Source organism: Leptosomus discolor, chromosome 11 (genome assembly GCF_034619465.1).
Source record: "Leptosomus discolor isolate bLepDis1 chromosome 11, bLepDis1.hap2, whole genome shotgun sequence".
Taxonomy (NCBI): Eukaryota; Metazoa; Chordata; class Aves; order Leptosomiformes; family Leptosomidae; genus Leptosomus; species Leptosomus discolor.
This window is the reverse complement of record NC_141401.1, coordinates 9,490,657-9,551,604: the sequence shown is the minus strand read 5'-3', so window position 1 is coordinate 9,551,604 and position 60,948 is coordinate 9,490,657. Positions and strand designations below refer to the sequence as shown.

The 60,948-nt window shown below is 42.9% G+C and overlaps 2 protein-coding genes across 2 annotated transcripts; both read left to right on the top strand.

The window, feature by feature from the left end:
• The first annotated feature begins 10,467 nt into the window (after positions 1-10,467).
• Positions 10,468-12,738, top strand: BCL2A1 (BCL2 related protein A1). The gene is made up of 2 exons (XM_009947839.2): positions 10,468-10,887; positions 12,634-12,738. The coding sequence occupies exons 1-2, from the start codon at positions 10,468-10,470 to the stop codon at positions 12,736-12,738; spliced, it is 525 nt and encodes a 174-aa protein (XP_009946141.1).
• A 3,163-nt stretch (positions 12,739-15,901) lies between these two features.
• Positions 15,902-39,115, top strand: MTHFS (methenyltetrahydrofolate synthetase). Its single transcript, XM_086471765.1, has 3 exons — positions 15,902-16,042; positions 19,590-19,854; positions 38,846-39,115. Exons 1-3 carry the CDS (start codon positions 15,902-15,904, stop codon positions 39,067-39,069), a joined length of 630 nt encoding a protein of 209 aa, XP_086327891.1. The 3' UTR covers positions 39,070-39,115.
• The last annotated feature ends 21,833 nt before the right edge of the window (positions 39,116-60,948 follow it).

The window sequence follows — 60,948 nt, the reverse complement described above, 5'->3', positions numbered from 1 at the left end:
TCAGAAGGTAGGAACCTATTTTGACCTTATTCACATCCAGTTGCAACCTGACTAGTGTAAATATAAAGCAGACGTAAAACATTACCAAGCCATGACTGCAACACCTGCATGGGGAAATGACTACACAGGGTATAGGACAATCGACCTAGAGCATAACCCCTTTTTATGGCTGGCAGCTAAGGAATAAATATTGGGGTTTTGCTTGTAAACGGAGCACATTTGGTCTGGATTCAGTGAGGGCCAATAGTCCTGCAGCTTGGAAGTGACATTTTTAGTGAGTCACTTTTCACTTTATTGGGGTTGTAAATGTTTGTCTCTGCACTCCTATCTGGTTAGCACCAGGAATCAGGGAATATATTAGCTAAAATGGAACCCTATTCCAGAGTGTGAGCTTCTGGATCACACTTCGTTTTCCAGCCCGCCTTCCTCAGACGATGATAGAAGTGTTCATAACTCTTTGGAATTGAGATGGAAGCTTTACAGGTTGGATCCTGCACCTGCATACTACCTCCCTCCATGAAGGAGGATGCACGACCAGTAAAACTTGCACATGGGAGGCTGCAGAACAGGGCTTTAAATCTGCAGGAAGGAAGAGAGAGGATTGGATTGCATGAATGTTTTAGGACAAAAACGTAAATGTCTCGAAGAGACACGATAGCTAGACATCCCCCATGCACCTAAACCGCTTTCCAATTTCACAAGAGGCCACAGTTAATGTAGAAAGCGTTGTTTGGCAAGGGATTAATACAATAAAACCCGAGTTATTTTCTTTGTTGGGTATCCAGCTGGACACCATGAACAGAAAGCCTGACTACATCATGCAAGTGTGCTGTGGTTTTACGTTCTGAGGGAGATCAGTTTCTATTAGATTACAAGTTGTTTAACTACAAATGTAGTTTATTGCTATTACAATTATTTCCAGTTTTCCATTTGCAAAGCATTACATACTGACAAAACTATTTCTTTATTTTAAAATGAAGTTTTTACCCTTTTATGAAATCTATCATTTTAAACTATTGTGGAGAGCTACACAACAAATTAATTTAGTACACTAAACACTAAAGAATCTGACCATTACTGAACAGGAATCCACTCACAAACTGACAATCCAGAAAAAGTGATTAGCAAATAACAAAGGAGAGACTATAGAAGAAGTGTTCTACAACCATTTCTAGATTATACAAAATTAGCTTCTAACAAAGTGATTAAAAAGGAAAAATGATAGCAGGAGTAAGTACCTTGGATCAAAGATCAATGCACAAGAAAACAAATTGCCTCAGAGTGTGGCTACACAGTTTAATAGAATAATTTTATATCTAGCAAGCCTTACTGTGAAAGAAAAGTGATTTGAAAAGATCAACTTGATAAAACTGTCTTTCGGATTGCCTCACAAGCATTCAATCTTTGGTGACTTAACCAAAACATATGTCAAAAGAATTACAAGTTCTACATCTTTGGCATCTCTAAGGCAGCTCTATCTGCTAGCTACAGGATCACATGGGAGAAAAATGGGATCCAAGAGATAAACACACAGGTATGTATATATATATGTAAATGCCAAAATCAGCATCTCACTCTATACATGCTACATTAGACTATGTATTAAAACTAGCACCTAGGCCTGGCTGAGATCAAGGTCCCAGCATGCTAGCTGCTGTACAAATAAACAGCTCCGCTGACTTCCAACAAAGGATAGAAGAAAACAAATATTAGGGCTCTGACTCACACACAGATGGCAAATGACTGGAGTGATGTGCCTTTGAGTCAGCTCTTACCTGCTTCAGCTCCGTTTGGCTTGTGGCCACAGACGTTGTCATCAATAGCCTGGGCTAAAACATCCCAGCATGACCCAGACCAGCTGAGGCACACACATAAACTCCCATTAACATGCCTCCTTGGGGAGGCTGCTAAACATAGGCAAAAGACACACACCTGAATGTAATTCTCTGATTTCCTCTATTTTAGAAGTGGGGAACTGCATCACAGAGAGACTAGTAGTTTCCTTGTGATCGTGTAGGAAAGCTGTGGTATAAGTAGAAAGTTAAGTTGTATTGTGGAATCTGCATGTTTTTTGGAGAAGCCAACTCAACAGCCTCAGAGAGTTGAAGGGGTCTGCTAGGCCATAGGAACAGTAAGTTTTACACGGAATATAATGACTCTAGATTTTGGGGCTTGCCACCTTTTGTAGAGAGCACTGGTCCCTGCCAATACATCTAGCTAACAATTGAGTTGTACTTGAATGAGACGACAACTCTCAGTCCCCTGTAGGCAGCCAGAAAAATGAACTCCCTCTGGAACTGCAGTGGCCATTTATTAGCTCAGGAAAATAAAGGAGGGATGTAAGGTGAACTAATTATGTTTGATGGGGGCTTTTTGGATCTGGTTTTGGGTTGCAAAATAGATTGGGAATGGCTGTTTATTGTCAAGCCTCCAAAGGGAGATTAAGGGCAAAGGAGAAACCAGGATGTTGCTATTATTTACGTTGCTTGAGCACTGGCCATTGGAAATGTGTTTCTCATTGAGTGATTAACAGTTATCCAGCACAAAGAGCAAGTAAAAACCTTGCCTAACTCAGTCAATCCCATTCTCTCTGGTCTTGCTGCTCTAAATAATGTGAAACTGGCTGTTTTATTTACTTTCACTCCTTAATATCATTTGTCTGCTGTGATGTCATGTTTCAAAATCAGGAATAATTAAGAAAACATAGGAGATCTGTAACTAAAGTTCTTTTCTTTTGAAAATCGATAACTTTAGGCTTCATTTAGCTCCCTGTAGATACATTCACATCCCTGCACAGATGAAGTTACCAAAATCAATAGAGCTTTGCAGAGGCACAGGGGGTCAGACTGCGCAGAGCTCCTCTGACTTCATGAGCAAAGCACTCGCTGCTGGGTCCAAGCTTCCATCTGCATTTGGGTTTTAAAAAGTTTCTCGGCTCTAGAATACACTACGAAAGCCCTTGATTAAGTCATTCTGATGCATAATTCCCTGGCATGCCAAGAATCTAGTCCCAAATTGATACAAAGGCAAGTCTGCTAAGGCTGAATGGGTATTCTGGGGTTTTATTGTGGAAACTCAAAATTACATACACTGAACTGCTGGTGTGGAGTCTGCTTGCTGTTGCTACCGATAGCCATTAAAATGCCTCGCAGATTAAATGCAATCATCCTCACCGTTGCCTAATGAAAGACCATCACGGGCCCACTCCTGCTGTTTTGTGAAGCCGGTGGGCTTTGTGTCAGCTCAGCATTTCTCCCCACACTCAGTGAGCTGGGGCAGGAACCTCCTCCTGGCTTTAATGGGTGAAACACTCAGGACGAGACAATCCCTGTGCCCAACTGGGGCATTTAGGTGTTGCTTTATTATCCATAACAGTCAGCACAAATAAGTAGATGCTTTTCATTGAGATTATTTGAAAGGGTCTAAAAGAATTTGGCTTTCTGAAAGACAGAGCATTTTAGGGCCTGAGCAGGCACCGGTATTAGCATCAGTACTAACAGGCTTACAGGCTTAATTCCCTAGATGAACCGGGGGCTCTATACACAGCCGTGGCAATGAAGTGATGAGCAAATATAATTCAAAGCACAGAGCACTGTAAAATTATATGATTAAAAATGAGCTCAAAAGCAAATTTCTTTCTGCTTTGGCTACAGAATGGCAGCAGGTTTGGATAACTAGTCATGGTAGCATCAGCTTCCTTCACACTTATTTAACGGGACGTCATTTCACTTAAAAAGATTGAGGGGATAGTATTACATGCTCAGACAGCACAGCGACGAATGTGGTATAAATACCTGGGGAGACAGATTAGTTAGCTATTTCTGCTCACAGCCTTCTCCTAGGAGCACAGAAATGCCATCTCAGCATGCTTTTCTGAGGATCAGAAAATCATAATAAACACAAGGATAAAAATATACCATGGGAGTTACAGCTAATTTCTTGCTATAATTTGCAGCAATTTACACATAATCATTGTGGGTTTGAAAATACTGCTCAGTGCCAACAGCAGTGTCTGCTGAAATGGTGCAAATCAGAAGAATGAGAAATGCAGTTTGGGTTAAAAAACCCTCCAGAAGGGTCGTTTCATACCAATTGCATTTAGACTTCAGAAAAGTCCTACCAAATGGCAAGGTAGTCTGTGCCTTCCTCATATGTTAGATGAAGGTTGTTTTGTTTTTTTTTTAAAAAAGGGCTATAAACAGTAGGCACTAGCACCACAACATTTTCATGCAAGTACACCTTTGAGAAGGTAATAAAATTGTAGCAAAATTATGAATTAGGGTTCAAAAATGTGTTTTAATATAAATATTTATTTCCAGCATATGAAAATTACTGAAATCACATTACACATTTATTTCCTTAAACATAATTTCTATTCAAAGATCAAATTGGTTATAAAAGAGGAAAAGATCTATACACTGTACATTTGCATTTTTGTCCATTTTTATAGCTTAAAATAATTCAAAACCATTTGAAAGGGGAATAAAAACAAATGTGCCCCCAGTCTGGAACCCTGCATATAAAACAAACTGAAAATGAGTTATGGACCTCCACGAAGAGTGATTTATAGCAGAAATACTAGTGTTGCTATAACCCTCTTTTATTGGGTCATCAACAGAGGGGATATCGTAAAGGGGGGGTAAAATGATTTATTAAAAGAATACATTATCTTCTAAAGGAAAGATATTTAATCTATGAATCACTAACACTTGACCCAGTGCAAAGGTTTCTAGTAGTAACAGGAGCAGATGTGCAGGCTTGATTTAAACAAGGGAGAAGAACAGCAGCAGATGCAGGCCTGATTTAAATGAGGGAGAAGCACGGAAGCAAGCACGCTCCTGGGAGGGCTGATGTAGAGGACTGAAACCTCGGAGGCATCCAGGTAAACCAGACCTGGCGAAGCGAGCTTGAATTTTAAAGCGATTTATTTTAAAAACATGAGATACATAAGCTTCCCTTGGAAAATCAAACAGGAAAGAATTTAAAAGCATGCCTAACTTTAAACTGTTAGTAGCCTTATTGAATAGCTGCAATTTTTTTCACGGGCACCTAAAGGTACTGGGCACCTATATCCTATTGACGCTCAGTGGAAACTCTTCACCTAAATCTTGTTCATATTTTGAAACTGTCATCCAGTGGGACTCTGTATGCTAAGTAAGGCTCAGATGTGTTACTAAAATGCTGTCTCACCCCATTTTGAGTATCACCACCATTTAAAGTAGCTTTAAAGCACTGGTGCAGCTGATGTTGAATGCCTGTCTCTCCTGACAGCATTACGTCTTTGGAAGCCACAGATCTGAACCAAAGCTGCCAATCAATATACAAATGGACTTCACACATGTTCACATTGCACCTGTCACAGCAGAATGAACAAAAAGTCAAGACCACCTGTGAGTTTTGGGTGCGAGGGACACACAAAGTTTTGATTATCGTATTGAGGCATGAGCTCTTGACTTATTTCATGAATACTCACAAGCAGACCTTTTTTTTCTTTTCCCTTCTGGGAGAAAGTATTTTCAGCAATGTAGCTGGCTTCAGCAGACAGCATCTGCAAGAGCTTGCTAAGCATCTGCAAGAGCTTGCTAAGCTTCTACCAAGACTTTACTTGTTCATGCCCCATTGTCTGGGAAGCTTTCTGTGGCTCACCTCTGACAACTATGAATACTTGTTCAAATTCTCTTAATCCTAGATAAACATTTGGAAAGGCTTATGAGAATGTAGAACACGTGTCTACACACATGCAGATGATGACACATGGCACATGCATCGTGGAGCTGTATGTTTAGCTGCCCCCTTGACTCATGATGACGAGAAACTGGGATCCAGAAGCTGCCAAGTTCTGAGCTGAGCTGAGTTACCAGAGGAAGTGACAAGCAGCAGGTGAACCCTGAGTAACACAGCCAAACCCAGCCCTTCCTATAGTCCCCTTATGTCGCTGCAGTGCTAAAGCGGAGTCATAAGGGGAGCAGAATGGCCTCTCAGAATTCTTCCCATGCTTGAACTATGGGGAACCACAGTGTGCATCTTCATATGATCCATCCTCCCAGCCTTTGCTGCGTGGTATTCTGGGAGCAGGAGAGAGCTTTTGCCCTATTGCTCAGCCCCCAGTCATTCTGGACTGCACCAGAGCTCAACGGTAAGCCGGAGGACCTACTTGCTTTAGTTTATGTTGGGCACCACTTTGGCTTTCCGAGTGGACCAGAAGACTTCAGTTGGCCCAGAAGATGCAAAAATGGCTACATCCTCCTATCCTTCCTGGAGCTTGTCTTCTGTGCATCTCTGAGACACACAGAATGTGACCCGGCTCTAAGTCTCTGTTTCAGTTGCACAGAATTTGAGATCCAGGATCGTGCCATTGTGTTTCCATCCCAGAAACATTAGGAGATGGGCTCTGAAGTGGTTTAGAATGAACTGCTCCCAAAACTTCTTATGGAGATGACCTTTCCAAGCTTCAGGTGGGAGACTTTGGTGCTTCCCAGCTGATGGAATTCTTCAGGAAATATAGTATCATTTATTAATTTAGATCGTTACCAGGGCTGAGTCCCAATCCTATTGTATTTTTGTTCTTTGCTGCACGCAGAACTTCAAAGCACAGAAGACCTGTACGTGTATTCGAGACCCAGGGAGACAACGGGTTTCTCCTGTGCCAGGCTCCTTCCTCTGCGTGCAGCCAGGCCGGCTGCGACTAGGTGGCAGCACTCCACTGGGCAAACCAAGCCTCTGAATTTAATACCAACTAACCATTTCAGCTCACAGAAAAGCTAGCTTGCATATTCCAATTTATAGGAAAATAGAGGGTAAATAAAAGTCACTGAATCCTCCTGAAGTCTTATATCAGGGCTGTGCAGGACAGCTGGAAAGCTACAAGTGAACTGAGCCGTTCTTTTGCAATGAAATCCAACACCACACAAAAATCACCCTGGTTTGGACATCAAAAAGGGAAGAAAACCAGAAAAAATTCTGCAATAATTTTCTCAAGGCCTCAGACTGTTCCTCCAGACAAAACTTAGGGTTCCCACATTCACCTGGAACTGGAACAACTCTGGCAGGGCAGATGCAGCACAAAGCCTTTGTCGTTTTGGCTTAGTTTTGTCTCGAACACGATGAGATAACATCGTCTCTCACAAGTCAATTTTATGAGGATCTGTCAACTCAGTTCCCATCTGTTCTGGAAAATAAGCCTTTTCAGGCTAGGGCAGGATGTGCAGTCAAATCCACAGAGCACAGATTTAAATTAAAGTATTTGAAGCCCCTTGCTATTGCCAGGTAGCAAGGGGAGGGTTTGCATTTGAGCTTCCATTTCAAGCTGACTTCTGTTTCAAACCTTTTATTACCACTTATCATTTATAAAAGACAAAGTATATACAGAAAAGAGGAAAAGAAGGAAGAAGCATTGCAGTGTATGAGAATACAGTTTATGCAGCACTGGGGAGATACAGTAGGTAGGAAGAAAAGTAGAGATTCATTAAGTTAAAGGTATTAATTTGTAATTACAAACTGTGAATAAAGTCTAGTAGAGAAAAGACGGCACTGCCTAATGTAGAAAATGAGAAGCAGAGTGTTGGAGTGGCACGATACAGGCAAGAGATCCCAAAGCTGATTTCTTACAGTGCTCAGAGTTGACCATTAAGCTTGGGAAGACTGGGCTATGCACTCTGGTCTGACTCTTTAGGTGTGTATACAGGTATATAAACTGCCATTGCTACTAAATATCCAACACTTGGAATTGCACCCTCCGCTACATGCGATTGAAAACCAAATGTGACTAAAATTGAAGTCGATAGACCTGGGGCAGCTTCAACAGCTACATCCTGAGCTCTGGTCACCGGTGTCACAGCTCGCTGTTAGAGACATCTGCTCAGAGCTGCCACCCTCTTCTGGGAGCTGAGCACTGAGCTTCACCTTACAGCCCTTTAAGAGATCAAGAGACTGTAAGTGGCAGCATTTGCACCAAAATTGCCAAGGTATTAGCATTGATTTTTTTCAATAATGGTGACATATTCATAGCCTTATTTCATCACCCTCCTCAGAATCCTAAACACTCCACTAATGAAGAAATATCTGCTTCTGCCTGTGCTCTGCCACTGTTGATGGTGAAGAAAACAAAACTTGTCTCCTTAGGTATTGTTCACTGTTCTCATACTCAACTATTACTTATATTCACAAAGAATACAAAAAGCTTTTCATTAATCAATTATTAAGAGAGTCAGGAGTGATCTATAACTTCACAGACTGTGCTATATAGAAAAAGGATTCTTGTGAGTTTTCCTCAAGTACCTCTCTCAGCCCTGTTTGCAGAAAGCATCTGACAGGAGGGAAGCTGTCTGGGTAGAGCAATGCCTTCCCTCTGCCCCAGAAATTTCTGCCCAGATTTAGCTGAGTTGGGAAGAGTTAAGGACTGTCACATCCTTTTTTGTTTGTTTGTTTGCATTCCTCATAAAATGTTGGCAGTTTGCTGCAATCGCTGAACATAACAAAGGCAAAGCCAGCCGAATAGCTCTGCCAAAGCAGCAGCTGCAGGTATTGGATAGAGGACACCGCTGAACTTTCAAAATGAGCTTTGGTAAGACCATACGTGTGTATGGAGGAGGGGAGAGCTAGCTTCCCACCCCCAGCCCATTCCCAGTCCTAGCATCACATCCTTCCCTGAGGGTAACATCTAACACAAGAGTTTTTCCAGCTCACGCTGCCTTCCTAAACCTATTCTCTCCCAAAGGTCAACACAGCGCCAATCCGCCTCTTTCTTGCTTCCAAGAGAAAGTGAGGGAAATACTTTCCTGAATCACTGAAGTGATTGATGTCTGTGCTAAGCTGGTGACAGCTTGAAGTTTCAAACCCCGCTGTGCATGGAAGACTACTATGTTATTCTGAGCCAGACTCACCACATACAGAGGAAAAAACCCAAGAAGGAACTGGAAACTACCCTGGTCTACTCAATGGGTTTCTGCAAAACTGTCATGTCAGAGCAGCAGCATACACATTTTGGGGTGGCTGGCTGGGGTTAACAATATACTGACACCAGAGCTGCATCACAGTCTAGATCTGCTTTGCTCCAGTATGATTAGGTGCCACTGCTATCCTGACATTTCAGACTTGAGCCCTGTGCTGGCCACCAGACATGCAGCTTTGCTCATCTTCCCTAGAGCTGAGCGTCAGGGAGAACCTGGGACTGGAAACAGTCTCACTACCATCGCTGGGGCAAAGAGCTGTTTGTGCGTGGGGCTGGGAATGCCTTTTGCTTTCAGAGAAGGATGAGAGGTGGGTAAGAAGTAGAGGGATGAAGAAAGGGGGATGGAGAAAGAAGGGGGTCTCCAAACATCAAATCACTTGCTGCTTCGAAGCTTTTGCAGTGGAGCAAGATTCTTTACAGACACATCCCGACCCTTTAGCAAGATCAGGAGAAGAGGTTTGTAAGGAAAGAGTGGGCTTGACACCCCTGCCCCTTGTCCCTCCCAAAAATAACTGCTTCACCAAAAATTTGAATCTAAGCTAAGTTGTTGTAGGTATCATAATACTTCTTTGTTACCTGTCATGAAAAAATCAGATGGTTTCACACATCACTAGCTTGGCCCCATATTTTCTGTCCCATGTTCTGACATGCTGACTGCATTAGCATTGTCTTTTATACTAATAATGCTTTTTACAGCAGAACTCCCCGTGGGGGAAAGAAATCTTTGAAGCTACCCATTCAAATCTTCAAAGAACGACCTTGAAGAGCACTCACAGAGAGGGTGTGGGATAGTCCGGAACAGGGGATAAAGCTGGATTTCCCCTTTTTCCATCCATATTTGTACCACTGTTGTGTTCCCACTTTTTGCAGTTATGTAAGGGTCCCTGAGTGCTGAGGAAAGTTTATCCATTCTTCCGTCCTGTTGGAAACGTCTACCATTTTCTTCAAAAAGTTGTGAACCAGAAATAACCCATTAACCTGCAATACAGATTGCAGCCTTAACCCCTGGCAATGAAGAGATTAGAAGGGAGGAAGATAGTGGAGGGAGGGGGGAAGGGCTGCATGCTCCTATAGCATATACTTTTTAGGCATATTTTTTCAAGCTAAACACCTAACCTTTGCTAGCATACAGCACTCTCAGCATTTTGTAAGCCAAACGCCAAACCTTTGCTAGTGTTACATAGCAAAAGTCCCTAGGAAATGCCAATTTATACTGCTAAAGAATGTGGTAAAAGCTGGTAGATTCTAGTTGTGGAATCATACTATTTAGAGAAATAATAAATCACTCAAGAAGACTTGTTTTCTCCCCTTGAGCAGACACTTTTTCTTTCGTTTCCGCTGCGACATATTCCACAACCCACACAATCATTAAGTCACTAGGTTTTACAGGAACTTCTGTGGTAAAAGCAAAAAAATTCCATCAAAACCAGACGACACAAAGCTGTGTGCATGTCCTGTGGCTGCTCATTACTGACCCTGATTAAGAGCGGTGCACTGCGCTCTGCATTTTGTTCTAAATGGAAACTGCTGAGTTCTATTACGTTTATTACTTAGCGCAAGATTATCTGCAATATGTGCTTCAGGAATCACATCTTGGACCAGCCCAAACCAGGGTTGCTCATGTCTTGCGAAACATTGCATCTTCACTGCAAGATCAAACCGAGGAGGCTCTCAGACCATTCCTGGACAAGATTGATATTACCTCTGTAGCTGTTGCCAAGAGAATTTTCAATGGTGTCATGGAAGAAAAATTTGCTGATGGAAATACTAACTGGGGACGAATTATGACCATATTTACGTTTGGAGGTCTTCTCACTAAGAAGCTTCAGGAGCATGGAGTTCAGCTCACTGGAGAGGAGAAGGAGCAGATTTCTTATTTCATCACAGAGTACATAATAAACAACAAAGCTGCATGGATAGATGCAAACGGTGGCTGGGTAAGTTTCTCATTTTCCACCAAAATCTAGATTAGGATTTTTTTAAATTAAGGGAAACTATTGTTATAGACACACATATAATGTCAAAAGCATTTCATTCAGGGTTTTATTTGGTGATTTAATACTGGATGTCTGGAATGTCTCCTTGAAATGTACAGTGAAAGCTTTACTTCTGCTTTAAATAGAACAATGTTAAAAGACAACTTTCTTTTTAAAAAGGCATGTTCTGTACCTGTAACAGTTGAAACTCTAGAGTTAGTCTTGAATCATAGGATAATTCAGGTTGAGAGGGACCTTAGGCAATCATCTGGTCAAGCCTCCTGCTCAAAGCAGGTTAAACTATGCATGCCATGAAACTTCCCATTATTAAATCTACAGTTAAGTGGCATCCTAAGGTTAGTGCAGCAATTTTGCTTCCATAGAGGAGTTGGTCCAAAAATACTGAAGTTCAAGGTAAGGGAAGAATACACAGGTGTGATCCTCCCAGCTGAAGTCAGTACTTTTGCTATGGATTTCAACATAGCCGTTATTTAATCCCCCAATTCAGTTTTACTTACACAAATTTACAGGTTAAGTGCAACTGGAGTTAAATCTTTTCTGTTTGGACTGCAATAATCCCAGAACTTCCATCTATCCATGGTCAAGGCTGAGAAAAGCATTTGTGGGTTATTTTGCCAAGCTGCTGAAATTCCCTTCTGCCAGGAGGGGAGGTCCCTTCTGCTTTGTAGATTCATCATGCCCATACTTTTTTTCTTCGCAGTTAGGGGAAGCTGAGAATCAATGACATCAGCATCAGTTATTTCCCTGGTACTTTTTTCCTTTACCTATATCTAAATGTTACTTTCTCTTTCCACCCCTCTCTCATTCCACTTCTCTTGCATTTCCTACCTGCTATTACTTTTTTCCCTCATTTGTTTTCTAGGGTCTTGCTTTTCTTTTTTTTTTTTCTTTTTGCTTGTTTTGATCCTTCTCTGTCTGGTAGCAGTAAAAAAAAAGGTGATAGTGAGTCATGGACCCTTAATGCATCAGATTTATTGTAAAGGCTTCTCTCTCCATCTCTTTCAAATAGAGTCAATTTTATTTACGAGAAGTATCAACTCCTGGCAACATTTTGTCATAATACATGGCTCACCACAGCAGAATAAGGAGGCTTAAAGGAAGATATTTATATTACTACATCAGAAACATAGTACTTGTATCTTCCTTGAAGATGTGGGCTCAGATGACAGAGATCACATTCATCTTCTGTTTACACAGGGAGGGCACAGTCTTGACTTGCAGATAAAAGACAAGAGGAAATGGCCTCAAGTTGCACCAGGGAAGGTTTAGATGGAACATTAGGAAGCACTTCTTTACCAAAAGGGTTGTCAAGCACTGCAACAGGCTGCCCAGGGAAATGGTGGATTCACCGTCCCTGGAGGTATTTAGAAGACATGTAGATGTGGTGCTTAGGGACATGGTTTAGCAGTGGACTTGGCAGTGCTGGGTTAACGGTTGGTCTCATCTTAGGGGTCTTTTCCAACCTAAATGATTCCATGATTCTAAAGCAAACATTCAGCAAAGTTCAGCTATTTTCAGCTGCTGTTTTTAAAGCCCTATTAATCTTTTGGAAGTAGAGCTCTGAAAACCTGTCCCTCTACACACAACGGTGTAGCACTCTGTTAATCAGATACCAGCACAGTGCGGCGTGGTTTTCCTACATGTTATTTTAAAGCTGTTCCTAACTGTGCTTGTTCTTTTCCATAGGAAAATGGCTTCCTAACAAAGTTTGAAAGAAGATCACTACTGTCTTTCTCCAAAATTACAGCCATGTTCATAGCTGTTTTTTCCTTGTTCAGAGAGTACTACTGAAATAAATGGACATGCCATTCATGTATAATCCAGATATTGCCACAAGCTTCATTGCTAAGCTTTCCTCCAAGCAATATCAACAAGAAAATAATTTTCTTCCATCACTTCTTTTTAATTTATTTGTATTTATTTTGACTAAATACAACGTTTAACATGCTATCCTAATTGCCAAACCTGAAGATGAGGTCCCTCTAAAGAGGAATTGACACAGCATCAAGCAGCAATTCAAGTCACCCTTTCCAGGCAGGACTGCTTCAAGAGAGAGATCATTCTCCACATCCAGACAGCTCTTGGAATCTCTGTTGCACCTCCATGAAAGGACATTGTCTTACTGAAATACAATCCAATGGGTTAAGAAACAAGTTTTTATGTCATTTGTTTTGTAAATGAAATACTACTGTAATGCATTTTATTGCAACCTTTGTATAAGCAAAAGGGGCTGGGGGTGGGGGGGAGGTTCTGTGAAGAAAAATTAAATGCAAATTCCAGTGTAAAAGTGAGTACAAGTTACTGACACAGACTAAGCAATCTTTATGGGAAGAACAATTTGTGGAAGGTAGCAACTTAAAAATATGCACTCACTTACTGTTACTGCAATGGTATGTGTTCCTTGTATTTTTTTAATTGCTCATATCTACAGTGACTGTTCTTTCAAATTTGTGTAATGTAGTCGTCTGGCTGTACTGGTTTTAAACTAGATGTTTTAAAATAGGCAAGTACAAAATATTTTTAAAATGAGAAATTCGTGTAAATACACTAATATTTTTGGAAAACACATTACAATATGTGTTTTAGAGTCTCATGTTTGATCTCATTTCTTTACAAAAAATTGGAACATGGCACAAGGTCTACCTGAGTAAGAAAACTCTTAGAAAAGCTATCACAGTGCTGCTGGAGAGTCCAAGTAGTACACGGTTTGACCTGAAGTCCGTGGATGTTAAGTCCTTAATTTTCTGTAGTACTTCTTAAGTATTATCTGGTACCTTGTATAAGAAACAGACAGCTTGTGGCAAAATAAATGAACTGGATCAGCTCTGATGACAGTAATTAGTCTTTGGGGATACTGCAAAACTCAGCAAATTCACGAGTAGAACCTAACAGACTTCCAAGCTTTTATAGTCTGGGGCAACTATTGTTTTGACTCAAATTCCATTTGCTTTCAAAGGTTAAACAGTAGTTCTTCAATAATTCATTCTAGAAGGGTTTTCTTGAGCAGTAGTGACCCTCTTACATTAGGAACTAAGGCTGGGTCTAAACACTCTGCTTTTGTAGACATGTTGGGAGGGGAACCAAACTGAGGTGGCAGTTGCCTGTGCCACACAACAGCCTGACAAATCCTCAAGACAATCAAGGCTTTATGGTACCGGGAGAATGAAGCAGTTTCCTGGTAATGGGTTCTCCATCTTTCATCTCAACATAAGAAATTTTTTACAGTACGAACAATCATTTACTGGAACAACCTCCCCAGGGACCTGGTAGAGCCCCCAGCGCTGGAGGTTTTCGAGATGCAACTCAACAGTGTGCTAGTTTCATCTAGGCTCCACTTCCCTTGAAAGGTTGGACCAGATGGTCTTTTGAGGTCTCTTCCAACTTGGGCTGTTGTGTAATTCCAGGCCCTAACTTAGTGGGTTCAACACAAACAGATGTTAACATTTGCTAGAACCTGTATTACTCCCTCTCCCTCTGCCTCTCCCTCCCCAATGAAAACAAGAAAGATTATTTAGCATGTATAGCAGGACTTCTGAAACAAAACTCTGTTGCTGTTGAAGATGGCAGCATCCTGAGGGCAAGGGGCAGCTAGAGGAAAATGCCCACCTCCAGAACACCTATGGAAGTTCCTGTCAAAAATTACATTTTAAAACATATTTTGCCATACATTCATTTATTTGCGGTCTAAGTCTTCATAAGAACAGTAGTTCTTAGTCAGCTCCTTTTTGTGCTCTATTGTAAGTGCATATTGTAGTGGCTAACACCAATCTATTAATACTGCATTCACTTCCTTTCACATTAATCTAGTAACCTATTTTATGCCAGGGAATACAATTTTTTTAAATAAATACAAAAGGCTAACCTAGCGTTCTCAAAATCTAGGTGATGCAATAATTTTAGAACTTGCCTTCATGGTAAGGCCTGAGTTTAAACAAAAGAAGCCTGGATCATTAATGGTCCAGTGGGCTCCAGATCATCTTCAGCAGGACAAAAACCTCCATTTGCTCTCCATTTAAGAAAAGCAGTGATGTGATATACCACCCAGATTCTAAATATAATAAAATATCTGGGCTATTAACTAAGTCTTATAAAATAATATAGATATGCTTTGTTAACTGTCATGAAGTTATCTATACATGACACTATACATGTCCCAGGTCCCGCAGCACCGCTGTTGAAAGGATCCTTACAGCTGTCAAGTGATAAACACAATGCTGCTTCCAAAGCAAAAGATTAGGTCAAAGAGCTGCAGAATGGGACACCTGATGACTTCATCAACATGCACAGTAGCGAAATTGAGATGTCATCAAATGCCACACAGAACAGACTTATGAAAACAACTATTCCCCCATAGAAACGTCCCTTTCTGCACTTAAAGGTGGGTTGGATCATTGAATGTGTCCAAAAAAAGCCTCCAGTGTCCCTCTTTGGACACAGCTACGCAGGCTAGCACACCTTCCCTGCGGGCACACCGCCTGGGCTGCGAGACCAACATCATCCCGAGCCGCAGGCCTGTGCCACAGGCATAGCGCTCTCACCCACACCACCGCCCTCATGGCCCAGGCCTGCCAGCCGATGCCAAAGGGATATGAAACTGTTTGGTAGACGGCGGTAAAATATCCCGCTGAAATGTAATTTCCCTTTCAACAACAAAATTAGGAAAGGGGAAATTCTTCCTAACCTACGCCTGGCAGAAAAATAACGCTGGGCCCTGCCAGGCGGTTGGCAGGGCTCAGGCTGGCTCCGGCACCCTCAGGGGCGGCGGCGGCTGGGGCCCACTGGAGATGGCGGCCACCCAGGCCTCACAGCAGCGACCCTGCGGCGGCCGGCTGACACCCGGCGAGCGGGGCCTGGCGGCGGGCCGTCCCCGGGAGCCCTGCCCGGCAGCGCCGCCGCCGCCGCCCCCGAGGCCCGCGAGGGCGAGGCCGGCGCTGCGGCCCGGCTCACTCGGCGCATGGAGCCGCCGGGGGAGGGCGGCGAGATGGCGGCGGCGCTGCGGGCCGCTAAGCGGGCGCTGCGAGGGGAGCTGCGGCAGCGGCTGCGGGCGCTGGGCTCGGCGGAGAAGCAGCGCCAGTCCCGCCTGCTGAGTCGCAAGGTGGGTGCGGGCCCGTGGCCCTACCGCCGCACGGCGGCTTCCAGGAAGAGACGAGCGGCCCGGGGGCGGGGGGAGGGCCGAGGAGCCGGCCCCGGCCCCGGCCCCGGCCCCGGCCCTGCGCGGGGAAGCCCGCCGGGGACTTTCCAGGCGCCGCTGGGGACCGAAGCGGTGACTCAGGGGACCCGCCGGCTCTGCGGCCGCTGCCCCGGCCTTTCCGGGCCTGTGCGCCGAGCGGGTGGGTGAGCGAGCTCCGCCTCGGCCCCTGCCTTCCCCCCTCGTCGCTGCTAGTTCATGTCGGGGACCGGAGGCGGTGGCTTTGGTGTGTGCAGCGGCTGCGATGAGCAGTGCCTGCGATGAGCAGTGCCAGCCATCATCAAGTTAAAGCATGGGGTGTTTGTGAAACTGGAGGCAAACTCATAAACCCCAAAGCAGCGGGGTTTCTCATGGGCTCGTGGTGGGTGTTTATCTCAGATGTTTCACATCGGGCTAGCTTTATGGCCAGCTCCTAGCAGTACATAGAAAAATTAGCAACTCTCTTGATTTGGCCTCTTTTTTTAACCGGCTGTCATTTCCCTTCTATGTCTTTTAGTGGTACTTCTTCCACGCAGTTTTATTTCTAATGTAATTTTTATACTTTAAAATGGATACCAAGCAGGGTTTACCCAATTGGTATCCTAGCACACCGTGATACTAGCATGTACTTTTGAAATGTCCTCTTTGTGTTTGGATTACAAAGTTTTTATATAGATGTATTTTATCATTTTAATAAACACAATAAAATTTTACTTTGCAGTCACTGCATGCAATTGAGCACAGTCCTCCTTTTTTTTTGCAGCACCAGCAGGTACTTCTAGATGATCTATGTTGTTATTTTCCTGCCAGAGGATCTCAAATCATTTCATAGACTTCACTTGATACTAATGTGTAGCCACTTCATGAGTGGGACATGGCAGCACAGCAGTGCAGAAACTTCAGGTCATAGGAGGTTTAAGTGGAACTCATGTAGCCCTTTTTTCATTGGGAATGCTTTTTTTCAAAAAAAAAGGAAATTACCTACTATCATGATAATGCATTTTAGTAATCACGTATCCTAGACTTAAATCTCTCAATTTTTGGAAAACACTGGCATGCATCCTGTGCAAAAATGCAGAGTCCTCTGCCAACTTTATGAGCACCTAGCCTATGTAATACCAAATTTTTAAGAACTTTCAGACTTTGTCTACCTGCTGATGATAAACTCAGCAACAGAGCAGTCATTTCTGCTAGTGAGAGCACGCTGAAAGATCCAGCTTCTGTTTTGCTTAAAAGAAGGCATCTGGAAATAGGACATGTAAATTGATGTTGTCTTGCCATTTTAATAATCTGGCACACATTGAAAACCCTGAGCTTCCTTGAGACAGAGTGGCATTGCACAAGTGGCAGAAAGTAGAGTCAGCTTCCTTGCAGGAGGGTAGTACAGCAGACGTGAAGAAATTTTTGAAAATGCTGAGAAAGTATTTGGAACAATATAAGGCAAAAAATGGAGCACTATAACATATATCAGTGCTTGCAGCTAGTAAAAGTGAGTAGTTTAGTTTATAACAACCGAACAATAATTTTAGTCGTAAAATCTCATCTCAAAATGGTCTTTAAATTCAAAGTGAAATTGCTTCACAGGCTGACCTAGCCACTAGTATTTAATTAGCTTCTGGATGATTATTCTTTTTTAATGTTTGTGTTCATGATTAAAGTCATGCTGTTTGCATGCTCTGATTCTGCAAAAATAGCCATCAGCTGGTGAACAAAGGGCAGATAATATTTGTTAAGTGTGGAAATTTTTTCACTCTTCTCAGAAACTGCTCCGAGTCATAGCAGCTTCGTCTTCACAGTTCTGAAAACATCCGAAATTGTGTCTTCCTGCTAGCATGTGGTTTTACTTCAACCTAATTTTTTTCTATACGGCACAATCAGTGTGTTACTGGACACGTCGGAGCAGATTGGACCTGTGTGGTGCCCACAGCACACAGCACCGCTCTGAAAGAGGAGAGTTTTGTGTCTTGATTTCTCTCTTCTCCAACCCCATGAGAAGATTTGGCTCTGGACACCCTCAACAACACGAATCACAGGCATTGTCTGGAGTCTGCAATTTGACTAAATAGTCCATTCTTTCAAACAAAAGCTACCATGGAAATTCCTTTGTTCAAGAGCTTAATCGGTTTGTTGGAAAAATCCATGTGTTAAGGTTGGGCAAATTACAAAAGGAAGGAAAATATGGTTTTGAATTGTTAAGACGTTTCTATGCCAAGCAACATATTACCGTAATTTGGTCTGAGGTGTTTCTGGTTGGGTTTTTTTTTTTTTTTTGCCTTACAAAAATATATCCATCTTCTGAATATTTCACCTGGGCTTTTAACTGCTGTGCTGAAAAGAAAGAAAGAAAAGGAGTGAGAACCATATCTCAACTCAGATAGGGGCATTTATCTCTCAAAACAGGGCCAGGGCAAAGGCTAAAGCTCAGAAGAGCAAGTTACCCTGCAGTTATGCAAACACAGGGCAGAGGATTTGGTGCTCTCTGTTCCGTAGATAAGCACAGTTTCTCAATTGTCTGATATTTTTGACAGATTTTTGCAAGTGTGTAGAATAAGAATGAATCACATTTAAATGAGAAGGGACACATTTGTATTTGTTTTGTCCAGATGTAAGTAACAAAATATGTAAGGTACTGGAGAATGAGAAGACAAGCTTTTAAAAACCTCCTCTCGGATTTTAGCATGGAATTAAATCTGGAATGGGGCAGAGACAGACAAATCTGCTAACATTTTTCCACCATATAAGCGTTTTTGATTTTCCTTCTTATATTCAGTCTTTTATAAGCCCAGCACAGGGAACCTCATGAAAATCAAAAAATGGCAAGGCCATCTTTCCTTCAAGCTCTGAAAAATCTGCAGTAATAAGATCACCTATTAGAAGCAGGTGGTATTTGAAGTCATATATCTAAACTTGCTGTAGGGAAGGAGTTTCAGGTTAAAAAAAGAAAGAGGGACCTGGTCTTGGAAGACTTTGTGCTCTGCAGTCATCTGCTCTGATGCTAATTTTCTTTTGAGTTATTATCATTGATGCACATCTCATTCTACCAAGGCCTGATTGAGAGATGCAGCGTGTAAAAAGAATAGAAGAAAAGGAATGCAAAACCCTCATGTCTTGCATAAGCTGGCAGTTCTGACCTGCAGTATCTTTCTCCGGTGATGTTGGGCGTTTGAGTATGTCTGCACTATATGGCACAAATATTTAAAAGATCAGGAGATTGTCTCCAAAATTGTTTTTTGCTGGCCCAAACCTCTGTTACAATGTTTTGTTCTCTAGGTGCAAAAATTTGCCTGTTTTGATTTTGCTGATGGTAGAAGTGTTGGAGTAGGAAGTGACATCAGTTTATTCTCTTTATGGTGCATGGTAGTTTGTATCTCTGCCCTTTTCAATGGATATTTTGCTCCAGTGGTGTGTTTAATTAAAATAAAGTCAATCTTTTAGTAAACTTTTTGTAAACTGATTGCATCAATTTCCCTTGTAGGTGGTTGGCCATCCCAAGTACCAAGAATCCAAAAGAATTGCAATCTTCCTGAGCATGCCGGATGAAATCCAGACAGAAGAAATCATTAAGGACATTTTTAAGCAAGGCAAAGAGTGTTTCATCCCGCGTTACAAGCCTCACAGCAATCACATGGACATGCTGAAGTTATCATCAGCTGAAGACATTTCTTCACTTGCTTTGACATCCTGGAATATACTTCAGCCTAGTGATGATGACGATGCAAGAGAGGAGGCTCTTGCTGGTGGTGAGTGTTTTCTTCCTACATTGTGGGGCTGTGAGCAGGAGTAGCCTGGAGGCCAGTGGGTGATACTCTGATAGCAAGAGTGAAATGAAATGTTTCACTTTGATTTATATCAAAGTAGAGGTGCCTAAGTCAGTGTAAGCGGATGCTCCTTTCTCTTGCCTGTTTTTCTCTACCCTGTGCCACCCCAGTGATATACCAGCAGGGCAGGAACAAAACTGCACGGTGGATCCAGCTGAACGAAACTCAGCCCTCCAGATAAGTCAGCTTCTTGGTCCGATTCATGGACGCCCTCAGTGCAGTCTCAGCCAGCATAACAGGGGCTTGTGAAGGAAACACAGGCTTGCCAGGGGTGGCTTAGGCTGCCGTTCAAAGGCTGGGGATTCACAACTTTAGGATGCAGTCTGAGAACTTTAGTTTCCACTGCCTGGTAGGGAACTTTTCAGGTGATGCCTGTAGGCTGACACAAGAATTTTCTGAAATCTGTCATCCTGCAAATTGTATTGCATGGATGAAGCACAGTGCTGATACGGAGCCTGCCCGTGCAGAACAGCTCTAAGGACTGAGACCTTAGACTGAAAATAAAAGGACTTTTTTTGTAGGCCTGGATAAATACTGCAAAGTCTTTTCCATCATTATTCTCTCACATTTTAATTTTGATCTTATAATGCCACCTCAGACACTGAATTCATCATAGGGTCGAAAAGTTAAAAGTTTGTTTAGATCTAGCTAATGGCATGTGTGTTTTGGTCCCAAAATAACCTCTCTCTTTCTTAACCTAAAATCCCCCGACTTCTACAAACTTGTACACAAACTTACTTTTTCTGTGTCTGCATTCATTATTTGCATTCTTTTTGTAAACACATTAATATCTTCCTGAAACATCTGCAGAAAAGTTTGATGTTATTAATGGAAAACTCATGTTGAACTCATGCTTGAAACCTCAGTCTGGGAAAATTTTCTTTAGATGGAAATTCACCATGCAGACAGCTTCCACACCTCACAGACTGCCATTTTTTTAATGCTTGCTAAAGGAACATAACATTTATATGACTCTGTTTGGTTGATCTTGGGTTTATATTTGCTTTGGCATGCCAGTGTACTTTCCCAGAACACTTCACTGTGTTTGTTTCTCTTTTCTTTTCAATCTCTACCTCTTTCCTAATTCAGAATCCTTTTTGTGCCCACATTTTAGCTAGCAAGGGATTTCACTGCTTCGTACAACCTTCTTTACATTTAATATTTAGCACTGTTACTTGTTTTCCTATTTTTTTGTCAAAAATTTGTGTATATTGGTGGGATTTAGGGGCTTTTGAAGGTAATTCTTAAAATGTCCAGATTGGCTGAGCTTAGTTCAGGTACTTAGGACAAGCTTTTGTACTACTGATGAGCTGCTGTTAATTGAATTTAACAAGTCTGTTGCAGAGATCACAGTGTAAAAACACAAGAATTTTAGGTATAGTGGGAGCAAGGACTACCTGGTGTAGAGTGCACTGAGATGTACCTGTTGGGGACAGCCCAGGTGCCAGGCACTGAAGATGGAGGAAGACAGGAGCAAGCTTTGGTACCTGGCTAGTTCTGGAGCTGCTGTTTCGTTCTCTGCACCAGGGTATGGTTGTAGGCAGAAAGCAATGCCAAAAAAGTCGCTGCAGTCTACAGAGAGTTGCCAAGAGAGCAGTTGTAACAACTGGTGTATGTCCATGTCAGACTTGTTCTGCCTGTAGCTGAATTTTAGTCAGTTTGTACTCAGTAACTCAGGAATAATTTGGTTTGGATTGGAAGTCAGACCTTGGTCCCTTATCCTTGGACACTTTTTGTAGATTAGAGAGTAAGTTTAGTTTTTTGTCACCATTGCATGATCAGACTCCCTCCCACCTACCAATCTGTCCCCACAGAAACACGTGCTGCATTTCAATGTGTCTTTAAATTCCTTTTGTTGTATTTTTTGTGTCAGTTACTATATGTTTTGAACTTTGGTGCATTTGCAGGAATGCAAATCTCCTTGCTACTATATCCATCCTCCATTGTTGAAATTATGCATGGATGAAACATTTATCTCTGTGATGTTATCAAATAGCGTGGTGATCTGAGGCATTTACGTTGTTATAAGGAGATAACATGGTGTTACATTAGTAATGTTCCCACTGCTGGCATAAGTTGCTATGTAATTTCCAAGAAATACCCTGCAGGTACATAAATAAGTTATGTCATTTCTGAGTGTATTCATTTTGCATTACAAAAAGCTTAAATTCACACTGCCCTTAAAACTTCAGGCATGGTTATTATGAAGAATAGCTCACATGTAAGACTAGGTGTAGTTTGGGTTTACCCATTTTCATCCTGGCAGTACACCACAGTACACCTTGTTGGCATAAACAAAGATCATTGCAGTTTTGGTAGTAGAAAGTCTGTCATCTTCTCTACCATGCATGGGTGACACTAATTGTCATATGAAAAGGTGCTTTCTTTAGGCTAAATGGACACAGTAACAGAAAGAACAAAAGTGGAAGAAGTTCAGGTATTTTGTTTGTGTGTAGATGCATGACTTGATTAATTTCCAGCTATGCCTGCTGAAAGATTTAGACATCTTTTGGAGCAAGCCAACAGTACATTTTCTTAATAGGTACCAATTCCCATTTGTATCCTTGCCCATCAGAAGTATAAATGTGCACTGGCATCGGGTTTTGCCCAAGGTAATACTTTTGATGAAAGTTCAGGCGGGTTGCAGTAGTTGTTTACAGGAGTGTAGATACCGTGCACAACTTTGGAAGGAGTAAATCAGATAAAACCATGCTCCCTGTTTGTTTTTTATCACGACTCCTACAGAAATTTTAAGGACACTTCCCCAGCAGCTCTAATTTCAATGTGGTTTAGGGAGGCGGTGTGATTCAGCGGGCTGGACATGGGTTTCCTCATTTGTAATGTTATTTATTATTACTTAAACCTGCTCTGAGAATTATGGGTGAAAAGCTAAGTTATTCCTCTGGAAAAGAGATTATTCTTACTGTGACTCAATAAAAAAATGACTGGGTTGACATTCCCCATATGGTAAAAGTCTTGGAGATGGCTTCTTTGAGGGGAGGCAGGTGGCCAACTTTGCACTGAGGGCTCTCAGCTGGAAGTCTTGGACCTGAGCAAGTATTATGCTTGTATGTTCATAACTGAACAACTGAACTGAACTACTGACTAGTAGTTGAAGGTGTACAATAAATTATAGATGATTTTTAAAACCTGGGTGATGGGGAGAGGGGTTTTGGCCTAGATATTTTTCTTTGGCAGAAAAATGAAGAGTTATTAGAAATTATGGCTCTGAATCTACTTACTCTGATGGATTGTGAGGTGTGCTTCTAAGAAACACAAGAAATGGGATTAGGTATACAAAGTTAATCAGCCTCTTTATCTGTGTAAATTCTGCCCTGGTCTTTAAGTACGTCATCACATAGTCCTTGCCCATCGCATCTGGGCACATTCAAAGATGAACCCAGATGCAGTGATCTGGGCTCTTTCAGAGATGCAGAAGATGAACACTGCTTGAAGTTAATGAATGCCACTAACAAGTATGCACTCACTCCTTTGGTTTCTCTTTCAAGTTAGAGCTGCAGGCCTTTTTTACCGTGCATTATTCAAACCTTGGTATGGAGACAGATGTCTTCATGCCTGTATCGGCTCTTCATCACTACAGTGTTCAATGACTTAAAGATATAACTGGTATTTGCTGATGGAGAAGCGCCAGAGGCTCAGGATCCTGGTTCCAGCCTGAGCTGTGCAGAGGAGCTGCGCCCGGTGAACACAGACTCTTGCTTGTTTCTCCAAACATTACGGTTTCTTCTCTGTTCACTCCAAAGTGGTGATTTCCCAGACTTGTCTCATCCTTGGGCTAGACTCCCTTTTCCAAGCTTTAATTTCTCTCCCACCAGAATGCCCCTTTTCATCCTTCCACTCTTTGCCCAGCCTATCTGAATCTCCCTCTCCAAGTGTCCTTCTCTGGCCTTTCTCACCATGTGCCCTGTTTCCTCTTGCTTTCAGTCCTAGCTTGTTATTTCAGGGACGGCTGGGTCAACATAAATAGCTTGCCCTGGCCAAAAGGGAGGAGATCATGTGCTTTGTCTTCTTTCACTTGTCCACTCTCAGACATAGGAAGTTCACCATCCCAATTTACTCATTTCTTTCCCCAATGTGCTGGTTTCTTTCTATGTTTCATTGGCTTAGAAAAACTCCTTCTGTGTTAAATATTATTTTTTGTACTAAACAGTACAAAAGAGATAGTTTTGTGATTGTTTCTTCTGGGCAGTGCCTGATTAAATAAGCCGCTGCCCTCTCTCTCCCTCTTGGTCCCCACCCTCCTCTCCTGTGCCAGCACAGATGCCCCTGTGGCCAAGTTGGGAGCTATACTAGGAAACCAGTCTTCGGTAGGATTAACCCAGCACCAGTAACAGGCTTTTCTTTCAGACAGTGCCACCACACAGGTTTGGACTGATGCAACCAAAGGGCTGGTAGGAAGCTGGTGATGAGTTGTGTAAACGAGTGGCATGCCAAAAAAAAATCTTAGTGAAACTTTAGTCCTCATTTCCTTCCATGTTTCAGTTCCCTGTCTTGCCCCAGTCAGCAGGACTAGGAGCAGCCACTGAAATGAAGGTCCTTCGAAGTCCTTGCAGGGCTGGCAGGAGGACCTGAGCCTGCAGCAGCGTGTGCTCTGCCTTTGCAGCAATACGGGCTTAAGGAGTTTTCCCTCCTCATGTTTTTAGCATATTCCTGCCTCTCAGTGGTAAGCTGGATCAGCTTGCTGCTCTGGATGAAGCGTATTCTCCTCCTCTCCTCCACCCTGTGCTAGTTGGGATTTTTTTAACCCAGATGAGTGGATCCAGTTCACCGTGCGGCTGTATCAGTGCAACTTGTGTAGGGTGGGAATGAGTAGCCAGGATGGAGGGAACATCCCCTGTAAACTGGCACTGGCTCCTAGAGAGAGTTGTGGGGCCACTCATGCCACTCTGACTCCAGCAGTGGTATGGAGAGGGTGGTGTCTCCAGAGAGGCCCAGCACTCACCCCAACATGACTTTCCTAAGCCTGTGCAAATGGCAGGTTTTCAAACATTTACAACATTGTGTAGGCTCAGCTCAGGTGGATTTGAATGGGGCTAAAGCCACATCATTGACACACAGGGCATTACGAGCAAGATTTCAAGTTCTTGCCTCAAAGCATGGAGTAACAGAGCTTTCCCCATCGTTGTTTTTTGCTAGCTTTGTTCTTAGAAACCAGCAAACCATTCTGCCTAAAATAAGAGAAATATAACCCTCCTCCTCAGTTTGGCATAAATACCTGAGCTGAAAAATGTCAGCACTTGAAAATACAGCATCTTATATGTAATGGGGAATGCTGAATAATCTGCTACTACTCTACTAAAGCATAATGTATTTTTGCTCCCAGAAAAGAACTGGACTTGTATTTTGTAATTTAGTTTGGAAACTCCTGGCATTTTTAGTACTGGAAACTTTGGCAGCCCACCAGTCACATATTTATGTTGTACCTTCAAGATAATCAGTGAAATATTAACTAGATAATCTGCACTTTAAATGACAGTATATTTATTATTAATAATAAAAGATCTGAATTTCAAACAAAGCGAGGAAATACTAACATATGTCTAGCAGCAACTTCTTGCAGCTTCGTTTTCACATATTCTTTTGAATCTTGGCTTTTAAGGTTGGGGTAGTTGTATCTTTCTGCCCTTATAACTTCCAGAACACTTTGAGACTTGCTGTAGTGTAAATTACAACATACTGGTAGCAGAAACAGACAGCTACCGCTTACCTGCGTGGACTGTATTTGGTTTGCAAGGGCTACTTTTGCTGGGAAGGGTGACCCTCTTGCAAGGAAAGTGCTGGTTACCTTAAGCCTGCAGTTCCAAGCAACCTCAGGTAGTTTGAAATTATTTCTGAGTGACCATTAGTTGTATTTTAAACTTTGCATTGGGATTTGCCCTGCAGAAACATTTTAGTCTGCAGAAGCTCTTTTTTGCCTGTCTTTAAACTCCTGCAATTTATTCATACATTCAAAGAGGCTGCATTTGCTGGCAGGACTGATGGCCTTGTGATGCCATTTGTATTCTTAGTTATTCCAAATTTTAGCACAGTTCTTTAGAAGTGTGACTGAAGTGGTGGCAATACAGTCTTAAGAAGAATAGATTTAACTTACAGCTGCGAAATAAAGTGGGATGTAAAAAAAAAAGAAATAATGGGCTGCCCCCCCCGCCAAAAGATGCACCAGAAGCAGGAGGGTTTTGAAGTAAGAGGCACATTAGAGCTTAGAAATAAAAAACAGTGTGAGGAGAAAATACTATGTCTTGAAGCACAGGGAAGGACTAACATGCTACTTCAGCTCCATTAGATGTTGTATAGCTGTACATGAAGGGATAATGAGACCATACAAAATTATGGTAATCATTCTGAAAAAAGACATGTAGTAAATAATGCTGAGGAATAACTGTGAATATTTAAATGAGACGTATTTATGATTGAAATGTATCTGGAATAAATGAAATACGGATATGTGAAAAGCAGAGATGTTAAATATTACTGTTCAGGAAAACAAAACAAAACAAAACAAAAAATACCCGAAGTGATTGAGGGGGCTATTAGATTTTCTTTTCCTCTGGGAGACTTGATTAAAACTTTCAGTACCAAATATGTCAAGGGATAGATTATGATTTAAAATCTTTTTACACTGGTCATATAAAAGAAAACCTGAGAGCATAGCATGAAACAAAATTGAAAATCGAGGCTTAGCTGTTAATGTAATTTATTTTTTAATGAAATGATTTAAAGTTTGGAATGAACTTCTGCTTAGAGACAATGAGCCATAGTATTTTAATATGCATAAGGAGAAAAATTTGGAGCAAGTGAGACATTAACGTTCTGGTGATGAGTCTTCTTGTGGAGAGAGGATGCTTCCCCTCACACAGTGCAGGATCAGAGCACTGGACATAAAATCCAGCATCATGTGCTTTACAAGAGTCAGGAAATCTCACAACTTGTAGCATGTAGCAATAACTGAAATGTCTTCCTACCTGTACAGCTGCAGACCCCAGCTTATCCCCTTACAAACAGATTCTGGTTTCTCTTTACCTGTGGGCATTCAGAGTGTTCCTCTAAGCATCAGATTTTATTTGTATTAAGCCCTTGGCTCTGCTGCCTTCTGACAGCTGTGAGTTGTACTGGTTAGTTAGTGGTAATGTGAAATATTATGTTCCTTATTATGTTAATATTTCCATTCCTACGATGTGTGAAATATTATGTTCCTTGTATTCATTATAAATTTGCTGCTCTCAGTTCAAGTGATACCTAATGCTTCTACGATGAGAAGTAAATACAGATGTTTGGTTTACTTTCTTTTTATTATTCATTTTTTAGTTAAACCTGTATTCTGTCTATTGTATTTTCTTCCTGTCAAACTTTGTCCTTTTTCTCGTTCTCATATAGAAGCTTTTCTAAATCTGTAAGAGTTCCAGCCATTGCTCTTTTGACATTTGCAATCTCTCTGCTCTTATTTTGGAGAAAAGATGCCCAAGAGAAAATCTTATGCCCAAGTTAAGAAGTACTATGAAATATATGTAGTGGCACTGTAGACGTTAATTCTTTCTGTATATACCATAACACTGCTTTTCAAATCAGCTCACTGGGCAGATCTTTTTACTGGTTTCCACATAGGTATCCCACAATGACCTATCATTACAAAAATGCCTGTTCCAGCATTAAAGATCCATAAAATAATTTTACATTATTCTTTCTAGCATGTTCCGTAACAGGTAGAGTTAGCTAGGAAAATGCGTGCTTGGAAGTAAAACACTTCAGGTGTGATAGCAACTGTTTCCCTCAGGGTTTTTCTGCATCCCAGCCTTCAGTTGGATAGATATGGGACTCCATCCCCAACACTGGGATTGCTGTCCACTCCAGCTGGTGCCTGCCCTTCCCCTTCATGTCTGCACCAGCTTCCACAGCTCTCTGAAACAGCTTAGTAACAATCACCACCCAATTTGCTAGGTGAATGCAGACACTTTTAGCTGAACTTCTCCTGGTGCTTCTGTTCAGAAACAGGTACAGCATGATTACAAAGAGTCTCTTTCTTTGAAAGGCTTTTGAAAAAATGCTCTGAAATGCAAAAGTTCGTGTTTTTATGTGGCATCACTTTGTAATGCCCTTTAGTGTCCTTATGTTCTGAATTTCCTTGGTGTACACTAGACTGTGAACACTGTGTGGTTTAATTTTAATACCACCTGTGCCAGGGTATCCTGCAATGAACCTAGAGGGCTGAGAACTCTGGCACACTACAGCTTTTTGCTTTCATAAAGTTCATTAAGGCTTTAAAAGAGTGTTTTTCCTTGTAATCATCTTAAGTGTCACATCCATGTTTGCCTTCTTGCAGAAAACATTCTCCTTGCACTCAGCAAAACAACTAAAAAGATTACTTCTGCTGTAATCAATTAAAGTTTAAAGAGAAGTGAAAGCAACATAGGTAAGGGCTTTAAATTCACTGCAGGTGACTCAGGTTTTGTTTCAAAGAGGGCTAATTTTGCTCCAGTGAGTGTGAACAGTAGCATTGTTATTTTCTTCATACTGTTTCCTAAAGACAGGAGTCTCTCAAAGGCAATAAGAGGTTAGGTTCATTTCTGGAGTGTGGCGTGAGTCTGTACAACTCATACCGGGGAAATGCAAACATGCAAGAATCTCTGGCTGTGCTAATTCATCCAAACAGACGTTTTTGTCTCCCTTTATTTTCATTTTTGGAAAGGGAGAGCCAGAATCAAGCTTATCTTAGTGCCTTTGTGCACATAATCTGGACAATGGACAGTCTGGAGAACGGGAGAGGAAGTTTTTTCCTGCTGCCTACCCGTGTAGGGTAACGTGGACTGAAGATGCAGTTTGCTGAGGCAGCTGAGCCCTGCTAGCAGCAGGCTGGTGCCAGAAGGGGCAGTCCTGCTGCCTTTTGCTTGCTTCCAGCTCTGTGCTCCCCTCGTCCTCCCAACCCGAGTGCCATCTCCAGTACCCACGGCTGAGCAGATTCAGCTCATGAATCTGGCACAAAATTACTACGTTTTTTTCCTTTCTTGTTCTTAGGATTGGTTTTCTGCCAGCTTAGTGGGCTATTAAATCAGGTCAGCACTTTTCTAGCTACAAAAGATTTGTCTTCCTGGCACAGTTAATCCCTGAGGTTCAAAATACCCTGTCATTTCCCCGTACGGTGGGAAGTTCCTTGGACCTGGCTGAGAGCCACTGGCTTTCAGGGAGCAGGAGACTTGTGCTGCTGTTTCACTGTGTAAGGATAGCTCTTGGTCTTCGTGTTCGGCATCATAACTGGACTCAGTTCCTGCTTGTGCTGGCTGTTGTGCATGTGAGATGGGAATCAGCTTTTGCGGTGTAGGTGGAGGGCAAATACCTGTCCAGGAGTGACGTGAAGCCCTTTGCCGGCAGGTGTCAGTATTCCATACATTTACTACTGACCATTAGTGTCACTTAGGCTGTTTTTCTGTGATGAAAATCTCATCCAGGCGTTGTACTCACACATACAGGAGCACAAGTGCTCCAGCCTCATGTCTCCAAAAAAATCAGGGGTTGGCATGAGGGAGGTGGAGGATTCCAGAGAGAGTCAGGGTTTTTTAGGCTGTACAAGCTTAAAAAGATAGAAGAAAATCTTGAGATGGAAGAAGCAGGATTCTCAGCTGGTGTGATGTTAACGTGTTTGACACTAACAGTGAAGGTGCCATCACCTCCAAACCAGCTGACTGTACACGTTCAATAAAACCCTGCCTGTGAGCATGCCTAATGATCCCATCAAGTGGTGTAACTCCTTACAGGACTCGTGTTTATGCTCTGACAAAGAAGTTGATAATCTTAACCATTTATATTTCACAAGCAATTCTGCATATTTTATGATAGGCTCTCTGCTGAGTGAGTCAAAGGGCGCTGGAAATATTGATAGTGATGCATGATGTATTGAAAAAATCCCCAAATGATTCACTTCTGTCATATATTGATTTAAAAATATCCAGACAGCAGCATGCAAACGAGGACCAAGAGTGAGGAAATGAAGTAGTGCACATACACATTTATCGAGTGGAAGTATTTAAATAAGTGCTCAGATAAACACTATGGGAAGTGTAGCTGAGTTAAAGAATTTAACATAAAAACACATAAAGATACACAAAAATCCTTGTATTTTAGGCTGCAGCAGTGTTATGGCAATTCTGGCATGAACAGTTCAAGCACTGATGCCTTGTGAGTTTCTGTAAAGGAGCAGATTTGCAGTCAGCATTTGCTGATTTAACAAGATGTGTTGATGTGCTGTAAAGTGGCTCTAATGCCATTTGTCCTTTCTCTGGAATTGCTCCTTGGTACATCTTGTTTCAGAGTATTTTGGTGGTTTAAAATCACAGGAGAACCCAGGTGCAAGCCTTTGAACGAAATATTTTTTGTTGCCCATGTTTTCCCAATCAGACTGTTGTAACTGTGCTCACATATCTGAATATCAGGAGCAGATAAGTAATTTTTCACAGGCTGATAACTAAAGCATTTCTAAGCAATTATTTCTTTTAGTCTAAATTTTCAAAACCAGACATTTTTGTAGGTGGCATTGGGTGATTATGGTTTATTTACAGGGCTTACGCAGACTTGATGAATAATAGCGAAATAGAAAAGTACTTGTTCAAATTTTCTTTTAGGTAGACATTTGGCAAATTCTGGAAATGAGACACTAGACCTCAGCTGACTGTAAGTTAAACCTCAGGGGAAGTGAGTGTGATGGTTGTAGCCTCGCACACCCTTCCCACGTTGTGAAACCAGCTAGATTTGTACACAAGACAGCCTTATACAGTAGCTTCCCTGGTGACACATGAAAGGATATTTATTTGTGGAGCAGGACAGGTTTGTTTGTGCAGGGCTGACATACTACGGCTGATGCTGTGCAGCACACTTAACCGTTCAAATGTATTGGCGCTAAATTATAAGATTTTGTTTTAAATTAATTCAAAATAGGAGGATGTTGGCTTGATCGCAGCTTCTTAGCACAGGAGCTGATCAGACAGCTTTATTAGTGTGTTTTGCAGGTTTAATAATAGAAAAGTGGCTGCCACTTGGTTGTTTTAAACCTGTATGACTGATGGCTATCACGTAGCTTCTCAGGGAGAGGTACAAATATGTTATGATGCTGTAGTTCAGAAGGGCAGGTGTGAACTGTGGAGACCAATGTTTCATGCTGACACAAAGCACTGACATGGATGAGTAGACAGATAAACGCTGAGTTGCTCAGTGCTTGTTTGTAGATTTTGCTGATGGTTCTATTTTCCTCAAAATATTTTATTGAAGTAATAACAGAAGCTGTCTCAGTCATGCTAGTGCACCAATTACCTGGGGCATGTGGATTGCAGATGAGACAGTCTGCTTGGCATCTGTAGGTATGTAAAAGGTAGAATGGTGGCTTATGGGTATGCGTGGATGTGGGTAAAAAGTTTTTTAGAAGATAAAAAGACACAAATACCTGTACACAAATAGGAATGAAAATAAAGCAAGTGATTGCCCCTGGTGTTAAAGGTATTTCTCCCTGGATGAGGTAAGCATTAGCCTTGAGGGCCTCGCAGTGTGCCCCATAGCAGGAGATACAAATGTGATATAGTTTGATTTTTGATTCCTGCGCCTGGCTAGTGCATGCTGGGTAGAAAGCGAGCATCTCTCTGGCTCTCCTTCTAAAGCAACGGATGGCTATGAATAGTTTGAAAACAGTAAGTCCTGCTGAAGTGATGTGGTACTGCTCAATTAAAGATGTTCAAACAGGGGAAGCACACCTGGAGGAAAAGCTACTGACTGAGGTTTAAAATGAGCTGTTTTTTCCATCTAATATAAAACAACTTTTAGTCCTGTTAGTTGACTGGGATCATAAGGAGACTAAAGAGTGAGCACTAGAAGAGAGCTGTTTATGAACAACCAACAACAAATATCTACAAGAGAAAAGAATTCATTTTTCTCAAACTTATGTCAGTAACTCAGGATATTTTTCATGTAGTTTGCCAGGTTAGTGCAGGGGGAGTCAGTGGGGCTGATTTACAGTAACTGAGGATCTGATCCTTTCTGTTGTAACTTAGGTTTCCAAGAAGATAATTCGTGCTGAGCTTCTGATAGTGATTTTCAAAGGCTGTATCACGAGAGCAAATAGGAATTATCAAATAAGAGTTTCCTTTCTGTTTAAGGGATTGCATTTGCATCTTAGCAGACTGGCTGGGGTAAAGTTAGCTTTTAACCTGTTTATGTCTGCGATCCCCTGTGTTACTGGAAGAAATCAGTATTGTTGGTTTTGGATGAATCACTTTTTTTCAAATGCTTATCAATTGCAGCAAAGGGTACTGGTTTTGTCTTTTTGCTCATTTGGTTGGTGATATAACAATATCTGGCTTCTCCAGGGCTTAGTCAGGATAAGGAGCTGGTTTCTTCTGGAAGCCATCCCAGCCCTTCCAGGAACCACATACCTCGGTAGGGTCTGGACTAGGGCTGTAGTGAACAGATCTGGCATTTCCCTTTTTGACCTTATCCAAGGCGAGCGTGTAGTAGCAGAGATGCTGTGCTTGAAACCAAGGTCAGGTTTTTTCCAAAGGGCAGAGAACTTTTATCTGGAAGTAAATACCAAGCTGTTAGCAACCTCAGTTGTGGTGTGAGGAGCATTCTAGGGAGAAGGCTTTACACTAGTCATAAAGGGGAAGGGATTTGTTTTGCTGCAGCATAATTGAAATATTTGCTTCTATGGAGTTGTTTTCCCCAAGGTCTGGTGATTAACCCAGACCACAGTGTTAGGTGCTGTGTAAATACAGAACAACATGACGATCTGTGCCCTGTAGAGTATATGTTCAGAAGCTAACATCTACCCAAGAGGCCTAACTATGCTGATGCTGACAGTAATTAAAGTTACAGTAATGACTCTGTCATTAATTAGAACTTTCTGAGTTATTCCATCTCATTGGCTCATATGCTGTGTGTCACCAAGACTGATACTTAAAATGTTAGAATCAAGTGATTAATTTTTTCCTTTGGGGTAGCAGATACAGAGGCAGCAGATGGTTACTGCACCCTTTTCATTCTGAAAAGTAAGGTTTTCCTGCAAAAGGGTTTGGGTTTTTTTCTCCATTGTGGTCCTTGCTAGATCAGAAAAGGACCAAAGTAAGCTTTCACTCCTTGTAAATGACTAGCTTTCAAATATTTGTCAGCTCCACAGAGGTTGTACATAGACTGATCTGACATCATTTATGGTGTGCATAACACCATGAACACAGCTTCCCTTTAAACAGAAAGCTGTTCTTGTCCTGGATCTTCTGGTCCTGCACCTTATGTAGTCCTATACGTTCGAGCAAAGCAGGGGGAGTCACTGCCTACCAACACAGAGTGAGCTGAATGTGGAAAAAACCCAACCGCAGAAAAGCTCATTGTTGCCCAAGGTATCAGGCTGGGAGGATCAAACCGTGCTTGTGGTGATGATGGAGTAAGCGATGCACAAACTTCTGTGCTTCGGGGAGAACCTCAGACTGCACAGCTGGTGCTGTGAGGAGCAGCAGCCGTGGCATACAGAGCTGATTGCTGTCGACCTCTTGTAGGCTTGAGCTCAGAAGTCTGTGCTGCCAGCATGATTTTTATGAGCACGTTGCTGTTCTTTACAGAAACACAGGAGCTGCTGCAGCTTGGCCTCTGCCTCATCCTCTTGCAAGCACTGTGGAGGTGAGGATCAAAAGAGTCCATGTTCCCACTTTGATGGGTCCCAGGCACTTCGCTGTGTCCACAAAGCAAGTGGTGGCAAGGGATGAGAAGGTGGGATGACAGAGTATTTCAGTTTTATCTTCCATTAGGACCCTCTAGCTGTGCAGGGGGAGACGAATGACCCCACACAGCAGGTGGCAGTGGACTGGTGGAGCCCCTTCAAACCTGGGAGTAGGGAGGCCCTGCTGGCTGCTCCTTCTGAGGGCAGGACAAGTCCCCAGCAGTCTTTACATGACCTATATCTGTGCAGTTTGATGGACTCTTCTATAATTAACCATTGTCAAGAACACTTCTGAAAATGCCGGCTGGCATTTCAAATAGGAACATCAGATTAGGGAGAAGAGAGGTAATGAGGTGCAAGGAGAAAATCCTCCCCTGGGGAACAAATCAAACCTGATATCATCATGAAGGGTAATGAGAAATGCACTGCCGAACTGAGATTCACCACAGCTGCCTAGAGGAAGCGAAACATTCCTATTTAAAACACCAGAGAGAGGCTGCTACTGTTTTGGTCTGCTGGTTAAGTCAGGGGATGCACAGCTTGCACACCTGCCTTTTGCACGTAGTTTTGCCACATGTTTCCTGAGTCCTTGTGAAGTCATTTCACTTCTCTGTGACATAAGGTATGTCTACATAGGTGTGTGCAAGTCAGTGCAAACAGAGTGTGCCCGCACACCCACACGGCACATTCTGAAGCTGTGACTGTATCTACACTGCTACGTAACACAGGGCTAAGTGGCACAGACTGGTCCTGTCCACACTACACAGAACTTGGCCTGTCTCTTCTTTTCTGCTCTCACGTGATGCTCCTGTGGCCATGAGGAAAGACTTTTTTTTCTCTTTCCTTATTTCATAGTATCTTTACTAATATGAGGCCTTATGGCACACCCATCACAGCAGTTATCTTGTAGCACCAATCTGAGGATTTGTGTTGCTATTCTGGCATGTGGCAGGAAAGCCCATGTCTGTGTCTGGAGGAGCAAAACCAGTTTTGTTGGTGTAGGAGAGCTGCACAGGGTGGAAGGAACCAGAACTGTACTCTTCTGTCTTTACTGCCCTTGGGTATCCTGTCCCCTGGAGCAGGCATAGGTGTCACTTGGACCTGCAGTGCCAGACAGTGTGCTGACAATTCAACAGCATTGAGCACCTATGATCCTGTAAATCAATTTGTTTTCTGGCTCTGCTGTACTTAGCAGTAAAAATGAAACCCGTGTGGCCGTGTCAGCATGGCTGTGTGCCCACACTGATAGATAAGTCAGGCTATATTATTTCACGCACAGTGCTACACAGTTGAAGGAGCTGTGTCCACAAGAGCTCATGTCATAGATACAGCGAGTATTAGGTGTCTGTCATTGTAATTGCTAACCTTACTAGGGCTGTAGTGAACAGATACTGGGATACCCAGTAGCTTAATTAAAGTGTGGAAGAAGCATTGATATTCTCTACATAGAAGCTGGAGCAATATGTTGTTGCTTGAGACAGTTTTCAGCCTTGAGCAATTTTCAGACCACAAGCAAGTAGTCCAGGAGAAGCACGGGTTACCTGTAGCAAAACCCTCTTGACTGTGAGTGTGCTTTCCTGGGCTCCTGGCATGTAGTCACAGGACCCTCGGGGATCCAAGAACCACCAGTTAACAACTACAGACACTTTTGGGACAGTGGACATTACAAGGAGGCGATAGAAGTAGGTGGTGAATGTGAGACCTCCCTTAGCATGTTTTATGAGGCACTAAAAACTGATGGGGTGTTTGATGCCCAAGTACCTGCTCTCTCTTCCCAGGGACAAGGATGCCATTTCACACAGCTATCTGTGGGAGCAAGGGGACTAGGATGTGAGAACAGAGCAAGCCTGCGGGGCATCCTCAGTGTGAGCCAGTGGTCCTGCAGGGCTGGAAGGGTGTCCTGTCCATGCACAAGCATGAGGGCCCTGTGCCAAGAGGGGCAAGATGTTCTTACCCTCACCTGCCATCCTGTTGATGTACTGTCATTGCTGATAGTAATCTTACATGTCTGCAATCTTGGTCTCATCTGTGTCTGCAATCTTGGTCTCATCTGTGTGTCACCTCTCATCCTGTGACAGCTCTTCCCCCACGCTGCCGCAGGCACCACAAGAGGTTTTGTTGTTCCCCAAGTTATGTGGCGGGGAAGCATTTTCTCCATGCAGCTCTCTGCCATTCATTCTAGATCCTGGGGTAGGATTTGGGGCTAATGCGGCTTGAACTGCCCTTGGGCTCCTTGCAGCGTAGCTGTGTCATTTTTCTACCAAAAGCGTTGCTTGGCATTTTACTTAAACCTTGTGTGGTGTGAGTTGCATGGATGTCAGACAGCATATTGTGAGTCAGAGCGAAGGCAGTCGGTATCACAGTGCTCCAGTAGAAGAAAAATGTAAGGGTAACTATTACAGTATTTACAGCATCATTTTTCATATCGAGATTTGCACAAGCTTGTTTGAGTTATTCAGCATAAAAAATATGCGATTATAAAGGAGCTGACTCATTAAAACAGTCTCTGTTTCTCCAGAGAACCCAGGAGAAAACACAGTGCTTTGATACATCTAAATTCACTCAAGTGTGCCTGGTGCTATCGCTTAAACTACATAGAGAATATCTTTCTTCCCTGCACTGTTCCTGCCAATTCCCTCTTTCCTTAATGCTTCCCCTGACTTTTCTTCTTCCTGTCTATAATACAAATGTAAGGAGAAATGGCACCTTTTTACTCTGCAGATTTGCCCGTTGTGTGCATTCTTACCTGCCAGCAGTAGTGACTGCAAATGTTTCCTGCTTTTTGCCATGAGAGTCACATGGAATGAAAACAGCTAAAAAACAGTGTAAGGCAGAGTGTGTTTCTTTCTGTGAGTCGTTAGTGTTTGGTACACATTGGTTTCTGGGCCACCCGAATACCTACAGAAAGCCAATGTGAGGCAAATTATGGAGAGCATAAGAAGTGAGCACAGGAGTAACTCAGGGAGGATTTGACCTGCAGAATCTATTACTGACCGTGCTAACGGGGAGATATGAGCTGGTTTCTAGGTCCTGGTCCATAGGCTGGACAATTGACAAAAATGTGTTTTTACTTGCAAACTGAGGAGATGTGACATGGTATGTCTAACATGATGTACAATGTGATACCATAAAAATGACATCTCCTTTCAAGTGAGGCCATACTTCTGCCCTCGTGCCTCTTTCCCTCTTTGTTTGCCGTTTGGCATCTGTCTGTCCTATGAGTCAAAAATTAACTGCAGCATGGGTAAACACTCAGACTCCTTTTTACGTCAACCAGTAATATTCTGTGGTCTGCCCTTTGGCTAATTCCCTCCTTTTACTCCTCTGACCTCTTTTAAAAAAGCCATGCTTCTTAACTGTATGATGCCAGTTTTGCAAGACTGATCTTCTCTAAGCATTTCACACTGTGTTGCCTTGCATATTTTGTATCAACGTTCTAATTCAGTCATCAGGTCATGGTGGAAGATTGTTCCCATCGGTGACTCTTCTCTGAACGATGAACAGTGGAAGGAAATCTCCAGAAGCCTGGAAAGTGTGCAAATGAGTTGTTCTCCTGTGAACTTTCTATGTGCTCTTCCAGGCTGAGTTTGGAGTTGATACATGATGGGATTCCCTGGAAGCTTAAAAACTCTGCTTAGCTCTGTCTCTTCCAGTACGTGCTCCCACACATCTCCTTGAGTGTTGGGCATTGTTCCTCAGCTAGATGTAGTGAGAGCAGCTCAGTCCAAAACGGCAGGAGAGAGTAGGTTTGGACATAGGAAAAGTGGAAAAAATGCCTGACACATCCTAGCCCTGGTGAAGGAGCAGAAGCTAGTTGCAGAAAAGCTGCTGAAGGCTCAGTACCGTTCCTGTAAGAAGGAAGAAGCAGTGGACTGAGACACAGTATTTGCTTTCTTTCCAGACTCGTGTCAGCTGTGTTCTAGCCTGTGCTGGCTTTCCACTACCCTCTCTCCTTGTGTACATCTGCTACAGCAGCAAGTAATGAAAGACTTTCTTTGCATTGTGAAACTAGTAAGTGGGATGTTCCTGGGTTCAGCGGTCAGCACCAGGCCAGCCAAGGTCCTTTGTTTAGAGCGTGTCCCTGCAAGGCTTCTCGCACTAAACGAACAAGCCTTGCATAAGTGATGGGAATCTGCACACTGGCTGTCTCCATGCCTGGTGGTCGCTCCGCGTGGCAGGCGGTTCCTTTTGCCTGCCTGGCAGTGATGTGAGTCAACTCCTGAAACAAGTGGGCAGCTGGGTGTAAATTGTAGCTGGCTCCCTGGCACGATGCTGATCCGCATCCGTTCACAGAGTGGGAACAAAGCAAGAAAAACGGGCTTAGCTGATCTCGTCTTTTTATCAAAAGCTTGTTAGTGGGTCTTTTGTCAGGGTTTCACCAGCTGAATGGGTCTGTTTTGTCCAGATGATTGGCAGGTTATGCTGCTTGTTTCGTTTTTTAACTGATTTTGAGTTCCAGTCAAGTGCAATCTCAGAAGAGTCTTGGGGACCCCATATGACCCTCCAGAAGGAGGGATATGCAGGGCAGGCAAGCCGAATGCCTGTATGTGCTGCTGGAGCAACAGTGAAAATTGCTGGAGGCTCAGGAAGAAAGTCCTTTGGGAGAAGAGGAACCAGACATCATGAAGAGACAAGACTTCAAATCTTGATCTTGATATAAGAGGGCAAATACCCACTATCAGAATATGTTGTATTCAAGCCTCTTTGGTTTCGGGAGGTTGAGTGAAGGTTCATGACATCTTACAGTTGTGTCAGGAAGATGCTGTCTTTCTCTCCTTATGCATCTTCTTTTCATTCTTTTTTCCTTTTCTATTTCTGTGTCTGATGTTGAAGTTCATTTGATTTTCTGATTCCTTCTGCATTTAATTTCCCTGAGTTCAATCTTTTCCTGGATTTAGATTCATAATCATTAGTATTTGGAAGTGTGGGGTTAAAATGATAAAATAAATTTGTTATAAAGTAGGGTTTTTTCCTTCTAGCTTTTCAAGGTCTAATTATTTTGCGGCTGATCTAGTATGCAATTGATAAGATGAAAATGTAAATTTACAGGTTTAGTATTCAAAGTGTTTTTCATCTGATCAAAGAGAGGGAAGCATTTTGCAAAACACAAAGCTTGCATTTTTGCAAATGTCTGAAGTTATGTGGTTCTAGTCAAGCCATCAGAAAATCCACAGTGCATCCACTAATGTTTATTTCATTTTTCTACAGGAGGTCTGGACCTTATCTTCATGCCAGGCCTTGGGTTTGACAAAAAAGGCAACAGATTGGGAAGAGGGAAAGGATATTATGATACCTATCTTGAACGATGCATGAAACATCCCAGTGGAAAGCCTTACACAATTGCCTTGGCTTTAAGGGAACAGATTTGTGAATCAGTGCCTGTGGCAGAAAATGACGTCCAAGTAGATGAAATCCTTTATGAAGACTGCTGAAATTACCTTGATACCAACCCACCTTCAGAATGACCAATCAAACATGTCAGAAACACCAGTCGGGACTTTTTAATAGTCATGTGACTTTGGGAGCAATAAAATACACTGTGTTTGAACAAAAAAAAACCCAACAGTGTAAATGTAGTAATAGTAGTGAGGATTGCATTGGTTTGCTTCTAAATAGCAAATATCTGGATCTGGTGTGAATTCTTACTCTAGAATCCATAGAAACAAGAGTGTATGACTGTTACTACAGTTAGGACCATTTTTTCTCATCATACTTTTGAGAAACAAGCTACTTGATACTTAACAGTTTTATTATTCCAGTTTAAAAGTGAACTGTCTACTAATGACAGTTCTTGATCCATTCTGGAACTATGTTATGTTAAAAGTTCATAGAACTTAAATATTCATGCATCCATGAGCAAAACAAGAAACTGCCAGATAAATCCTATAGTACGCTGGGCAAAAAATGGTGATTGGAAAAAAGCCTTAATTGATTTTAGTTTATACAATATTTTTGGCTGTTTACTTGGCTCCTTGAAGTTCTGTTAAAATAAAGGGAGTGTCTGTTAATAAAAAAGGTTCATGTCCATAGCTTTGGTTCTTTCCTTTATCTGAATATGAGATTGTAATGTAGGCTAAAATGTAGTCGGTGAGTTTTTTGTAAAATAATATTCAAAATTACACTAAAAGTTTTACAATTTTGTATATGAGCCATTCATAATGTCCAAAATACTGCATGAATTATCGGTTCTATGTTAAAGGATAAAGAGATGCTAAGAATTGCAGAGAGCGGGTTTTATGGATTGAGAAAGTTTTTGCATGGAAGGTTGTTTTCACTCCAATTCTGCAGACCATCCCACAAATCAGGAAGAAGGTAGTGAGTTTTCCTCTGAAAAAACCTCACTATCCAGAGAGTTTTCCTCTGCACTTTGTCCTCATAGTAATAGGACATAATATTTCCAATCAGGATTAATCCAACTGTCAAAATTTTGTGTTCCTTCTTCACTTTTTCTATACCTGTTTAACTCCTCCCTCAATCAATAAATCAGCGCATTTTCACCAAACCACTCTGTGTCGTCATTTAAAAATCCATGAATTCTTAAGGACCAGCTGTGGAGCAAAATGACCTTAAGGCTTCCTCAACGATAACTGTGACAAAACCATGCCTACAGTAAGTATGAACGTTTTAATCTGAGAATGCTTGTATTCAGTTTTATTTCCATTTTGCTAATACAGTAACTAATTAAATCCCCTTGCTCTGAGGTGAACGTAAGCTTAGCAACCCAGGTCTCTCTGCCTGTGCTTGCTGGTGCTTCTCCATCCTGTATTAACAAAGGTCTGGCCGGCTGGGGTGAAGATACCTTCAGTGTTGGCCTGCTGGGCCAGCCCACCAGCACGTACAGAAAAGCTGCAACCTGAACAAGACAGCCGGTAGAGTTTGCAGTTGGCCGTCCATCGGTTCTTTGTCACGCTATTTCCCACCACCAAATGAAAGATGCAGAGTAAGATGTGTTCATGTGTTCACAAAGGGCTGTGCAAGCAGAGGTTGAGATGACAGTATTGGTGTTGGTGGATGCAGTGGAGCATCCTCCAGCTCCTCTCCGCTCTGCGGTGCTGCCAGCTGTACTGCCTTACAGGAGGGAGACAGACTCTTAGGATTCAAGACCTTTGGGGAATAAATGTAATGAGAAAATTGGACCCCTTCTTTTTCATGATGTCTGTCCTGGCAGTATTGAAATCTGTTCTTCATTTATGAACTTCTGGAGGTGGCGTATGGAAAGCGACAAATAAAAAAAAAAGAGATTGGGCAGGCTTTGTGTGTGGCAGACCTGTGTCTAGGTTTGCCTGCAAGGCTGTTTGAGGTCACCGCTCACATTAGGCTCAGCACTGTGCCATATGGCACAGCCTGCCATGGACATCAACAAAGCTATGCTGAAGCCAGAATTTCTCACAGCGGAAACCTGGATCCCAGATCTGATAGATGTTTTAGATGGATATGTTAAATCCAGCCCCATTCAACGAGCTACCTGCTTCCACCTCAGCGAACCCAGTGGGTGCTCTTAGTGGTGTCCTACTTCAAGTTTTAACCATGTTTAACATGTTTTTGGTTAGTGTGACACTAGGTGTGACTGCCGCTTCAGTTCTACTTTAGACACAAAATTAAGAGGCCCTGTCAGCGTAACAGAACATAATCAGAGGCTAATGACCTCTTGCTGCTACATTCAAGCTGGGTGGCCATGATGTTTGGTTTTAAAGCAGAATACTATTTTTTTGAACTGTAGTTTGTTAGGATGCCTTGTGCCACATAAATCAAATGGCTACTGTGAAAGCAAACTTTTTATCCCAAACCTCTGCGCCTTGTGGCTTTGCTTTTCTGAAGCATCCTTTATATAAGAGGGGGTTTTATTATTATTATTATTATTATTATTATTATTATTATTATTATTCTTTGCTCGGTTAGATATGAATTTAGTCACAAAACTTTATGGCCCTTTGGATTGGCTTTTGATCTTCCTGTATGAGCTTTTCACTAGAATAAGGGCTAGCTTGACTCGTATGTATTTCACTACAGGTGATGCCAGGTAAAGAGCTATGTACAAAAAGGCCAGCATATGATGAAGAGACTGCAGAGCCAGCGATAGCAACTGTACAGAAACAAAGTGCTTAGAGAGACATGAGGACTTTGTCCTATGTTTTATTATGTGGGAGTTCAAAACGGGGGAAAAAGAAAAAAAGCAAGAGTTTGGATGCAAAATACAGGCCCCCCATCCAGCAGAGCCACAGATAGGCACCAAGCTTTGTCCCTGTGGGCTCGCTGGAGTTGCTGGAACTAACTGGTGTAAGAGAAGCCTGTGCGCTTTGAAGGCTTTCAGGACTTGAGGCAACAAGCGTTCCCAAACTTCTTACCTCACGGATCACATTTCAATACATCATGGAGCCATTCTGCTGCTTTCACTCCAAACTGCCCTTTTGGCTACAGCTGTTGTGGGAAAGGATGAGGAAACTATTTAATGTACTGTATCATTGGGAACATGAGGAGCTGGTTCTTGCCAGCCTCTCCTGGGTCAGGAGGAGATCATCACAGGCTCATCAGCCAAGCTGGGGGAGCTGCAGGACCCTGGCTGATGCAGATAGCTCATAACATTTGACTGGTGGGGACAGTAAAACAATATTTATGTATATTGTCTTAAGAATCACAGAGCTAAATAAATGTGACAGCTTTCATTTGACATCCCCAACCTTGCTGCTGTCTCTCGGGGTTTTTCTTTTTGCCACATAACATGAAATCAATGTCAGTTTGATAGTATATAGCAGTGTTTCTGAAGCACAAAGGTTAGGGGGTTGGTAGGTGCGTCAGAATTATTTACGTTTGCTATGCATAAAATGGCACTTGGGGAGCAAGGCAGGCTGCCAAGGAGAGGAATCGGGGCTGTCTGGTTGCTCTCTTGTATCTCTCCATGCTGGATTGTCAGAGTAGGATTTATAAAAATTGCTTCAAAACAGTATCATCTATCCTCAAGTGGACGTGCCCCCGTCTGTTGCGGTAAGTGCCATTATTGCTATTCTTATGACAAAATGTCTATCAATCTCTACTTTGTTTATAAACAAATCTGCCTGCCCTGCATAAGAAATGGATAGGCTAAGGAAAAATACCATTACCAAAGGAATAAGGTAATTATATTTCAGGATCTCAGCAGGGAATGCTATCTCAGAGTATTCAGTAAGATCTGACCAGTGGAGTTATAATTAAAAAATGTCCCCAGGGAGGAACTTGTAAATTATTTACTGTAAGGGGCTTTTCCAGGCTCTTTTAGTTTAATTACACACTCTGAAAGAGAAGGGCTTCAGAAACAAATTAACTAAGAGGTTGAAATGGCTTTGTTAAAATCATGTTCACAGCTAAGCAAGTGGAAGACTGTGAGCAAGGTTCAAATATAGGACAAATTTTTGGAAGCTGTCATTGCTCATGGTTTAAAAATCATATGGAAAGCACCAAAATGTCCGTGCATAGAAAATGCAATCACTGGGTTTGTCCGGTATTCCCACTGGCCTCAGAAGACTTTGTGTGTAGTCCAGATCTGATAGTGCCTCATGTCCTCATGGCCATTTGCTTTGTAGGGGGAGGTACTGACTTTTGTGGGCTTTTTGATGGGGTACAGATCAAGTCCTAGCAGAGGGAGATGAAAGATTAGAGGTGATGGAGAGGCATAATAAGAGGTTGCTGGGATGGTATGAATTTTCCCTCGCTCTCACACCACCTGTGGCATTTTAGCTCAAAACAGCTGGGTTAACCCTCAGTGGAAGGTGGGTTGAACGTGAGAGACAGGACCCATGCTCTTAGCAGTTGTGTGCTTTTGAAATGCCTGGGTGAAAGCTGACTTGCTTGCCCTCCCACCTGAAACACAGCTTAAACGTTTGCGACCGAAGTTGGTCCTTTGCTGGAAGACAGCTGGCGTGATCTCTGGTTGGATGTGGAGAATGGAAGTCAAGAGGCCAGAGCTCTCCCCTCATCTTAATCACTGACTCATTGCTTGGCCGAGAGGGAGGCATTATCTAATATCTGTTTGCTGAGGAGTAAGGCAGCCAGTAATACTCTATCTGCCAGCCTGTTGATGCCAAATTTTATGTATGTAATGGCCTTTCAGCAGCGGTTGTCCTTGCGTTTCTTTCTTTCTGAAAAAGCCCCATCTGCTGTGGCCCCCTTAGCAAACAGCCAACTGGCTGGGCAGAGCAGCCAGCCACCCACCTCCGCCGGTGCATATGTGCTTGTTAGTCCATATACATGTGTAGAGCTTTTCTCTTTTCCTTGTGTCTTCTTTTGCTTTCAAATGTATTGCACTTGCGTGTCTTGCTTAGATGAAAACTGCCCCAGAGTTAACAGTCTCTCTATCCCCTGCATGTGTACAGTCTTCAACACATGCCATTTGATTATAGCCTGAGGGTACCGTTATCTCGTCCTAAACAATAAGTTCTCCACCTTCAGGCAAACTAGCTGAAAATCCACAGATAAAAGCTGCTTTAGTCATTCATCAGGCAGATGAGATCTCTGCTTTTATTTTGTTATAATGTAAATCTGCTGCTTAGTTTTCTAGTCTCTCTGAAAACTACTGAATCATAAAAATGCTTGTAGCAAATGCCAGCTTGTCTGTCACCAGAATAATACATTAAATGGCTTATCAACTCCAAGAGAAGACTGCAGTACTTTTGAGATGATTTGGACATACAGTTAGGGAACAAAATATGTTGACAGCTTCAGAATTGTCTTGATCAGTAGGTTTTATTTTGTATTTTACTGTAGCATATCCAGTAGTACTTGGGGAGGAAAGAGAAGTTATCCCTAAATGTCTGCAAATGTAGCTTATTGATGGGGAAAGCCACAGAAGAAGAGTGGAGTAGAACAGAAATGTAAAACGAAGGATTGTTCTTGAAAGGGCAGAACTATAAGGTTTGAATATTCTTAGCAGAAGTATTGCCATTTAATTATTAGGAGTGGTGAGTCCATATTAACCTTTATGGAAAAGTACTATAGTCTATAATAAAGCGGAATACTTTTCTGTAGCCTTTTGTTATCACCTTGTCAAATTTAATGAAAAATTACTAATAAAGAAATTCTATTAGAATGGCTAAAAAAATACGGGAAAGGATCATTTACTATTAAATAGTTTAGATTCATAGAGTGATTGTTATTAGACCGTATTAAAATGCGTATGACTTTTTCATTCTGGATACAGCTGGAAAACGTAATTGCAGGTAAACTGTGCAGGGCCTTTGCTATTAAGCGAGCTTCCCTGGCTGGTTTTGTGTCGCTGCCGTCCTGCACACCTGGGGCTAAGTCAGAGTGGAGCTAGAGACTGCCCTGACCCGGGTGCACGACCTTGCCCTTGGCCTTGTTGAACTCCATGAGGTTTGCACAGACCCGCCTCTCCAGCCTGTCCAGGTCCCTCTGGATGGCCTCCCTTCCCTCCAGCGTGTCGACCTCACCACACAGCTCCATGTCGTCAAGAGAAAGCAGGTAAATTTAGCGGGAAGCAGGAGCTGAGGTGGGAGTTTGGGGAGGTTTAGATACAATCAAGTCACACTGGAAAAAGTGAAAAAGGGATTACCCCATCTGGGGCCAGATGCAAACTACTCTTTCACAACCGTGATAAACACTTTGCAAAGGCTAAAAAAGCAACTTCCACTTTACAAGGGCTGAAAAAGCAACTTCTCGGCTTGTTAGCTGGGAGAGGCTTGCTTCCCTGAGACTTTGGCTGCCTAAACTGGTAGGACTTTAATAGACTTCATCTGCTGTAATGCTACCAGACGCACTGCTGTCTCCCTAACACGAAACGCTCATGTATGAACACTGTTGTTATAATAAATTCATAGTAGTGGGAAAGGCCCTGGAAGTTAGCCATAAATCTGGTGGTAAGCACCAGCGAGCAGCAGGGGCTCAGCTGTACATCATTAATAAAGATGTTGAAGAGGTGCAGGCGATGTGTTGCTGTGGATGTTGTTACTCAGGTCTCCACCACAGCAGAGCTTTGATATGCACAGGGCAATCAGTCAAAAACTCTCCGCTGTGGTAAAAATGATGCAGGTTACTGTTGGTAAAAGCTGTTGTTGACAACGAGGTTATTGTTTTGCTTTTATTTAAAGAAAGAAAAAGAGTCCAACTCTGTTTTTCAACATAATACAAATTCCTGAAGTAATTCCCCAGCTTGTTGAACAGTGCTGCAAACACTTTGTTTTACATAATTTGCACCAAAATTAAAGTGAGGTTTAAAGCTCTACAGGGCACTGGTCTTGTCTTTGTAAGAACAGTCAGCAGCGCAACAGGCCCCTGGCCAGGATTAATACCAGCACAATGCAGATTATTAAAGACAGAAAATAAAGAGGCAAGAGGAGGGTATTTTTACTGCAAGAGGCTTAAATCTGGTTTTGGTAAGGGCTGTGGAGCAGCAGCAGGACCAGTCAGGCTGTTTTCTCACCACTTGAATAAGTCAAACACAGTCCGGATCTATAATTTTATGGCTTTGCCTCTGTTTTCCCTGATGGGTACCCAAGTGTTTGGAATAACAGTGTCCTCCTTCAACATTTGTGGGATACTCTATGGTGACCGGACAGAATCTGTAAGGGGTACAGCTGATGTCTTGCTCAGTGTGGCACCCTGAAATGAAATGTTTTCTCTCAGGATGGCAGGGAGAGGACTGCAGCCATCTGGGCATTGCAGAGGGGAACGAGGAGCTGAAAGGGTGAATGGCCTTGGGAGTGGGGAAGGGACCAGCTCTGCACTGGGGGCTCTCACTGACTCATCTGCTGTCAGTCGGGAGACTTTATATACAGAGCCATGAGGAACACAAGTATTTGCGGATTTTAGGGGGAAAACATAATGTAAATTAGATTTTAAAGTAAGCATTAGGCTAAAATTAGAAGCCATGGGCATGGTATGCTGTAGGCTATGACAGGAGAAGTGGCTAACTGCAAGTGAGTTTCCACCCCACTTGATTACTGTTGTGACACACAGATCATTAACATGATGCTCTAAACATGAAACAAATTGTTTAAATATTAAACTGTCAAGTCCTTCCTCTGATCTCTAAATCACTACCTAAAGTAGGGGGGAGGTGTGTGTAAAAAATGTGATTTGGGCTCTGCCACAGTCTGATGCCACGTGGCTCCCCGTCAGCATGGCGACTGCTGCCAGGAGGCTGCGAAATGACATTTTCAATCATCCGCTTTGTTTGCGGATGCATTTAATCACTGATCGCACGCGCTCTTCACGCGTGCACAGAGGCTGCTGCCTCCCGTGTGCCTCCCTCTCCCCCAAGTCTCCAGCACAACTGGCGCTGCCCAGAGGCTTGGGGCACTTGGGGCAAAGGAGGTGGGGAAGGAGAGAGGCCATTTGCCAAACTACTGCTCCAGCCTCTTCTGCTGCTGTGGATCCAAGTGGGAACAGTTCAGCGGTGAACACTGACAGTGTCCGACTGCCGTACCAGCACAACGGGCCGGCCAGTGAGGAGCTCCCCGCCTTGCAGGGGGTCGTGCGGGGGCTGGTTGCCCTGGAAAGAGTCTCTGGAGCAGCCGCAGACAGTTTCTGTGCTTTCAGGTGCGTTGTCTCCTTTCCTCCCAGATCTGCAAGATCGATGGGTTTGGGAACATACCCTGATTACCAGTTTGTGCGCTTCCAAACAGCTGTCTTCAGGTAGAGGAGGAGGTTACCGCAGACAGCCCTCCTTCTGATGCAGGGTGGGTATTGGAAGGGTGGGCAAGCCCTACACTATCTTCCTATTTTCTTAGCCCATGGAACAACACATCCCCTTGGTGCTCAAAATACAGTAGTGCATTTCCCAGAGGGGAAGAATTTGGCTGTAGCTGAGCACCCCGCTTCTTTGCAAAGTGTCCGCTATGCTGTTGCTCTGTGACCTCTGTTCACTGTCACCTTGAAGATGGGACAAGAGCAGCGTAAGCACACTAAACTCCCGTAATTTACAGTTCTGCCTTGTTGAATTTTATTTCTCAATTAGCTGTTGTGCCATGCAGAAGGTGGAGTGCATAAAAGACCCAGTATAGAAACTGTTCTGCAAGAGAACAATGCTGTTAGGAGAAAAATACACGCATATTAATGACATTCAGCCAAGGGATTATTAAAGGCAGTGAGCCCAGGGCACTTTTTTAGGAAACTATTTGTTCAAGGAGGAGACTCTAGCAGCTTTGGCTTCATGGTTTCCTTCCTGTGTAATACATAAGGGTGCAGGAAGCCAGCTCTTGAATTCATGGGTCATAACCCTATCTGCTGAAGAGCTTGAGTAGCTTAGATTTAAAATGAATCCTGGCACTGTTCTGCCTATCCCCAAGAGCACAGCAAAATTAATCCACCACTAAAGTTTCTCTCTGTCTGGAGCTAGAAAATACAAATAGAAAGTGAAATTTGTGCTGATAATTACTTTGACAGCCGTCACATGTGTATGTTGTAAAGGATCAGCACAGACACAGCTTCCAATATGACGATAGCCCATGGTAATAGCTGTGATTAAGAGGAAGCTAATTAGAATGCATTACACATTCAGTCCCCACAGTTCACTGTTCTTCAAGCAAATTTGCATTTGGGAAGGGAGCCTTATTTTTAATATACATGGATAGTGATGCCTGCAGACTTCCATTGATTTACACCATAGCCGTTTGTACCAAAGCATTTTCTTTGGTGGCTCCCCAAATATAGCAGCTTTCTTTAACACAGCGACAAAACTCAGAAAAAGGTTTATCCTTACAGACAGGTCTACTTACAGACAAGCACGTACAAATATACCAAGCAGTGCTTAGCAGGAAGAGAGATTTTAAAGGTTACCTAAGGAATTTTGTCCAATGCTACATTTTTAGAGTTGCCTCTAACACTACCTGCTGTCAGTGTAATACGTAGAATAACGGAGTGAGGATAAGTAGATCTGTCTCTTGCACACATATCCCAAAACCAGGCTTGGAATGAATTAGGAGCTTTTGAATAGTACTTTGATTTCTAAGTCACGTAAGTATTTGCAATTTTACCCAGTATCGAGTTGCACATACAAACAGACTAGTTTCAAGCAGCATGAACATATTCAAATTCTTTTGTGCTGGAGGTATTAATCCACATATGGGTATTCAATTACTATCAGAACAAACTGTGCAACTGCACTAGAATCAGATAAAAATATGCAAAGCAGGTAGCTTGAGGCTCATTTATACTAAAATTCCTCTAGCTGTTTGAAGAGACTTTGTAATGTCAGTATCCTCCCACCTGAGTATATTCTTTATTGTGAGCATTGTAAAGTGGCCTTCCTGGATGCAAAAGTTGGATCTGAATATATTCACTTCAAAGTTTTTTCTCTCAAGTAAAAAATTACCAAAGAGGTAAAGTAACCTAATTGTTTTCTTTCTTTCAAGAAATTATGGAATTTATAGAGTGAGAATTTGTGAAAAATAAATTAAAACCTGGATTATCCCTCTCTTATTTTCTGCTGCTCATTTTTTACCCTTTCTTGTCCTTGTCATCCTTCTCCCCTCTTCCCCACTACGTTATCATCCTTGCTATCCTTATCAGCGTTATTACTTTCGTTGGTATCCAGTTCGCAGGTTTATATTTTCAGATGCATGGTGGAGGTTTTGGATAGAATCCCACCTTTTGGGGGCCCATGAAGATGCATTGAAAAAAAAAACGGATAAGAACAGTAAGTCTATAAATCTCCATGTCTATAAATCTTAAAATGGATTACTGATGACAGTGACTCTTTAATGGAAAGAGTGACAGTCCATGTAGACAAAAGGCAGTGTAATTCATGGAGGCTATTAAATTTGAGAGCCCTTTTTATTCTCATTTGTCTTTCAATGTTATGTGTCGATTTCTGGGAGATTATTCTCTGGGGGGAGATGTGCCTTGCTCATCAGGGCCTGAAAAGTGCCTGTGTTTATTTGTCTGGCATTTGCCGTGGTGGGTAATATGTTTGCTCCTCCTGCACCAGGGAGGAAAACCCACAGCGCTGGTAGGGGATGAAGAAGAGGGAACCCACCTGGCTGCCCTGCTCATGAAGTGTGAGAGCCTCCTGGTTGCAGCCGCTGTGCTTTTATGGTGAAAAGTGTCCAGAAACCCATTACAGGGCAGCAGGAGACTCATGGCAAAGTTCTCCACATCTGTTGATCAGCTGGGATGTGGCTGTGCCCAGGCAACCCCTTCACAGCATGGCGTGACTTATCACAGGACAGGGGTCACCTTCACTGCATGGGACATGGTGGTGGAGCTGTTTTCTGGGAGCTACTCTGCCTCAGCTTTGCAACAGGACTGAGCTCGTGGCTGAGAGGTCAAGCCACCACAGAAATATACACCCTGCAAAAGCAGTTTGTAGTTTATAAATACCAATGCATCAGAACAAAAGTGCAGAACATCGAGCGGGCACCACGGGAATTTACATCTAAAAGCACTCACTTTGCTAAGGCTGCATTCCTTTATTTTGATCACAGATTATGAAGTTAAAGTGCAACACGTTCCCATGGGAAACTAAAGGCCAGCTGAGTTTCACCAAGAAATGAGTTGCTGCTCTGACTCCGGAGAGGCTGGGAACAGGATGGTTTCACTCCACGGAGCGGGAGGATTTACTGTAACACAGTCATTTTGTGCAGGTGATTGACTGTTACTGCTACCTGCGACAGCCTGAAATCTGTTGCCTTTGCGTCCTTGCTGTTAGTACAATTGTTCATTCAGGGACTGAGACACTCGCGGCGCATCCAATTCCTCCCTGTGCAAGTGGATGCGATCCCCATCAAAATCAATTGACTGAAGTCAGACCCTGCATCTTCAGTTGCTAAGGAAAGAAAAATCTGTGTTGCTCATGAGAAGACCGCTGGTGCAGAAAGTCACTTAGCACTAGCAGCTGCTTTATGGCAGCAGAGCCTGGCAGAGGAGATTCAGAGATGCGAGCAGAGCCTGGAACAAAATCCTGTATTACGTAGGAGTGCTGGGGATACGCATGGGAGGAAACCTTGAGTAGAAGGTTGCTCCTTGACCGTGTGTGGAAAATTCCCATTCGTTTCTGAAGGAAAGTGCATGTGTGTAATTTATTTGTTTACATATTTATACAGCTACAAAGATCAAGGACATAGCTGTCAATGTACAGAGATCTGGATCCATACACTCTCACTGCAGCCAGAGAGCTGACAAGGGCTCCAGTGCACTAAATTACTTATTAGCTAATGAGCTAGTTAGTATTACTTATTAGCTCATTACTATCAGCTAATTAACCCCTGTCTGGCCATTGCAGCAGGCCCATCTTGCCCATGCCCTGCAGAGATGAAGACCTGCTTGCTCCCAGGTGTGTGTTCAGCCCGGGTCGGTAGCATCAACCTAAAATTGCTGCCCTTTGCTATAGGAAGCGGGTGGGTTGGTCTCACCCTGAACACTGATGCGTAGCACCTTTGTCACAACGCTCCGGTCCCTTCGCATTTTGGCAGCCTTGCTGTTGTTTTGGGGATGAGTCACGGAGACTGCGCTATCTGGTCAGGTCTAGGAGAGGCTCAGTTTCGGTGCTGAGTCACTGGCAAGGCGGTGTGGGCAGCCTGGGGCTGCGTTCATATTGTGCTTCCTGCTTTATAAAGGACTTTTTCTTATTTTTGCCCATCTAAAAGGTCATGCATCCCTATGTGTCCCTTTATTGATGTTCTTCCAGCACACCTAGCCAAGGATGGGTTTGCTGGCTCATAGTCCTCACTGTGTAACATGAGGGTTTCATCACAGTGCATAACCCTCATCCACATTGTGGCTGCCTCCAGCCTGGCTCTGACACCAAGACACATTCCACTTTTTCCAAATAAAACCAATGTTGCTATTGTTATGTATTATTTATACTGTGGAAAAATATTGAGAGGAAGAAGTGGGAAAAATTAGCTCATTCTTTCTAGAATCTGCGAGCAGCTGAAAGACAAAGAATATAGAATTAAAAAAAACCCAAACCCTCGGCTAATTTTGGAGCATGTTTCATCTTCACAAGAGCCACTCATTTTGTAGCTAATTCTTTGTAAACCTTTATTTCCTTTTGTTGCAAGTTTGGTATAATTTTACATTATATCAAGTTCAATGGAAGAAAAAAAGGGAATGATGTTTTGAATTATTTCCCATCCCCCCATCCCGCAAGAAAAACTCGGGTTTGAAGATCACTTTTTAATATGCAAGGATCCAGCCAAGGACGCCCTTGCTAATCTTTCAAAATGCAGCATTGTGCTCCTTCAAAGTATTAAAAGCTGCATGGATTTTGACTGAATGTGTAACCCTGTATTAAACTTCGAATGGCTAACAAGACAGAACTTGGTTATGAGAACTAAAATATGGAAAATATAAATCAGCAGCCTGGAATGAGCACTCATCCTCTTTTTACTTTCATTAAATCCATTTTAAACTAACTTTACCATTTATCTTTCATGAGATTTTCATTACTTTCCCATCCATTGAGGACAAGATGGAACAGTCAGTTTTATTGTTCATTTGTCTAATCTTCTCTTCACTGTGGGTTATTCAGGCATTTGAGTGTGATATTTCACTGCCATCCCAAGCTAGTGTTTTAGTCTGTGCTGTCCGTTCTGCTCCTTCTGTACTCTGCCTTTCTTGCAGTTGGAAGGACAAAATATGCAACTTTAAAAGAAAAAAATCCCTTGCAGTGTTGTTCTAAACTGGAGTGAATCATGGAAATAATAAAAATGGCTTTTGTCAGCCCTGTTTCCCTCTAGACACTTGCATCCTTAGTCCATATAGATTTTTCCTTGCTTGGAGTGATCTAGTAGTTCTCCTGTCCAAAGATGCAAAGCTACTGCTCTGGATGTCCCTTAGGTTATGTCCCTGCATAATCCGTAAGAAAGGTGAAGCTGTGCATGTCCACTGGCTAAATCATTCTTGCCTCGTTTGGGCAAAAAGTTGCATGAGTTACATGGGGGTTTATTCGGCGTGAATAAAGGAGTAATGTCAATGAGATTTCTGACTTTGGCTAAACTATAAATCCTTAATTTTGTTAATGCATACCTATGAAATCCCTCACAATGACGGCTCCTGTTATCTAGAAAACATTTGAAGGACAATAACAGGGTTTATATTAGTCAATTGTATAGTTATTTGTGGAGACTGCACTGTAGCTCTGCTGGAAATAATGGCAATTCTGCGGTTATTCATGTCAACGGAGTGATGTTATTCCCCGATCACTCTGCAATTAACTTGTGCCAGTGCCGTAGCCCAGGAATGGAGTAGGTAGGATATGTCGTTAAAGAACACTGTGCATTTTTGAAGGGGTTTCCTTATGGCCACCAGCCCCCAAAGAGTCATTCTGTTTAAGCAAGAGCTGGCTAAGCATTAGCGGTGAGGATCCATGGCTATTTTTTTGAAACAAAGCTCTGTGTTCGGCTCAGTGTTATTGATGGGGTCGCATGTGAGGGAGGCTTACACCGAAGGGAAGAGTAATGGCATAAAGAGAGAGAATGGCAAATTGGCTGGTTGAGAAATTACCTGCATTCAGCCCCGCTGTGTGGAGCGTTTATGGCTGGGTAACCCCTTCGTGCTCGGGGCTGGCTGGAAGGGCAAGGCACAGCATGCAGCCCTCCTGTAAAAATAATGGAAAAGCCATTTTTAGTGAAAATATAAATACCAATAGTAGTTAAAAAGGACAAGTCAAGGGACATAGGCTGTTCCCTATGGGGCAGGGCTGGATCAAGGGTGAAGATTTGTTATTTGCATCTTTCAGGGGTTTTATTAATTTTGTTGGGGACAGGAACTTGTGATTGAAGCGCTAAGAGGCAAAACCTGGAGCTGTGAGAAAGGCACACAAGTCTTGGAGCCACTCTTCAACCCGAAGCACTGGGGGAGAATTTAGAAGTGATCGATCCCTTCATATGGAGCAGCTTTGGTTAAAACAAAGCGTGGCAAGAAGGCTAGACTTGCTGCAGACGTTATTACCAGCAATAATTCCCTCGCCTCCAGTCCCGTCAGCTCCCTCGGCAATAACCGGCTGCCGGAGCAGAGCGGAGGAGAAGATGCTGGGCGGTGACATGTGGCAGGGACAGCGTGTCGAGTCACGGGCCTGGGGGACATAAACTGGGACAGGCGGCTCCCGGCAGGAGTTTCGGTGGCTGCTTAAAGCCATTTCTGGGCTCTGGAGTAGACAGAAATAGGGTCACACGGCTGCAAGGAAAACAGATGATGCTGTTTCCATGAAAACAGATGTGCATTCCCAATGTGTGCTGCTGTTTCTTTCTCAGCAGCTGGATTGTGTCCTCATTCCTATCACTCACTATTGCTGCGCTGAACTATTGCACGTTTAATACGGGGCTTTTAATTATTTTTATGGAAAGCCTCACCCAGTAATACATCTGCATGTGTTGGTATTGGGCTGGTTTCCGTACAGAGATCTAGTGCTGGATGCTGATGAAGCAATCTGAGGTGAAAGGCTTGTCCCTTCACGGACACCACACAGGTAAATGGGGTGCAGGCTCTTCAGTCCACTGGACAAGGAATAATTCACTGTATTTTTAAGCTTGGCAGCTTGTTTCTTATAATTCCTTGAGAGATAGTAATTAAATATCATCGCATTAGAACCAATATGTCCCAAGTAGAGAACAAACTCATGCTCATAGTTATGTAGCCATCACATTAAACAAATGAGCTGCTCATTAAAAATAGATGCAAAAGATTCAATTAGATCTAATGCTGTATTAAGGATTTGATGACATGCTGGCTTTATTTCCATTGGTTCTAGGCAATAATGAAACAGCTTTTCATTGTGACCCAGGAGGAATATGTTTCTTTTTTAAATATCCGTTTCCTTCTTCATCTTAAAACTACTATTAAGCACCTTTTCCTTTAAGTAAGGAGGGGAAAAAAAAAAAAGAAAAAAAAAAAAGAAAAAGGAGCTTTATTGTTTTCTAGCATTCCAGCTGGGTTTAGAGGCATAAAAGAATGAGGGAGCCCAATCTTTATTCTGTGTGCTACCTCTAATATAATTCAGAACGATGTAATAGGAATTCAAATCTCTGTAAGGATGATTATTGAATGTACAGAAGAGGATGATTATTGAATGTACAGAATTTCTTCTAACTGTTATCTGCCTCTCCTATATGTGCAGGTCATAGCACCAGAAGAGCTGTGTGATGATCGCTTCGATTCAATTCTCCTGATGAAACCGTTGCCTTTGGTCCGTCCTCCCCACCCAGCTGGGCAGCAGCTGCATCTTTGACTTAAACTTAGCAGTAGTTCTTTCTCTCACAAACTGGTTTTATTTAAACGCTTGTCTGTGGCTGTGCTCTATGTGTTTTGGAAGCACGTTACATTTTGCCAAGCGATCAGGATTACGCTTGTTCCATTGCTGCTCTCCTTTCTCTGGAAAGGCGGCCCAGGGGACAGAGCTGTAAATTGCATCCCAGCTCCGTCTTAATCCATCACCTGGACCAAGCAGCACAGTCCTAGCAAAGACTGAAACAAAATCAACTTTGCTTTTTCCCTGAATCTCTCGCCTAGCTTGCAATACAGATGCTGTCAACTTTTAATTATGTGTGGGCAGATTATCCAGTTGCGACTGAAACGTGTTACACCAAAAATAAAACACTTTTATTCCCATCGTTGACCTTCTTCTACATTGTCACTCCAATTTTCACTAAGATGAATAGAGAAAATAAAACATTTATTTTCTCGATCTGATTTACACCGGTTTTGCTCGACTGTGCTTTACTTTATTTGGGTTAGTTCAGCTCCCTCCCTGAGTCTGGATAATCATAAGTAGACTGACTATAGTGAGGAATGACATATTAAAATTTATAGTTATAAAATAGCCTGATGCAGCGTCTGCTGTAGATGGCAAAATAGATTGGATTGATTGGGCATTTGTCTCTGAAACAGAGGGTGGTTTTGATGTATGTGCATAATTTGTAAGTGAATTTGCTTCTCCCTAGCACTGCTGCGGTTGATGCATAATTAAGAATTTCATCACCAATCTGAAAAGTGCCCTTTGGTTTAGAGCGTGGTTTGATTTAACAGAGAAATCAGCTTCTGAGCACAATGTATTTGGAAACCCCAAGAATCCCAGTTGCTCTGGGATATTTGTTGCGGTGGAAATTTAAGGGTTGTGTGCTTATGAGTGGGATTATTGTAACAACCAATTTCTTGACTCAACCTTGTAAATCAGTATATTCTAGCAAAGGGCACAAGTCTGAAAATCTGCCGACATAGTACGTTAATCTACAAGAGATATGGAAAAGGGACTATTCTAGGTAGCTTTTCAGTCCAATTTCAGCTCTTGGTGCTGTGTCCAGTCTATAGATTGCTATAAAATCTCTCTTGCTTTTCAGGGTGTACTGTAATGTGAGAAATAACTTTGCAATGCTGCTAGCATGGAACAGGAGATGGTGGTGGTGAGGAGGGATTGCTTTGCCAGCCTGGTGCTCCCTTTTTTTTTTTTTTTTTAATGTTCTCCGGAAGATGCAGACTCCTGCAGAAGTGTAACAAATGCTGATTTGGTCTGTAGTGCATATAAACTTGTGTTTTCAGGTAGAGAACTGCAAACTGGAAAGAAGCAGACTGTCAGTCTCTGCTGAAACTTGAGGAACGTATTTTTTCCACTTTTGCCCACGTGCTTTTCCCTAGCCAGCTCATTTCCCTTTTAAAAGATTTTTTTTCTTTTTTTTTTTCTTTTTTTTTTTCCCAAATGAGTAACAATTCCTTATGTGCCATTTCACTGTCATCTCCAGGAAGGAGTTGCCTTGAAAGGAGTGGAAGAAATCTACCATGGCATTTCTTCTGACGAGGGAAAATTGTGACCATCCTTAGCCGAGCTACTATTGGTGTTTCCCTTCCCACCACTCTCTCTTCAAAAAGCTCTTGACAAGAGAAAAAAAAATATGCAAAAGGTTAGGTTTTCTTTACACTTATAGAGCCTTTCATCCCCCAGTGACTGAATTTATTTCATCCATAAAACAAGCGTCTCAAAGGATCCCACCCTCCTGTACATGGGGTGGGTTGATTTGTATTCTGCTGCTGTTTGCTGTAAGATAACAAATACAGGAAGAGAACATCAATCCTGATTTCTTTTCTTTCTTTATCTCCCCTCCCGTTCTCTGTTGTGCCATGACTGCTAATAGCATTCTCGTTTAGTGGTGGATGTAATAAGATATGGATGCTGGATATTGTCTTTTTATACCTGTTGCACCTATACAAATGCTGACAGCAGGCTTCCCTCCTCCTCTCCTGCTTCTCTCTGAATTGAATTTCTTTACCTCAAAATTACAGAGCTGTAGTCACAAATCCATTGGGTCACAGAGATACTTAGAAGAAAGATGTAGTCCACTCACCATCCTATATGCTCTTACATTGTTATCACTCTCTCACCTTTCTTTTTTTTTCTGAAAAAGAGGGACAAATACTCCTTTTTTTCACTTGAATTTCTTATAAATCACTAAAGTCATTGTGTGTAACCAATTTTAATTATTTATAAAGGTGAGACTTTCTGTACTTGTAATAAATTTCTATACTCATAGAAAGCCAGGGATTCATAACCCCCAGAACTAAATTATTTATCAGTCAGAAAGATGGTTGGATATAGAGTACAGGGTGTTTCTAAGGACCTCAGCTGACCAGAAGAGTCATCTCCTTTGGGTTGAGAAGGGATTTGACCTTCCTCCTTCTGTTCCCCAGAGCTTTCCTGACAGAGGAAAGCAGTGGGCATTATTCAAGCACAGAGTAGGCTTTGAGAATTACACATTTACTAGAAAAAATATAGCTTGGAGACTTGACGTGAAAGTTAGGAACTGGATGTTCCCATCAAATGGGAAGAGCGAAGGTGACCATCAAAGCCACACAAGGCTTGTGATGAAGGGAAGCATCTTCTGCTGCTGCTCACGTTTTATCCGAAACCACAGACTTTACTGGTGCTGAGTCGCCTGGGCTCACGTGATGCAATCTGTCCATGCTCTCGATACGGCCTGAGCAGGTGGGTGTTGAAAAGCCAGCCCAAGGCTGCTGGGTGTGGGCTTGAAAGAGTGGTTTTGGAGACGGAGGCGGTGCAGATTGGTCCCCACAGTCAACAAACTGGTGTCCCCAGTGGGCAAAGCTCTCGCCCACCCCCGGTCTCACCCAGGCGACTCAATAGAGGCCTATCCCTGATAACACTTCGTCACCCCACATGTTTTTTTACCCGTTGTGTACGCCAACCCAGAGCGCATCTGCCTTTGCTGCAGCGACGTTACCCGGAGATGCAGCCCAGAGCCTTTGCCAATGCAAAACCTGTTTATTTCATTCTATTGATGAAATTGCAAAATAAGATCTTCCACCTTGGCCCAGGAGAGCAGAACTGAGAAAAAAACAAGAGAGAAAAACAGGCAGAAGTAGAAGAAGAAGAAAAAAATTTCCACTTACCAGAGCTGTTAGATGAATCTCATCGCACATTCATAACTCTGCCTTCTACCAGCAGCAGGGCTTCAGGAGAAAAGTCTCCACAGCAGACAGCAGCAGAGGTGATCTAGTGCAGAGAATCAAGGGCAGGAAGTTTTCCTCAGATTTGTGTTTTTGTAAGTAACTGAGATTTTCAGTTTATTTTCATGATGAAAGAAGTGAGCAGAAAAAAAAAAGAATCCCAGCTCCTTCCATCATGAAACACATATTGTGGCAGAATGCTGCATGCCTTGTGTCAAAGGATCCATAGTATTGATTTCTTGAAATGAAAAATAAGTTTAAGGTGGAGTGCTTGCAAAAAAAAAATCAATAAAATTTCAAGTGACTGAATAGAACTATCAATTGTAATGACAGCAGTCAAAAAGCCTTATCCAGTTCCATAACATTTTGGTGTCTGGACCTTTATTTTCATTAAATTTGTCATTGATAGAATGCTGACCTTACCCTACCAACCTGTCTGAAATTAGATGAAAATTAGTGCAGCTCAAAAATGCCTGTTTTCATTCCACAAAATGTTCTATAAGCAAAAAAATGGAAAACGTGGAGCACACATGTAGATGTCTGCAATGGAAATTGGGATGCTACAACCCAGCCAACTGGGAAGAACTATTTGAAAATATCTTCTGAGATTTAAGAAACAGCCTCAGCCTCTAGCAGCTATCACCAAAATCATCTCCCAGGCTGTTAGCACAAAGGCCAGAACATGAGAGCTTGGGTCTCTTCCAAAACCCTCTCTTTTTGTTATTTTTTTCCCTTCATTCTCACAAGAATTGAATTATCAACAGTCAATAAATAATCACCCCACATAGGACAGAGGGCTGCAGCTCCCTGCCCATCTGACTCATGGTGTGGGACTTGCATCTGAACCATGCCCATCACCATCATCACCATCATCATGGGGCTCCTGGGAGGCCACTGAGGACTCGGGTCTCATGCCACACCCAGGGCCCTCAACATTCCACGGGAAGGATCGAAGGGCGCTTCTGGAGGCAGTTTGGTGTTTCCAGGTACCTCCTGCTTGCCTTGGCCCATCCAGCTAAGTGTCTTGGGAGCAGGGTCAAACTCATTTTGATGCCTCTGCAGCCCCAACTGCATTGCCAACATTCAGTAAACAAAAAGCATCATTGAAACTGCAGGAATGAAGCTGCTCGGGTGCTTGCATACCTTGCAGAAAAAAATGCAGAAGGCAACTGAGGTGTATGAGGCAGGAGGGAGGCTCACGACGTCTCGTGGGCTGCTGCAGCGCACCGGCGCAGCTGGCTGCCCTGAGCTCCTGGCACCCTGTGCTGCATAAACAATAAATGTGAACGAAGGGGCTAACAGAGCAACGCCGGGGAAAGGTGCGCGTGGGGAGATGGGGTCGAAGCAAGCACTTTGCTCTTAGAGGTTGTCAGGTTTGTGCTGCTTCTCCAGTTAACACGCGTAGGAATTCATTATTCATTATTATAAATCATCTTATCTTGCTATAAATCACGTAAACGGCACCATCCGTTTCCACAGAGGATGCTCCCCGCATGATACATCACTGTAACCCCTGTGTGACTGAGGTGGCGTCTTTTCTGGGTGCCTTGGGGAAGAGCTGAGGCCAGGCAGGGACCGGCGGGTGTCCCCCCTGCTCATTGCTTTAGAGTCTTGCTCCCTCCATCGTGCTTCTCCCTCCTCAGCTGCTTTCCCTTCTTTTCCCCTCTTTGTTCAGTGAAACCAGGCTGCCGTGTGCTGCCAGCTCAGCAGCTCCCAGGGGACACGCGTGGCAAGTCCCTACAGTGAGCAGAGTGACCATGGCTCCCTCCCCACCACGCTTTCCCCCCATGTGCTCGTCCCCCATCCTCTCTCTTGCTGTCCCACTGCCCTTCCTTCCCAAAGAGAGTGGGGACAAAAGGAGCCCATGCTTTATTCTCACATTCTACATCCTTTCTATTTTCTGCCTTTTTCCTTCAGATTTCTTTCTCTCTTTTTTTCCTCCCTACTTTTTTTTTTTTTTTTTTTTTTTTTTTTTTTTTTTTTTTTTTTTTTCCCCAGCTGTTAGAGCTTCCCAAAGCCTCACAGGGGCCACCTCATCCTCTGCAGCCCCCAGAGCACCTCGCCCAGAGCAGCCCCCTGCAGCCTGGTGCACCCTCCCCCATTCAGTTTTTGGCCAACTGTAGCCGGGTTCCTGTCTTGAGCAGGAAAAGGCACCTCTCCCATCTCCAACAAGTTTCCCTGCTCTGCAGTGAGCTAAGCATCCATCTAGCAAGAAACATACACTAATCCAAATATCACCAGAGCAATGCTCGTCCCTGCCTTCCAGGTAGCAAGAGCCTGTGTTCGCCGGCACATGTAGGATTTGCTTCTCTGGCCCCAAACACCTCCTTCCTGCTGGCAGCCCAAGAGGCAGTGAAAGTGTGGTTTCTGGCTGACCTTCTGGAGGCTGCAGGGGCTCTGTTGTTTAGATACTGCCTTGCACACCTACAGCAGCCTGAAATGATTTGAGAACTGGGGTGTTGATATCGCTGTTTTGCACTCTTACCAAATCCCAGTATTATTTCTTTCCGTTCCCCCCTGCCCCCCCATCCCGTCTGTCTGCACTGACCTGCTATTGCTTGTCTTTTCCTGGGGCAGAGGTGATGTTTGGTTGTTTTCTCGCAGTACATAGGAGAGGAAGCCATCCTGGGACGTCTGAGCCTGTTGTCTCCCCTGGGAGAGTCATTCCCAGCAGTGAGGGACAGCAGCATCTGTGAACCCTGCATAGTCCTATCCTGTCATTGCGTTTCTTGGCAAAGAACTATTCCTTACATCTCCCTGAAGTTCAGGGTGTGCATCCTGCAGCTGCTGGCCAACAGAAGGTGCATCTGCACATATCTTTCAAGGTAAAGCATCTTGGCCACCTGTGTCACTCCATGGTACAGTGGGGTCCATGCCCACGGCTGAGGCCCATGCCAGCGATTCAAAAGAGAAAAAAACCCCTACAT

Coding starts and splice junctions, on each gene's coding strand:
- BCL2A1 (XM_009947839.2), top strand. CDS start 10,468: ATGGAAACTGCTGAGTTCTATTACGTTTATTACTTAGCGCAAGATTAT. Junction 10,888..12,633: donor TAGATGCAAACGGTGGCTGG/GTAAGTTTCTCA, acceptor TCTTTTCCATAG/GAAAATGGCTTCCTAACAAA.
- MTHFS (XM_086471765.1), top strand. CDS start 15,902: ATGGAGCCGCCGGGGGAGGGCGGCGAGATGGCGGCGGCGCTGCGGGCC. Junction 16,043..19,589: donor CCCGCCTGCTGAGTCGCAAG/GTGGGTGCGGGC, acceptor TTTCCCTTGTAG/GTGGTTGGCCATCCCAAGTA. Junction 19,855..38,845: donor AGAGGAGGCTCTTGCTGGTG/GTGAGTGTTTTC, acceptor ATTTTTCTACAG/GAGGTCTGGACCTTATCTTC.